Source organism: Nipponia nippon, unplaced genomic scaffold, assembly GCF_047370975.1.
Source record: "Nipponia nippon isolate SJK-2023a ecotype South Korea unplaced genomic scaffold, ASM4737097v1 scaffold_2, whole genome shotgun sequence".
Lineage (NCBI taxonomy): Eukaryota > Metazoa > Chordata > Aves > Pelecaniformes > Threskiornithidae > Nipponia > Nipponia nippon.
The window spans coordinates 97,087,532-97,159,620 of record NW_028262336.1 but is presented as its reverse complement, the minus strand read 5'-3'; the positions used below and the strand labels follow the sequence as shown (position 1 = coordinate 97,159,620).

Here is a 72,089-nt window from a genome sequence, read left to right as displayed (position 1 = left end):
GAATGAAACTCAGGTGGTCACTATCTGCTTACTACACAGCCTGCCAGGAGTGGGATGCACCAGGAATATGTGAACTGTTTAACACATCTTTAAAAAGGACCACATCTTCTCTGGGTGCTCATACCTGTTCTCCTCTGTTCAAATGAACACTTGGTTTTCACTTTGTCAAGAGTGTGACTGCTCCCTTTGCAGAAGTTTGTTGGCCCTTTTAAAGTCTCTGCTCAAATACCTTATCCTTGGTCATGAGGGGTCATGCATTTTTATACAAAACCATGGGATTTTTGGGTGCTGAATATTCCTAGATTTCAGCATCTACAATGTTGGAATTTTTGAATGCTTCAATCCGAAAGAAATATGGAAACAAAACTTTGATGTAGGCACCAAGAAAAGGATTTATTTCACCTCTAAAAGTCAGGTGTCCAGTTGAAACTAGTTGTCTTTCTTCCTCTGTAATTAACACAAAGAGTCATGTCACAAATCTTTCTAAGACAGTTACCTTAGTGTCATCTAAGTCACTCTTTGGAATTACCTTTCTCTCTACTGATTTTAGGGATGAATCCCACCCCTGCTTCCTGTCATTTTCCCCTTGATGTCAGTGGGACGTTGGATGTTGATGTAGAAATTAAGCATCTAAATATGTTTACAGATCTAGAGCTAAGTTGGAAAATTTTGTTTGATGATGTTTCTGTCTGCTTCTAAGTTCACAAGTATCATCTTACCTTTTATTTTCACAGGGCAGAGGAGAAAAATCTCTGCATAAATCCTTTCCTCAGAAAAATACTACAATCAGCTGAACACCAGTAATTGTGTTCTAAATCTTTATAGCCTCAGTTCAAGTCTTTAAAGTATATTTAGAATGGCATATTTAGCTGTAGTTCTTCTGTTGCCTTTAGAATGCCAGGCACACCAATAGAACTATATGAATAATAAATTATAATACTGTTTATCATCTAAATTGTTATCGTTTAGAATTTTTCTCTCAAGTGTTTCTTCTAGAAATCTATTCAACCCTCCCTGATGACACATTTGGATGAACATTTTTCTACTGTGAATGCCTAAAGTTAGTGATCTAGATCTATATTTAGGCACAAAAATGAATGACCTGATTTTCAGAGTTGCTGATTACTTATTTTGACGCATTAATATGAATTTAACAGCTTAGCCGTAGGTGCCAAAGTCTTAAGAATGTTATTTTTTTCCTGTGCACAACTTGTCTATCAAACTGCAGAACACATGCAGAATTAAATTACTAATGAGTGATGAAAATATGTCATATAAAAACAATGTTACATTGATTCATTTATTTGTTTACATGGTTGGGCAGGCTAATTTTATGCACACAGTCCACGATGGAAGCTGATTTATAGTGATTTGAACAGAAAAGCATATCTTTCTCCCATTTCATATCAAAACAACGGTGAATTCTGTGTGAAGAAAGCACATCCTCTGGTTGTTCTTTGCTGTATACCAAAGAGAAATATAATCAGAAGACATTTTGCTCATTCTGTCAAAAAAACAAACTTAGTTTTTCCCAAAGACTTTCATTATATTAAAATTTGAGAAAAACTGGATACTGCACAAAAAAATGATGCATATTGTAAAACAAAAGCCTTTCAGGAAACATTAAGAGCCATATGTTCATTTTAGAGATATATGGTGCCGCTTTGAAATATGGCTTCCTTGTTGTTTAAAGACCCAATTCATCAAAGCGGTTTGCTATTTACATTAACGAGTCATAAGCATTTGCTTAAGGGCATTGCTGAATAGGGGCCTCATAGTCTGATTTGCTATACCTTGTCTAGCTGAGTTTGAGAAGGTCCCTAAATTACTTTGAGGATGCCCTGGACTACTTAGAGAATAAGGACTGTTAAACTGTAGTGTGAAGGGCAGGACCTAGACTTTAAAGGTAAGGGTAATAAATACCTTTTGTTTAAGTGTGTTGCCCTGTTCACTGGTTTTACATTGAATTATCCTTGATACGCACAAGGGCTTTTTACAAAGAAAGAGATGAAATTAGGATCAGCTTCTAGGTTTCCTCATCTTTAAGAGTTGGTCTCTGGGTCCTGATCCAACAGTGGGGAGATTCCTACAAGCCACAGGGGCAGTGGATGCAGGATCCCACCTACTGCACTTAGTTTGCTTGCAAAAACCTTAAGGAGAACAGCTTGAATAAAAGTAAGCAGAGTGAGAACTGCATAGCTCCACCTGACATTATATTGACAGCAGGTGGTAAATGTGGATGGAAGTGCCTGACTATCGCTGAATAAAGCACACAGTCCCTTCAGCATCAGCAGCTGTGTGATCGCTGGGGAGTTGTTTGGTTACATGTGTTTTTTTCACATCTGTCATTTTAACTAAATTGGTGGTCTAAATGAATAGTGTCATGCACAGGAACATTACATGGATTTATGACAGCTGAAATGTATAGTACCTAGAGGATTTGGGGTCCGTGAAGCAGTGAATGGATTTTAGAAAGGCATGATTTTCATCTGTGGTAGATATAAGCTTGATCCATTATTCATCATGCTATGCAAAAGAGAATTGCACATTGGGTTCACAGGGCAGTCTTCTGGCATTTCAGAAAGAAGAAAAAGGAATTTAAGAGAAAGATTTGTATGTTTATGTTGCCTCTGTTTATGATGTGAGCAAAAGAAGTCCAATTTCCTCCTAATTAGATTATAACAGGTGCAAGCAAATTCAACAGAAGGGAAGCTGTTTGTATAATATCTATACAGCATTTGGTGTGAGTGTAGCAGGGAAATGGGAAGCATCTCTCAGCCGTGCTTTTCCCCTCTTATGGTCTGACACCTGCCATGTGCTCTGCCATCGGACAGCAGCGTTACTGGGGTCAGTGAGGTGGCTTCACCCTGGCTCAGGTAGCGCAGCTGAGTTCAGCTGAACCAGCTGGGGAAGCGAGTCCCCTTTTGAGGCTCATTTCACACTGCGCCTTGTTCTTCTGAGCTGTGTGGCCTCAGGTGCTCCCGTTCCCTCCTTGCACACCCTGTTTCACGCAGGCTTGGGTCCATTGCTGTCACCCATGTGGGAGGCATCGCCGTCCTTGCCACTTCTCCACTGCTGGTCCTGCCTCATGTTCTGCTTCATTCCCCAAGCTGAAGGGGCAGCAAGCAAAGGGCAGCAAGCACATCCTGCACGTGGACATTGCCTCCTCCAGCTGTTTAAGCTGGGATGCTGAGATGTGATGAGAAGATGAGAAGGCTTGGGGTGTGCCATGCTTTCTGCTGTGTTACCGCATGGTACTACCAGCAGTGATGCGGTGGACAGTTGGAGGCAGAAACCTCTGAAAGTGTCATGCCAAGAACTGCCAGAACTTGCCTATCAGAGATTTCAGGTTTTCTTGGTATCTACAGATGGTGAGGGTTATTCTCCTTTCTCCTCAGATTTGTACCGGTGAAGCTCTATTGGTATCCCTCTGATATACTTCCGATACTGAGAACAGAGTCCAGGTGGGCAGATACTGAACAAGGGGTGTAAGAAGATGGATGTTTCACCCCTGTTTTTAAGCAACCCAGGGAGCAATGTTGCTTCAATTAAAATCAAAACTAATGAGTTGAGAAATTTTCATTGCATTTTAAAGGAGGGACAGACTTTCTACTTTCATTTTGAGTTTATAACCTAATAGGTAAGAAAGGTGGAAATATACTTTTTAATTAAGCAACTGAAGAGATCAGAACAGAGATCCTGTTTGACTAGGATGTTAATGCTGTTCTTTAAAAACTACCACTGAAACAGAAAATCTAGAGGATTAATTTATGATTTTTATAGAGAAATGCATGGAATTGTTCATGATGGTGGAATTAATAATTTTCTTGTGGGCAAAATGAAGTATCCTGATGTCATATAGTGTATTTGTATGGAAAAAAGGTCTATTTCTGTGTAAACACATTTTGCCATTGCTTCAGACTCCTAGTGAGATCATAATGATAAAGCAGCACAAATACTGTCACAAACTGGCAGAAACCAGGCTGGCAGAAAATTCCAGACCCAATGGCAAACTTCCACAGGCTATTGGAAATTAGCTGCTGTTCTGCTAAAACAGTGATTGGGGGTATGTCTTATGGGAAGAGGACTGGGTTTTTAATATGTAGACGTGCAGATGGGTCCTTGTCAAGTTTATGGCGTGACACTCATTACCTTCAGGGAGAAGCTGAAATCCAAACTGTAAAGAAAAAACAGGTTCAACAGGCGGGATCTGTGAAAAAAACTTTTTTTTTTTTTTTTTTTGCAGATACTGCTCTCGACTATTCAGAAAGGCATTGTGAAGAAGTGCATTTACAGCAATTAATGGCTAATAAGTGAACATTTTAATTCTGGCCATTTTTACACCCAGATTTTCTTTCTGCTTCTCTTTCCTTTTTACCCTCATTTCCTCTAGTGCTACATTCTTACCTGTTTTTGATATGTGTTTTGAGAAATTGCTCTAGACTCATCTACATAGAGATCTATTAATAGCTATTCATTCTCTAGGCATGTGCTCTAATTCCATCTATAGCGTGTCTTTTTTTGAGCTAGCTTAGCTCAAGTCAGCGTGGATTTAAACTAATTCAGACTAAGTCACTCCTGTTTTGAAATAAAGAGAGCCTATCCAAAAATTGATTGAGGACTTAGTTTTCTTTAAAGTTGACACTATCTCAGTCTAAATACACTTTGTCGTGTAAACAAGCCCTTGGGAACATGCCATGTGTTCTGAATTACATTTGCAAGCTTTTGTGAGTACTCCAACTCATGTTCATGTGCAATTCAACCTACAGCAATTCAAGATGTTATCACTTCCCCACCTTCTCTGCTATTTATCACAGCCGTTCTGTCAGAAGTTCCTGCCAGGGTGGCAGATAGCAGGCTGGAACACCGGATCATTCAAGTCTTATTGCTCCAGTTCAAAGGGTACCGTCTTTGCACAAACCTGGTGTCACTCGTGAGTTACACTGGACTGTGAACTGGAATGGGGTTGAGGAGGCACATTCTGTTCCTTTGACTCTGTTCTGGGGGTGCTAAACTGTTGCAGGCGGGCAGCTGGATGCAGCACCATCTTCTGCTGCTGCAGCGAGATTAACCAGGCGCAGAGATTTGTCAGATGATGCCTGAGAGGTGGTGTGGCTCAGTAGCTCGTCCTGGAGTCTGGACATTATAGACTCGTGTTCTTTCCTCCATCATTGTATGAGTGACCTTGCATAGTGTCTTTGATATTTTTCTATAAAAGGTGAATTTATAACTTGGCCAGATTGAATCAGATTTTTTTTGAGATCAACAAGGAATATTTTTCAGCCCCTGCACTAGGTTCATTTGAATGTCAGGTTCCTCTGAAAGCCAGTGAGGCTATTCAGAATTCTGCCAAAAAATAGCATTCAGAACTGTCTGTTCTCCTTTAATCTTGCTCTCAAAGCAACAGCAACAAAAAATTGTTCTGGTCCTCCTGAGTCTTAAAAAGACATTAAGGCAAGCACTGAGCTCAGACACTTGAAATTTGGCTGCATGACAAAGGACTGAAAATGAGGCATTTGCCCTGGTAAATGCCTTAATAGAGGGGTCATTACCTGTGCTCTCTCTACGACTGGATTAAGCCCACTGCAGCTGAGGATGGATTGGACTAATAAACTCCAGAGCCTGTAGAAAGCCTCTAGTAGTTAACAGCAGGGAAAGCAGTCAGCGTGCATGTTATAGCGTAAGCATTATTGTAGGAAAGCTTTCCTTGCTCAAGGGTCCCCAGGGCAGGGAGAGGGTGGGCTGCTTGGGCCACGCTATTTTCTTCAGACTTTCTTGCTTCAGCTGACTCAAAAGTTGAAAGCAGGTATGTTAATTTGCTCTGAGAAGCAGGCTGAGTTGCATAATACCAACTGCAGGTGATGCAGAGCCTATCCCATCCTGAGAATTGCAGAAATCTGGCTTGCCACTATAGTTACAGTTCAGGTCAATCAGCTGCAGAGAATATCTCTGAACATGAGTCTCCTTTGTGCTGCCTGATATGCACACTCTCCTGCGGTCCATCTATTTATTTCTAGGAGAGCAGGGCTGCTTTGGCATCGCTTGCAGCTACCATTATGCAAAGTGTGAATCTGATCAGAATGGATTATTGCGTCCATTGCAAAGCCCAAAGCACACATGTCCATGTCTACAGGTACAACAAAATAGAACAACTGAATAATTTATAAAACCAAGTGGTGACTTTCTTTTCTAGGGTCAAGCATTACTGTGTGTGAGCTTCCTTTTCACTGATCCCTGCGTGATTAATGTAGCTGAAGAGAAGGGACTGCTCATGTCAACAGCTGTTCATCTGGTCTGTTTGATCATAGCCGAGTACATATACAGCTTATCTCACATATGAATGCAGCATGTCTATGTCACACAATGTCGGGCTGTTTGAAGATACAATGACCACGCCTTGATCCCAGATATATTAAGGCTCTGAAGATGCAGTGCTGGAAGGAGGCTGAGTAGTTGTAGGGTCGGTTTAACTCTGTGTGCATGCCACAGGAAAGGCATGAGAATATTCTTCTTGCCTGGGAGTAATGAGGCCTTTGAAATACATGTTACGGGCTTCCTTAGGGATATCTAATATTAAAGTGAAAATATTCACAATGCTAATGGCTAAATAAAGCTGCAGCTGTAGCCAGCTGATAGTCTATAGGTTTCCTCATCTCTGATTCCAGCTCAGATATTTTCCATATCCTGTGATATCTGGCTGAAGATGAAGACCTGAAGGGGACATTTTTGCTACCATGCCAAACTCAGAAGATTTTGTCTTTTGAAGAGCAAGTGGTCATTAACATTTTTGGTGTGATTGAACATATTACACTTTACATTGCTTGGCCCATACAGGGGGAAGAGATCCTCTTTCTATCTGTGAGAAGGAAATTATTAGTAGAACTGCCGTGAAAACCCATTTCTCTCATCACCTCTTTAGGCTGGCCAAGGCAATCCTGGGCTGAGATTCAAAACAAGTAGAAAGAAGAAGCAGCAGAGGATGACATCATTCAGATGTGGATTTATTGTGGGGGAGAACATTTTTTCTTTCCTGTCCCTTAACTCTGCACAACGCAGTGTGTGCACATTTAGTCAAGTGGTCACTAAACGCTTGCTGCCTCCTGGCTGGGCTGGCTCCATTTCTTATTCACGGAGCAGCTGGGGCTGTTGATGCATGAGCCTGTTGCTGCTCTGCGAGTTGACAGAAGCAGCAGTTTGCCTGGAACATGCAGAGTCATAAAAGCAGCTGGGAGCCTTTTCCCTCTGGCCAAGTGGCTGTATTTATATTCACCAACCAGAGGCATGTGCAGGCATTAGAGAAATGGCTTTTGTTTTTTTAATAAAGGTCTTGTTGTTGGGGCCTGTGATATGGTGGTATGTGGAGCAGATGTTTCAAGGACCTTTCTATATTTAAGTCTTTATTATATAGGTGCCTGTAAGTGTTGGGATTGGTGTTAATGATTCAGACCATGTCCAGACCATTTTTCTCTGTTCCCTGGGACTGGGGACATATGTACGAAGGACAAGTCTTTCTGAAGGAGTAGGTATTCTCACTGTTGGATGCACATTTAGGGGAAGGGACAGGAACTAAATGCAAGACTCTGAGAGTTTCAACTGCAGCATACTGAAGTGCTAAACAAATAGCTGCTCAGATGAGAAGACAACCCGTATTAGGTTGGGGTCTTTCCTAATTGTGTGTCAACTTTTACTTTTGAAAATCAATTTATCTGCAACATAATACCAAAGTAAATAATTCCATTCAACATCATGCTGGCTCTGTTTCCGATACGCCTTTTGAAGGAGCAGTTATCTGTTGTCAGCAATAACATGCCCCTGCCTTGTCATTGCCCCAGGTTATTGCTGAGCAATTATTCTTTCTCCTTTAAAAGCATTTGCATGCAGGTTTTTCCTGCCTTTATACATGTGGCTAGCCATCCATTCAAATCTATTATAATCCCAATGCAATGGTACACCTCTTTCCTAGCCTGACTGTCCTATGACCTTCATTCTCCCAGATGTTTTCTTCTACCTTTCTTTGCCATGCTGTATGAATACGCCCTACTCTGGTTTTGTTCTTATTTCTTTTAATGAAGTAGTTATTGCTTTTGCTTAAGTGTCCTTGCAATGGGATTCCATTCTTACTTACCACCCCAGCATATTTTGATACTGCTGTCCGTGTTTCATATATACACATGCCTCCTCTAGGTTTTGCTTTTCATGCATTTTGATGTTCATTAACAAAATGTGCCAGTTTTCATCTATGCTCTCTCCTTTTTGCCATCCTCTTGCTTTCCTGCCTGTTGTCTTCCCATTCTTACAGACCAGGACTATACTTCTCTGATTTCATTCGGCTTTGAACTTGCAGGCAGATTATGGCTAGACACAATTAATTTATCCAAGAGTCTGTAGGTTGCTTTGTTTCAGGGTAACAAGCTCTTCTGCCAAGCCACAGAATCTGTGGCTAATAATTTCTCATCCTTCTGTCTGGCATGTACCTCACCTGCTGTCTTCTTCCTCTTATGTCTTTCTTACTGAAGGTCTGTCTTTTTTGACATTACGGATAATTTTTTTTTCTTTCAGTTTTGGCAGCTCAGGCAGCTCAGTTTGTGTCAGTGGCATTTTTAAATCTGTAAAGGAAATTTTGCCCTCTCTGCAAATAGTGCTTAGTTTCTCATTCTGCTGCAGAAAGACACCCCTTTCCTCCAGTCTCACAAAACTGCGACTCATCCTTACTAACACCATTTTTTAAACTAGGTGTTAACATTTCTTATACGTTTTCTTATTTTGGACATAGCCCAGAGGGATGGTTTTTAAAACACTAACCTGACACTCTACTGATAAAGGGATTAAATGAAAGTATTTGCATAATATCTTCCAAAAAGATGGGCTTTATGATAGATGACACCAAAATATATTGCCTAAGAATCGAATCATTTGGAGGGGTAAAAAGTGCAAGTAAAGAGATTAGCAGAGTAGAACAGGGCTATGTTGGACGTTGATCTTGTGAAATAGTAAGAGGATTTCATCATGTCAATTGTTACACAGCATCTCTCTGAAGAGACCTGCCCACGCTAACTTCCTTGTTTCACTACAGGATGATTCTATGGCCAAAGAAGCCCAGACTGGTTAGCTTCAGAAAGAACCATTTTGCAGCCACCTTTGGAAAAAAAAAGGAGTATTAGCTGTTACGTTCTTGTATCACAGGATGAATTTGAATTAATATTTTCTCCATCTTTTTGGCTTTACTTCAGAAATATGTAGTTTGGTGGGAGGGGGGATTTAACAAACTTTAGGCAAGCTTTGCCAAATCCACAGTGTACAGGGTACTGGATGACATGCACTGGAATGCTGATTCCATGAGGCTCGGAGTCTTATCGCATCTGCAGGCAAAGAGTAGAAGCTCAACGTACAGCGCACTACTTTGTGCTTGAACCATTCTGTCAGGTTAGTGCGATTAGGTACTACACCCCATTTTTAATCTTTTTTTTTGTTTGTTTGTTTGTTTGTTTTAAGAAAGTGTAAGTTATACATGCCTGTCCTGGGAAGGTCCTGAACAGTTCAGAGAGAATTTGAAATTGTCACATCAGCTAGAATAAATGTATTAGTTGACAATTATTTGATAGATAGAACAAAGATATATAACCTACTAAGCTGAGCGAAGTTATATCCTTTCTTTTGCCTTTATTTTTACATGATTAATGTGGTCCGTGTTCCTGTAATAGTTGAGTGCCTCTTATTCTTGTTAATGCATCTAATCTCAAAACATGACTCTGAGGCAGGGAAATACTACCTTTTCCAAATGTAGATGGGCAACTGAGATGTAGAGGGTTCTGTTCATACCACCAAGCATGATCAAATAATATTTGACTCCAATGACTTTGGATAGAGCCAGCAGCTTTAGAGAGCAGATGATCTGAATCACCTATCTCTCTTTTGAATAATAATCACAATAATCTCTGCTGTAATAAACACAGTGATTAAGTTAGGCTGGGTTTGAGAAGGGCTCTGCTGAACAGACCTCTGAGAGACAAAGAGCTTTTTTTGCAAAGACATTTTGATGTATAACTCCCACTGAAATCGAAGGGAAGGTCTGTGCCCCAGGGACTTTGCCCTGGATTGTCCCCTAAGTCTGTTGCACAACGAGGAAATACTGGTGGGTGCAGCTCTCCAAAGGGAAAAACCTTGTATTTTGCTGTTTTTCTAAGTGGAAATTCCTAAATATGTGCAACCTTCCTGTATAACATATAAGTAAAGTTTATCTATCTCCTCTAAAATGCAGACAATGAGTCTGACTTATTTTTCAGATGAAAGGCTCTACATAGATCTAAAGAAGATATTTTTATGTAGTAATAATTATGCTTTGACTAGGAATAAAAATGTACGTCCCCACTGCCTCTGTGAGGTCATGTGCAAACAGAAATAGAGGAGAAATTGCCAAAGCAACTGATTAACTATCATTACTTAGCTAATATTTGCTTCCTGTCTTGGAACTGGCTGTTAAGCATAAAAGAAAAACCGGTGAGAAACTATTGTGCTTTGTGGGTGATTTGCAGTACCAGCCTCTGGAAGGAACAGAGACTCACTGTTACACTCAGAAAACAGGTTTTTATCCTGATCAGAGATCCAGACTCCAAACTCACAGGCTGTCTATGCTGACTGCACAAAGCTGCCTTCAAAACTGCACTTGCTTGCTACGCACTGGAGCCTGTGAGCGCTGGCTGCGAGTGCTGCAAGGTTGCCCTCTCTGTAGCCGGCAGGACTCCAGGTGCCCTAGCAAGGCCAGCGGGCTTGTACGTGCCATAGCCAGCTGCCTTCAGGCAGTTTGCAGGCTGCCAAGGCGTTGCTGTGTGGATGGAGCATGGAGCGTGCTGCTTATTTGCGGTCTGCATACATACAGATGCATCTGTACTGTCCGGTTGGTTTCCCTACTTCTCTGTGTTAGGCTTTCCCTTGAGGTTGCATCTATCCTGCTAAATGCATCCACCCCTGAGAATTATGCCTGGTCCACAGGAAAAGTGTCCTGTTTGCACCCTGCTCAGAGCTGGCTCCTTTACAGCAGCCTGATGGTTTCCCTTGTATCCACATGATGCACTTGTCCTTTTGGGTCTCTTCTGGGCCCTTTGTCTCTAAGATGTGATCATTGCTTTTCAGTGTGGGTTTTTTTTTCTTTTTTTTCTTTTTGTTTGGAGCATCAGAAATAAGCTGAGACACGGGTTGCAGCCCACCAGAGTGGTATTTCCGTAACAAGGGATGTGCCAGGAGGGCTTATGGCAGGTGTTTGTCAGTATGAGACCTGGTGAAATATTGTTGGAGGGCTGGTTAGGACCAGGCAGCATTGATAAGGAACAAACCCTTATCAATGCCACCTTTTGGGAGTGATCTGTTTCTAGGACTTCCCTCGTTTTTTTATGGAGAAGATCAGTTGGTTCACTCCAAGAAAGAGGTTGGGAAGAAAGTGGCAATTATGCAATATAAGAATATCACAACCTGAGAGTAAACTAGGAGTTAACTTGGTGGGCAGTGTAGGCTTACTGGTTATCTGCAATATGCATGTGCTGATTTGCACCCGAACTCTGCTCTGGAGTGGCCAAAGTGTTTTTCTTATGGTGCAGAGGATAGTTCATAGCCTATAGCTGCTCTAATGCAGGCCGGTCAGCTCTTCTTGGACTGGAGCTGAGGGCTTGAGCACTTACAAAGACACTGTAGTTACAGCTTCAGTCCCTCCATTCCCTTGAAAGTACTGTGATTTACCCCAGGAAAGCAGAGCACTATAACCTGGGAGGAAGAGGCCTGGATTCATTTTGCTCTACCACCATGGGTCTGATTCTTTTTGCTTAGACATTGTCACATGCCTTCCAGGTCTTGTCTATCTTACATTGAATTATTAGCCATGAAATCCTCCAGTGGAGATGCAGCTTCTGTGAAAAAGTGTTTTTGCAAGGACATATGATATCAATTCCCTGGAAAATGAATTACTCCTCAAAAAAGATGCTGCTACCAGCCTTGTGACTCTGTCAGGAGGCTTATGCTTATGTGAAGCTGTGGTAAAAACATATTACCCCAACAGACTTGACTGCTCTGAAGGGTTTTCTAGTATGGATCTGCCCTAAGCCTCAGCTTTCCCATTTGCCACCTGGAGCTGATAGTGCTACGGTAACACAAGAAAGCTTTCTTTGTTCCTCATCTGAGACGGGTTTTGTATGAGGCAGTACTGCTGCTCAGAAGTACCACTGCTCCTGCCCTTACCGCTGCCCTCCAACGCTGGAAGGGAATAAGGGTCTCCTAACCACTTTCTTCGCTGACACACAACTGCAGCCACTTGCTGCTGACCTAGTAGAACAACTTAGTCTGACAAAATGAAGAAGGAAAGGGCAAATGCTGCACTGAGGACACAGGCACAGGAAAGGACAAGAGATGACATGTTTTGGTCTAGGGACTTCTTGACTTCTTTTACAAGTGCACAGACATGGCCATCCCCTTAGTCCCAACTGCAACCTTCATTCCAAACACCAAGCTCATTTTCCCAGTGATCCACAGAAGTTTGGAGAGAAATTTTAATTTCTCTTGTACCAGGTGGAGGCTTGCAGCTGACTTCACCAAGGAGGTAGCTTGTTGGAAATGGGGAGCTCCAGTGGTGGGCTGGATGCCTTGGGAACTGCAGGCAAATCACTGCCTCCCATACCGTAGTGTGGTACAGCTGGGAAATGTGGGGGCCACACTAGACATTGCCTGTAGACTTTTTTTATCTTTCTGGATCAGTGCTCTAGAGACAGGACAGTGAATCATTGTGGTCAGGTGGCATGCAGCTCCGTGAAAAGAGAGCAAGTGAGTAAGCATTGATGGGTACACAGTGTTAATGCAGCAGTAAGCAATGGGTACATAGTGTTAATGTACGAGGCATAAGCCTACTGGGAAGGAAATGGGAGGAGATAGTCTGTTTGTGTCCCACCTGTGCTATGTGAGAGTTGGGGGAACTGGAAAGCTGTAAAGACCCCTGTGCATTTTACTTAATGTCAAAGGTCTGTTGGCCTTTGAAATAAGGGGAGGATGTTTCTGGTGTGTGAAAAGTCTAACCTGACCTCCTCTTCTCTATACCTATAAGAAATAATAAATACCACCCAGACATGTATTATCTGCATAACTTAGAAGGTATCTATAAGAATTTTTGTGATTGAGTCACTGTAAGAGGAAATGGCTATCTACCTGCCCTAGCAAATAAGCACCTGATGTTCTGCATAACCAAGATTAAGATTAGATACTGCACCATATGGGAAAGTGTTCCTGTTAGGAAACTGGATGTAGTGAATTTCTCATGGTGAATAACTCCTATGTTCTTTGTATGTTAGTATTTGGCACCTGTTATTATATGACTTCATGACATCACTTCTCCAACCACTTAAAAAAATATCATGCAAGTTCCTTAAGGTTTGGTTGGGGAAATCCCCAGACTCTACTATAAAAGATCTCGTTTGTCCCTTTGCTGTCACAGCTGCTGGCTGAGAAGATGAAGCACACACAGGTGGCTGTGCTGCTCCTCATGCAAAGCATGATTGCTCTGGCTACAACAATGGCAACAACAGAAGTGGTAAGATGGAGCTCTCATAACCTGAGCTTTGGTGCTTTCTTGTCTTCTCATGTAATTTAGATTGCTGAAAAATCTTTTAAGGTTACTGGAAAATTATTAGGCAAATGTTGAGATCTCTGCATGGAGAAAGTTTAAAGTATTCCTCCATCCTCCCCGCAACTAATGTATTGGGACTGGGTAATAAATATAAAAGTGAGGCACAGGTTTAAAATCAGAGTCAAATTCTGCCTTTGGTTAGATGAGTGCAAGTCCCAGCGAGGATCTGGGTGGATATTAAATGCTCTGTGTAGCTTCTAATTAATTAGCTAGGGCTTATAGCAGGAAAGGATCCACATCTTTGATGTATATGGAGTTAGGAGGTGCAGGCTTTCCCAATTGCATGATTGCTGTCGTATTCTGTGACCAGGCATATGAAAGGCATGCTGGGTGGTTTTTGTGGGGTGCTCTCCCTCTTCCCCATAAAACTGTGTCTGTTTGGGCAAGAGAGAAGTTCAAATCAAAGCTGTTAATCAGAAAAAACCAAAACAAAACCAAAACCCACCAACAAATCCAGGGAGCAAGGGAAAAGAGAAAACTTTGAAAAAAAAAAATAATGCAAAAAGTAAAAATTACGTTAGTGAGAGATTTGTTTTGATTTTGTACTGTCTCATTCTTTTTAAATTTAAAATTGGGCTTAAATTATCAGAAGAAAATTTTGCAAATAACTTAAAATCTCTTCCAAATGAAACAAAACATTTTGCTTTTGTTTGACCCAAAGGGACTGGCTTTTGGTATTTTTTAGTTAAAATTTGGAAAAAAAAAACCATTTTGGCTCCCAATGACTCTTTCTGATTTGTCTGGTTTAGTCACCAGCCAGGAAAATCCTGTGTGCCCCTATTTATATGTTTTGAAGTTTGGGAGTGCTGTGGATGCAGGCAGTGAAGTCAGCATCCCCTGGGAAGATGCATTTAGCTGCTCAAGGAACGGAAAGTTGCAAAAGTCAAGATGGAGGTGTAAATATATGCTGATAAGCTGATAAGCTGATAAGAAAGCTTAATATGGGAGACATTTCTCCTCAGTCTGCTTAGCTTTAAGCTAGTCCCCAGTTTGTGTAATTTACACAATTTGTGATGCTCTCTGTCCTACCACTGTCAATTGCTACTAGCTCCCCACCCCATGTTCAGTGTAATCACATGAGCACACAAATGCTTGTTCAAATGGGTTTATTTGACAAACTGTCCCACAAAAGCTTGTTTATGCTGTGCCCTTTAATAGACCTGCCCTTTGCCAGCCATTTGGAGTTCCCCACCATTCCCTGGCTTGGGAATGGGGCTCCGGCTGGGATTTGGGAAATGCAGAAGGATGCAGTGGTAGGTGTCCTGTTGCGGGGGAAGACCATTTGATGCTCGGTCTGTTGCACCATTTGACATTGCGAGTGTCTTGCTGCGGTTTCCAGTTTGCCACACATTTTGGTGAGACCCCACTACAGGTGATAGTGTGCTGCATTACGGCAATGCACTGTGCTCTGCACACGACGTGGGGACGCAGTAGACCTTTAGGGACACACAGTACAGTGCCAGGGTGACAGCCACTCTCCTTGCTGCGACAGGAAGGCAGGCGCCAGCCAGAGATGAAAGTTAAAGGGGATGTATATTGTCTTACTACATAAGACTCCCAAGGTGGACCTGGCTGTATCCTTGGCAGTGTGGTGGCTTCCCCTGCTGCTCCCTCCCCGCAGTGGGATGCTGCCCGCTCCGTGGTGCTAGTAGGAGAGCGGGATGCGTGACCCAGCCGTCACAGCTCGCAGCCTGACAGCTTGGCGTGAAAGGGGCAGCGAGTCCTGCGCCGAGAGGCTGGAGTGAGAGCCAGGCAGCGAGGAGTGGATGTCCCTGCTGGGAGGACACTAGTCCCTGGATTTAGGGCAGGGGGGCACGGTACTGTCATTTTAGACTGCCATGCAATCTGCCGGGGCTGCCTGTCAGAGCCCCAGCTCACACCTCCCGGGCACGCTGAGTGTCCCCTGCCTTGCACTGGTCACACAGAGCCTTTCTGCAAGAAGAGGTGTCTATGAAGTGACACTGTGCCCGGGGAAACGTTAGTTGCCTCAGCAGCAGATCAGAAAAGCCAATTAATTTTACAGTTGCTGGGGATAGCTCCCATAATAAAATCAAAGTGCTTTGGAGCTGCAGGATGGGGGCTAGCTGGTGGGGAAGGGATGGTGCCATATGCAGGAATTCACACTGAAAAAGACTTTCCTTTGCTTTTTAGACTTCTCATCTCAGTACGACACCTCTGTATCTGGCTCAGCCTAGCAAGACGACTGGTGACCTGCAAACTCCCCCAAAGGTATGACCATTACTGTTCTTTAGTGAAGTCCAGAAAAAAACAAAATTAGGAACTTGTGCCCCATTTTTTAAATGCTACACAGTCACTCAGACATTTAACCTTGATAAATATTCACCAGTCAGGCTGCCCAGGAAAAGGCATTTAGGTGTTGCATATCCAGGATTTTAGGCAGTAATGAATTCCCAAAATCATCAGTGCTGCTGCCATGTCATTCAATGCCTTAAGTCACATCCAAAGCTCTGGCATTGCCCTTGTGACTACTGAACTGGACCCCAGACATGAAACAGCTGGGGCCATGGGGTTTTGGTGGCAATGTACCAAAGAGTTTGGCGGTTACAGCCTCCCTGGAGGAAGGGGAAGATTTCTTTTCAACTGTCCTTCCATGTAAACCAGAGCAGGGCCTTGAAACAATCTTCTGAGAAGTGCTCACTTGTGGTTGCTGGGGGTGAGAAAATCTTGATTCTTCCTGTTCTACTTAGCTCAAATTTTATTCAACTGTTTGGTGACAGAGGGACTTGAATCTGATTTCTGTGCCTTTCCATACAGCGTTCAAGTCCATGGTCTGCAGATTTCAGGGTTTGGTTTCTTTCCCTTTCTCTGTCAGTGACTGCTTAATAACATGTTTGCTTTCGAGCAGATTGAATGGGACACACTTGCTCTGCATGATCCTGCAACCTAGTATCACGAACCGGGTTTGTCCAAAGCACAGCTCCAGATCAGGTCAGAGGTGGTAGACAGCTCAATGGCAGGTCTCTGTTGTCCAGGCTAGCCCAGTGTGGCACCTGGGATGTGTGGAAGGACCTCTTCTGAGAGAGAGTTAAGTCTCTGGCTCCAGTAGAGGATTTAGAAAGTTAAATGGAGTTAGGAGTCTCTCTCTCAGTAGCAAGACCCAAACCTCATCCATCTCCTTGCCAAGCTGAGGTGGCCTCTGTCCCTGCTGTGTGGTTTCTGTGGATCCCATTCTTTGTCTTAGGAAGAGCAAGTAGCTAATTCAGAGCTGTGAATGCCAGTGGGCTACAGTGTAGCTGGAAATTAAGCACTGAAATGGCTAGGCTGTTTTGAGGATGTAACCCTATATCCACATTTAGGCAGCTGAATAAATTTCCTGGTTTTCAGAAAATCAAGTACCTGCCAGCTCCTACTCCCTCTCTTAAACTGAAGGGATGTGGAAAAGGAACATTTCTCATAGTTTCAAATATGTATATGTAACAGCTTAATTTTACAGAGTGAAATGTTGCTGTCAAGTCCTTGTTGTAGGCCTGGACAGTTTGCTCTCTTTTAAGCATTCAGTGTAAACTATTAAACTTTAAAATCATACAATTCCATCAAAAATAACAGCCTATCTATCTTGTGCATTTTTCTACAGGATGAGGGAAGGCTTTTTTGTTATATGGTTATCATTTGACTGGTATTATATTTTGATTGAAGCACTTACTGACCCAAGGGGCTTTTAACTAAACAATGCTTCTTGGTCTCGTGAACATCATGATCCCAATGTTTGTAATGTCAAAGGAAGAATGGAAGCAGTTCTGTCTGCCCAGGCTGTCTTTTCCTTTGGGAAAACTGTCTCTTGGCTTGCATATAAGCTGCACTTATTTCAATGAAGCTCTGCCTGCAATTCAAGGCGCTCTCATAACACAAATGTTAAAATACAATGATAAAGGTACAAGTTGGAGTTTTATTGAGAGATCATCTGAATACATTTATGAATGGTTTATTTAGCACATGGAGTAAGCACGGTACCTCTAGATAAACTGATGGCTATATATAGTCAGGACTGTAGTTTATAGCAGAGTACACAATGTGTGGTTTGCACTATACTATATATGGAAACATATGTATAGTACATACTATACTATGTAAAGTATACTCTCTCTTGGTATACATATACACATATATATTATATTTGTGTTACACTCAGAAGGGATAGAATACAATACCTTCTACACAAAAATTAGCATGCTAGTGCACAACGGTCTTAGAGAAAGTCCCATGTACTCACTAAGCCACATTTATTTCTTCTTTTGTCTCCCCCCATCTGTTTCTTTTGTTATTGCTGAGCAACTTTCCATCCCAGTCATGGCCATACACAGAGGACTCAGAGGTGCAGAAACATCTAAGTGACTTAGGAACCTGTTTTTCATAGTAATTTAGGTACTGATAGCCATATATTCAAAAATACTTGGAAACTTAGAAACAGTTTGCAGTATGTTCTCAGTGGGATATTCAGAAGTGCTTTGGTAACCTACCTGGCAGGGAGATCAATGGAAGTTATGTGCTGGGACATTCTGGAATGCCATGAAATACTTCTCTGCTTCCTTTCATATTACATGTCTTCAGCAGTCTGGCTATGAGTGAAGTTTTAAGGCCCATGGTGCTTGAATAACATAGATAAAACATCTTTTCATGCTTTCTTTCAAAATCAGATGTGTGCTGTGGTAAAGAGGTTGCCAGAAGTGTGAGCTGGGATCATTCCTGCTTGCTGCTGTTCTCTTCTTGGGCTCACAGATCAAGACAGCTTTGCTGCTGGCCATCAGTGCATGTTCTGGGCTGGTTTGGCAGTGAGGAAGTTAGTCGAAATCACTGTGAAAAAGCGAGGGAAGAAGTGCTGAAATGTCAGCTTTCAGTAGATAGTTTTGTTGTTTGCTTGTTTATTTCTAAGAGGAAGAGAGAAAGAGAAAACACATGAATAACTGGGATTTCTGCAAGGCAGGAGGAGAGATTATAGAAAGAAGTGTATTTAAAGAGCAAGCTTGTAGTTTTAAAATATGCAGCCACATTGAAGTGTGTGCCAGAATATTTTAAAGTAACATCAAATATCTTTATTAATACATTCGTGATAGGTTTATGAACTGGGAAACATTTTGTGTACAAACAAAAAAGAACTGCTTGAAACACACTCAGTATTCAGCCTGGTGTTTATAAGAAATTATGTGCTTTGGCTGTAAATTATGGCAAGATCATGAATTGCCAGCCCTGACCTTTCCATACACCATACCCATTGCTCCAGTGGTGATGCTTTGAATATGCAGACAGCCAGGACAAGGTGATTCATGCTAATGGCATGGGCAATAGCTTTGCAAACTATCCACAAACGTGGATGAGCGGGTTGTGATGTGTGGGTGTTACGTGCAGTATTTTGTAGCAAAATAAGTATCTCTACCTTAGGCTGAGCCTGCATATTTAATTTGTCACCTTTCAGTGGTGTATAATTATATGCATATGTCTATTTGCTGGGGCTGACTGTGAAACTTCAAATGAAGCATTTTTCTTTTCAAAACTTTCCCTGTTACTAGTTCTATTTCGGTTCTTTCATCTCTATGGATGGAAATGAATAGATGATCAGATCAATTCAATTCAGATTAACAGAACAGTAGCTATAAGACCTAACTTACTAAGTTGTTATTTTCCTGCTGTTGTGTGCTTTTCCATCTGCTGGAAAAGTTATTTCATTATCTTAGGAACATTGTCCACAAGACTGGGAAAGTAAGAACTATTATATGCCTCTGTTTTTTCCAATGGTAAAACCTTTACAGCAATATTTAGCTATTTTCAGAAAGATTTGTAAGGCTGAGTCATAAAAAATTGCTAGATATTTTGAATTCCTTGGAAGAAAAAGGTGAAAGATGTCTAGTAACAAAGTTGTCGATCTCATGATTGTCATAGCTCTTATTATTGTCAGGCATTAGCTACTGATTCCAGAGAAGAATATTAACACTTTTTTCCTCACTGATTTGTTATTGCAGCTCTTTGCCAATGTCTCCGGCTCGGTGGATGACGAGGGAACTTGTCAGTGCTCTGTGTACTTGCCGGATACTACCTTTCCAGTGCAGAAGGCTGAGCAATTGGAAATTACAGCCACAATGCTCTTGGAGAAATTTGAGAGAGAGCTTTCTCAAGTAAGGTGTTCTTTTCTTATAAATATAACAATTCTGTCTTTGCTGGAAAATGGTTGCCTGTGAAAAAGTACAGCAGTGAGTGGATTTCTGTGACCTGTCTTTCAAACACCAGGAAAGAGGGCTCTGTAAGAACAAGAAGGGTGATTAAATCTCAAATCTTTGATATTGCAGCATGTCATACATTTGAATATCCTTAGGTCTCTTTTCGAGGCCTTTGCAGCTGGAGGCATATGGTATTTTTGGAAGAATCGTTATGTTTTTCCTCTTTTGGCTCAGTTTTATTGGTTTGTGATTGCTACACAGAGCTATAGGAAGCCAAGCCTCCTGCTCTTTCATGTGTTATTATTTGTATCAAGCCAGCCAGATTGTAAGAGGGAAATGAAGGGAAAGAGGAGAAAGGTCACCACAGCCCAGAGTGAAGAAGTAGGTGAATATTTGCCCCTTCACTTCTTCTGCTCTCACAGATTAAAAAAATTTAAAAAAATCAAATATTTCCCTTGTCAACATCTGAAGCTGTGGCAGTGAGACTGCTGAATTATGCATTGTTGTTGAAGACAAACACACCTTACACTACTTTGGCTGCTTGTTGCATGAATTCAGATCCATTTTTTGAGGAACTCAGGCAAACCTACACTTGCTGCAGTGCACTGGGTGAAGCTGCCTGTGAAGACAGAAATCTGTCTTTGACTTTTGATAGTGGATAAATATTCAGGATTCAGATTAGGTGTCCAGCAGAAAGTGTTTTCTTCAGGAACCAAGCATCTTAAGAAATGAAGTGTCCTTGAATTAATCAGCAGAAAAGGCACAGCATTAAATTATAAATTCTAACCATAAATATTCATAAACCTCCTCTGGTATAATCAAGAACAGATAAGAAGTTGTGCATAAAAAACACAACAACAGGCGGAGGATCCTGTGGTAAGATCTTTCAGTTCAAATCATTTCTTTTGAAAGAACTGGAGCTAACAATGAAAGACATTCAGCTGTCAGCAGGGATATGAAGGGCAAGCTGACAGAAGTCCCACTGCCTCCAAGCACAGGAGTTTCCTGATCCCTTGCAACATGGAGGTGTAGCTTGGAGTTAATGATCCATGAAAATCGCTGAGATTTCAGGTCCCCATACTGTTGCCACTGTGGTCAGTGCCAGCATTTTAAGCTAATCGCACTGGGACAGGATCAGGGACATTATTCCCAGCCAGAAAGTTGGCATGATTCTTCAAGGTGTTTGTGTACCACCTTTCCCAGTCACTTGCTCTGGTGTAACCAGTCTCTTACCAGTACTTTCCTCAGAAGGGTGCATGTTTCCTTTAGGATGTATGACTTATCTGCTAGAGCCATGCAGATCTGCAGAGCATCTCGAGTGCTGCTTGACCTCTCTGTGTAGACAACCTCAGATCTCCATTGAGTTCAGACATCTTGCTTATGTAAAGACACAGGTTACTATAGATACCTAAAATTAGGTGTCCAGATTTGTATCTGAAATTCACCTCTAAATTCAGGGCAAGCTGAATCCGCGCCGTGGACTTTAATGTCCAGGTCATCCTTAGGTGCCCAGCAGTGTACTGCAGTGTAGACACTGACCCTGGCTTTCAATTCTTGCCGCAGACAGTGAAAATTCTTGACCTAACTGAGGCTTCACTGAATTTCATCCTGTCGAGACTGATCAGGCAAGACGTGTTACAATGCATCTAGTTAGATAAAGTGTGACATATACTTTGGTGTGATATAGGCAAAGAGACATTTTGGGTCAAAAATGAAAATGAACAGATTGAATTTTGGTGTAACTCTATGTGTGTACGATTTCTCAGTTATGTTGTTTTTCTGTAGAAGGAAGAAAGCTGTCAAGCATTGCCCTATTGATATCTGAACTTAAGTAATCTGAGATCTTGTGATGCATGAGTCTCCATGCTTAAAATTTCTTCACCTTTCCATTTGTGGAAAAAAATCCTCCTTATACAATCCTGTATATTACTTTAGTCATAATACTCATAGAAAGAAGGAAATAATGAAATGGAGAAAAGCCAAGCTCTTATTAGTGATCATTATTAGAAATGGTCCTGAGCAAACTCCTAGGGAATCACATAACCTAGTCTTACCACAGGGGCGGGCATTTCTACTGAGTGCTTCCTTTCTTGACTCTGAGAATCCATGCTTTAGTCGCTCTTCTAAAACACCCTTTGAAGCTCATGGGAGCTTTTCCTGGGTAAGAGCTACAGGATTGGACCCTCTTAAGGATGCTTTCCATGTGCTAGAAGTCCCAGATAAACAACCTGATTGAATCGTTAACCTTTTGCCTGATTGTAGGCTAATTCAAAAAGCAAGGGGGTCCTTTTATAGAATCAGCAGGCAAGGAAGCTTGCAGATAAAGAGATGCTCTCGTGTGCCAAATGAGTACAAACCGTAGGCTGAAAATACCAGACTAATTTTTCCTCTGTCACATCAACCTTTGCCAGCATAATTATGATTACAGAAGAAAATTAACCTTTCGAAGCAAAGTGGGAATTGGCTGCTCCTCTCAATAGAAAAGGGGAGAGGACACCTCCATAACAGGGATGGATCAGCACGTGATCCCAAGGAGAGAAAGTGCCTTTCAGAACTTGGTTCACAACGGCCACAACATCCTCACATCACAAAAACAGGAGAAAAAAAGCATGTCTGCCCTCTGCCAGGAACAGCTGTTTTCAAAATAGGTTAACCTGCAGTGGAGTTCTTCTCGGTGTCAGCTTGCAGACTGCTTGCCAACCTTGCTCCTTACAGATCTGTAGAGGTCAGGCCTGACCAAAGCCAGCGTCCTAGGCTGAGTGACTTCATAGAGTTGCTGGTTTTGTCACTTATTTCTTATCCTCAGTCTCTTATCCTCTTATTCTCAGTCCTCCCACTTTTTTCTTACATCTTCATCTTGCACGTTTGTTGCCCCTTCTGTACTCTCCAAATGTGTGCTGGAGAAGTGTCTGTTTGCATGCTGCAAAACCTGTGTTGATAAATACCAATTGCAGGTAAACGACACATTAGATGAGCACTGCAGATTTTTCCTGCCCTTTTCATTCCACGAGGGTGACAATGCTTGGAAAGGAGGAAAAACTGAAACAGGAATTTTTTTCCTACACATGCCTCACATCGCTCCATTCTCTTCCAACAAAGGGCTAATACAAGCCCTATGCACTCATCATACCCTGCTTCAGGCTTTTACGACAAATGTGGCAGCAATCAGTACTAGTTATTGGTCTGTATCCCTGAATATGGGATATGCACAGAATTTCTGTGCCAACCTGTCAAGAGACAACAGCCAGTCCCTAGCAGGTAGACACAGTAGAAGAGCAGAGATTACAAGCTGCTTAAATCTATCTGCCAAGCAACAGAGCAACATCATGTTCCTTTTTCAACTGATAATTCTGAACTACAGAAACTCCTAAGCCAGATCTGAGCAGGCGGGAATGTCCACACAGGGCATTGCAAGGCTTGACATATGTGCTGGATTTGTCTGCAAAAGCAGTATAGACCTGTTAGAGCAGCACTGCTGATAAAATTATATTTGTCCAATAATTTGGCAGGGGAGCTATTCGCTTAAGTTCATTGCGATGCTGGTGTGGCTGTATAGAGCCCTGCAGAGTGTTGGGGCTAGTTCAGGCTCAACTTGTATGGATATCTCTCAGCTATACTCCACTGGATGGTGTTGACATGTCCTTAAATGACCTAGATGGTTGACTGAGTGAAAGCCCTCTGATGTGGGAGGAGAACTTCAGGTCTGTGTCCTGCAGCACTCTGCAATCAGGGCTGAAATAACTATGTATGCCTTGTTCCAGCCCTCAGCATTTTGTCCAGGCTCTCAGGACCCTGGAGAAAACTCCAAATTCACAAGTTTCTCACTAATGAGTAGCCATCACTAATTCCATCAGTCTGTTTATTTCAGTGGTTTGTAGGTTTGGTCTGTATTGCATTATTATTATTATTATTATTATTATTATTATTATTATTATTATTATTATTATTACTATTACTATTATTACTATTAGTATTACTGTGAGAAAGGTTATTAATACCTAGATAGATTTCCAAATATCTCTATGATGTACGTAGCTTCACACAGCAGTGCAATTTTGTTCAGACATGGGTCTGCTTTCTATTTCTCGGGCTGTAATCATACATGCTTTCTTTTTTGTTGCGCAAACTCTAGACACACAGTTTAAACATTGAATTTTTTCAAAAGATTTTTTTGAGGATATCTTTCAGCTCAAAACTGATTTTGGTGATCAGTGAAAGTGTGAGGTCCAACTACATCTGGCTTTACCAAGAACATTGTCCAGTTCTTCCTACTGTTCCCTCCTGAACACGGGATCCCAGCTGTCTTTGTTGTCAGCCAGATACAAGGAGCTAGGCCTAAGTCTTTATATGTTATTATTTTTTTCATTTTTAATTGTAATAAATAACTTAGTTATTCCTTAGCTTGAAGTTACCCAGGCTTGACCTGGGACATCTAGAGCATCCAGTGTTATGAGTCAGGGTGCTTCTGCTGCAGCTTATGGAGACATGCCAGATTATATCAGAGCAGCTCAAAATCTGGCTGCACACATTTAGAACAGAAGATCTGCTTCAAACCCTGATTTAAATGTGCGGGATTGAGCAGCCTGGTTTTGGTGTATGTTATGTATGTGCGTGCAGAGGGGTTCGCTCAGATTTATAGTGTAATTGTGCCACTATTGAAAAGTATACTTTTGAAAAGAGGGTCTTCTCACTTATGTTTTTCCTTCTTAAACCACATCACTGAATATCTTATGATCTGAAAGGATCCTTTCTGCCCTTCATGAATTTCCACGCCATGAGCTCCCATACCTCCTCTTTGGTACACAAGGGATTCAATCAAAATTGAAAGGAATTATTTGATAAGTGTGTTTGTTGGGGTTCCCATCCCAGGGGCTGCTGCCAGAAAAGGAGAAAAAGGAGTCCGTGGTCTTCACACCATGACAGGATTTTAGAGGCCATTCCAGACCCAATGGGGAAAAATATTGACTTTCGTTCTATGTTAAGATAATGCAAGTATGTTTGAGATGATGTGGGCTAAAAATCTTTCAGTCAAAGAAATAATAGTTATGGAAATCATAGTGCTGTAGAGAGAGGGACCTATACTACAGACACCATCTGAGAGTATAAATATGGAGTCACTGGTGGAACAAACTAATTATATTTATTCCTACTTCTTACCTTTTGTGATATAATAATATTGATTTAAGGGAAGACAGACATGACTTTTATGAAGCATATAGGAGAGAAATTATGTATCTATCTTTCCCAAAGTGTTAAATTTCAAGGAACTGATATTTTCCAAGGAATGTCCCAAATCCATATAATATTCTTAACATTCTGCATCACAATGCTTGTGCTGTGACCTTTACCTCAGCAGATACATGTGTGAAACTATATTTATCCGGACAACTGTTTAATGGTTCAAAGGCTGAAAAGGCTGCTATGTAAATTACTGTAGCTAAAGCCTGCAATAAATTCTACACTTTCATTTAAACCAGATTTCATTTTTAACACTGTGTTTAGACATTCCCCCCTGCCCAAAGACAACCCCCAAACCAGTTCTGCCAACTTTTGACACAATTCAAATGTACGCAGGGTAAAATCCTATTTGGATTCAGAGTTAATAGGAAATGAAGCTGAAAAACTTGGGGAACCTTTATTGCATTTTTCAGCCTCCTTGGGTTGCTTTTGTGAGATAATACACTGCAGATTTCCTAATAAAATTTTTGCCAGTGCAAGTTCTTGGCATACTGAGGATAAAATTAGCTCACAGAGACAATATTGGCAAAGAATTAAAAAAATGGAAGACTGCAAGTAAAATTCTGCCTTCAGTTATCCCCAGGCATTCCTGAGGGGACTTTGTGGAACTGCCAACAATAAATGAGGGTTAAATTTTACATTTTTTATGTATGTGATGAGAATTTCATTTATGTAGTTTATGTGAAGAATATATATGTCAAGTATGTGGAAGTTATGCATGGGGTACTCAGAAATATAATAAAGATGTCAAACAAACAGGCTTGTTTTATTTGCTAACCTGGACTTGAATATGTACCTTTTTTTTTTTTTCTTTAAGGTTAGAGAGTACTCAAAAATGATTGAACTGTATCAGCAGCGTATCCTTAATCTAACCATCAGAGTGGAGCATATGGAGAAGAGCAGTATATCTTACACAGAGCTGGACTTTCAGTTACTGAAAGTGGAAATCAGTGACCTAGAGAGACTGGTCACTCAGCTGAAATCCAGCCTTGTTGGAAGCAATGTCATCGTTGAGCAAATATATTTGGAGGTATTGCCAGACTCTTAATTAGCCACAGAGGGTTCAAAAATACAGATAGTCTATTTTCTCTTTAGCGTTTAGGTTGAGGAAATGTAGCCTGTCTCTACTGCAGCCAGTGGAATTATTTTAGCATTTCATCAGCATAAATTAAAAGAAAGCTTGACCTTAAATGTATTAACATGTTTTTCCTTGATACAGAACACAGAAAAGCAAAGAAACCTCAAAACAAATGGGGACCTCTTTATTTTTGCCAACTATCTGCCTGAAAGTTAACAGTTTTGCATAGTGTTAAGCACACGAGCTGATGAAATTATTATAATAAATATTAATTTATAGACCTCCCATGCTTGAAAGCCTCTGTGCTTTAACTTAGATAATTAAAAAATTAGCTTCTGGTTGCTAGGGCAGTGGCCCAATCAATATGAAATCAAGAAGTGGGAAAGACTATAACCTTCCCAGCAGACTATAAATCACATTTGCAAAATTGTAATTAATCACTCACCTAGAGAGAATAATTACTTCAGATGGAAAGTGAAATATCATTTTCCCCATTGTCCTCTAGATAATCAAGTAGGTGATTGGGAACATTATTTATCTTTGCAAATAAAATTTCCAGATACTTTTGTAAGGTTGGAATAAGTACTTTTTATAAATAATAGCTAGTACTTGCCTAAGATGTACTGGATATTTTTATATTATGCATAAAATAACACTGTATTTTTGCATTATGGTACACATCTGAGTGTTAAAGCATTTCTTTGTGGTCGCATACCTCTGCTGGAAATGTGAAGTTCAGGCTAGCAGTATAAGGTCTATTCTTAGGGATATTTCTTAAAAACCTGTTCTGTAGCATCTTCTATGATATGATCAACCTTGCCTGCAAATATCTGTAAAATAAAGCTGACAGAAATGTAAATGTGCCTTTTTTTTTTTTTTCTAGATCACTAATCTGACTATACTGGTAAATGAACTAGAATCACTGGACAAAAACAATATCCTTGAAATTCGTCGACAAATTGTATCTCTGCAGAATCGACTGAAAGAGTGCGAAGAGAGCACAAACAAAACTACAGTACCCCCTTATTTCCCACCAGGTAAACATTTCTCTTGTACATCAGATAAGAAACAACATAATACATGGGTGGAACAGTAAATGCAGAGATTTCCCTTTGTTAATATTAAATACAACTGTAATGATACTACTTAGCTCTTGAAAAATTGAGCAGACAGCTCCTAATGTTTCATCAACGAGCTCAAAAGGAAAATGAGGGCAGGAAGCAAACCCAGACACAGTAGCTGTTTTCAACTGGAAAAAGTTGTAATCTTGCTCTCTCTTGCAGTGTGAAAATGAATTTCTACCCCCCCCTTCTCTTTTTCAAAATGATTACCTTTTTTTGTGGGAAACTATGCTTTTTTCTGACCAGCTTTGATTTTTAATAGTTCCTGTGAAAGTGACCTATGTCATGGCAATTTTGCTCTAATGCTACTTGGGAAACGTACGAGCAACAGTTGATGTACTGAAGCTGTTGGTATGCAAGCTCCAGAAGGTAGCTTTGCATGAAGATTCCTTTTGCTTCACAGGCAAAAGATTCTTCTAAATCACAAGGTCAAGAACCTTGGTGGGAAATTCTGATCTCAGGGAAATAAGTGGGAGCTTTATTGCTGATTTCAGTGGAACTAGGATTTTATTATTTTCTTAACTAGGAAAGGCTATGTTCTGGGGCTTAGATCTGTGGTTCCCAGAGTGCTGTTCATATAAAAGTATCAACAATCACAGGGCACGTGGTAATCAGTTTACAACTGGAATAATTTTTGTCTCGACAGTGTGTTCAATTTGAAAAATCATGTTGTGAGTGAATCATAGTCTGAGAAATTTTGAGAGTCAGATATGATACACTGGAGCAAACCGTTTAGGAAACACTAGTTTAGGTATGCCAGGTCAAGCATCCCACTTGCTAACAGACAGGAGGATTTATCAAACTGTTGATCCCCTGAGTGTTTTATACACAGGGGGTTCCTTTTGACAGAGTATTGTAAGAGAGAAAGTGCTCTGTTGTATACAATATCCAGGGGAAGGATCTTGCTTTTTCACATAGGCTGGTTAGCAATCAGCTAGACAAACCCACAGAAAAGGAGGAGCAGTGTCCTGCTTGCAAGGAGCACAGATTTGCACCTACCAGCATTTACCTCTCATCTCCTTGGGGTCAGCTAGTTCAAACCTCTCATTTAGAAAGGTGAGAGGCAGAAATACAAGCTTCCCTTAGGGTCAGCAGCCTTTCCTATTGCAATCTCCTTAGGGCTTCATGGCAGCGCGGGCAGCTGCTACACTTCTCTGACAGGATGCGCGAGTAACACCTTGTCTGGGGATCAGGCAGGCGAGAAAGCTGAAACAAAAACCTGCATTGCAAAGTCTCAAGGCCCTTCTCTGCTCCTTAAGGAAGGGCTTAAAGTATTTCAATAAAAAAAAAAAAAGCAATGTTTTAAAAGTATTTGAAGGGCATCTCATTGATTTATTGAGGGTGACGGTGTGTGGAAAGAAACAGCCTCTTTCTCTTCAAGCCTACAGCAAGCCTTTGTTTTGGTGAGAAAGTACTGAGCTCTGGAACAAGAATTCTGTGTCCTTCGATGAGTGGTGGAGGAAGGGGCTGCTTTTACGCCTGGGTGGTTGGCATGAGCGTCTGTGGGATGCAGGAGATTTCAGAGTGGGAAAGGGAAGTCTATGCTTCACAATGCAGCTCCATGCAGGGACAGGCAAGTCATGCCTAGAGCAGCATGATAGCTCTGGGATGGGTAAATGCAACTGCGTAGGGTTGTGACCGTAATAGAATCATTTAGCATTGCTTCCTGGGGCACGATGGGGAGATGGATAGCGTTTATCTGGGACCAAAATGATATTGCTTTAGTGTTGCCTTATTCCTGACTGATGTGCCAGCTAGCTCAGGCACCTTTGCAGGTCACTGCATTGTGTAGGAAGCACAGAGCAGAAAATAACCTAGAAGGCCAAAAGCCCAGGTGGTATGAACAACGATAGCTCCATTGACTTCCAGAGAATTACCACCACTGACATCAGCTGAGGACACCCTCTGGTGTTACCTGTGAGTCTATCTCCTGCCCCCAGCAATAGGAATGCAGGGAGGGCTGGAAGATGTATGTGGGCTTATTGTCGTGGCCACCTTTAGGGTGAAGGTGGTCTCTGAGGCTGGCACAAAGGAATGGCAGAGCAACTGCGGAGGGCTGGCAAGTTTCCTGCCTGTTGGGAGATGCCAGCTGCACAGATAACCCTGGTGTTACGTAGGCTCAGATCCCTGCTAATCCACGCAGGACTGGCGCATCCTGACTTTGTGTGCCTAGTGGGGGGCAAATATTCTCTGGGCAGAGAACTTTGTAGAGCAATTACCTGTCCTGGAGACTGTATCTGGAACAAGTAGTAGGAGGAAGACGTTATTTGTTGGGGAGATGGAGTAAGTATGTGAGAGAGCTGCGTTTTCTAAGATGGTCATTTTGGAGGCTTTGCATGGATGCTCAAACCTAGGCCTCTGAAGCTCTCTAGCACTCATTTACGCATTTGAACACAATTTCCATACGTTTTCTCTGCAAGCTCGAATGCCTTGAATTCCTGCCAAACCATTTGGCCTTGCCCTGCTTTTAGTTCATATTATATTTATAATGTTTGTATTAAACTGACTCTTTGTCCTGTTTCCAGACTGCGTTTTCTTTCCCCCTTCATCCTCTCTCCTCTGTATTTTGGGTAGGCAACATGCACTAGAGAGAGCTTGGCTAGTCCCCAAGCTGTCTAAGACCATGAGTCTCAAGGCAAGTTTAATTAAAGCTTCTTGCTTCTCAGTGCTGTAGTACACAGCCCCTCTGACTCTGTCCCTCAAGGCTTTTGCTGCTATATTTCTCAGAGCGAGCAGGCTTGTTCTGAAACAACATAGAAAGAAATCACTGGTCTCCATGTGCCTTTCTTTCCGAATGGAGAGGTGGGTGTCTGAGTGTCTGAGATGGGGATCAGTAAATAAAATCAGTAAATTTATCAGTAAATAAAAAAAAAATCAGTAAATAAAAAATAAAATCAGTAAATTAAAAAAAATAAAATCTGTTAATAAAATAAAATAGTTATCAGTTCAAATAAATCAGTTAATCATTCCCTCATCATCACTGGCTTTCCTATCTGCAGCAGTTCCTGGCATCTCTCTCCTCACCACTCTGGTGGGAAGAAATACTTATCCATTTGTTTTTCTTTTGCGCTGACCTCATCTGGCTGCATCAGGGAAGGTATAGAGAGAAAAGACCCCAGGATGGTTCTTTGAGGGCTCGACAGCAGATTCTTTGTCATGTCTCACTGGAATGATCTGAGAGAGGCAGCAGGGAGAAGTGAGTTAGATGAAACTCTCAAAGGCAAAAAACGAAAGAAAGGAAAAAAAGAGAAAAGCTGTTTTTTCTGGCTTTTATACATTTAGAAATTAGGGATTTCAAGTTACTGGTGAATAGGTCTCAGCAGGAGGAAGACCTGGTGTACCCTAATGCTGAAACTCAGGCAATCCTAATGGAGTCTTATAGTGGTTTCACTTTTACCTTATATTTTACCTCCTATGTACCCAAGATGTCTGTGTTTTTTAAGTGTTTTGACTTGTGTTTTGAAATGAATACGTCCATACACAAAGAGGGAGATGTGCCTACAGGCACCTGAAAAGAGCTGGCCAGGGCCTCCTCTCCAGGATTGCCTGAACTGCCCCTGGAGACACATGCATTTCTCCATTGGCTATGGAAGGAGCTTAGCTGAGGCACCTGAATTTTTAGTTGCCTGAAGGTAGGTCAGATGAACTCCAGCCCTCCACCTCATCCCCTGTTAGATGTTGACAACGTAAGTCTTCTCTGACGCAGCTGTCAGCCTGTGTCTGTGCCCCGTGATACCGGTGAAGACTGAGGTGTCTGTGTGGGTCTTCCTATGTCAGTGAGACTGCAGGAGCCAAGATGAACCTTTCCCTGAGCAGCTATGTGTTCTGTATCTCAAGCCATAGTAAGGCTGGTGACAGCTCACACATCTGGATGCAGTGGTTCATCTGATGGGAGAGGAGGGTGCACACCTGGTGCGTGGGAGGACGTGTGAGAGTGTAGCACCAGCCTGCTCCTGGTCTCTGTGCCCCTCATGGGAGTTCCTTTAAATGTGGGTCCCACCTTGTCTCGTGATCTTTGGCTGCATAGGCGAACTGTGGTCTCCTCTCCTCTGTGATCAGGTGCAGCTGCTTGGTGGGGGAGGCTGCTGGAGTTTTTCTGGCACCTGTATTGTTGGAGTGAGAAGCTGATGTGCTCTGCGAGTGCTTCAGAGTGAAGTGGGTGAAGCGAGACCTAACAGGACGCATCTCATGCTCAGTTCTGCAGCCCGTTAGCCAAGCAAGTCAGGCTCCCTCCAGTCCTGACAACTAAGTGCCAGCTCCTTTTCTGATGAATCAGAAGGATTAGTAAACAACTGAGCTGAGATACTGGTTCTTTATGTAGGGAGAAGGAGAAGTACGTGTGTGTGTACCTGTGTTAGTCCTCCTCTCGCCTGTTTGCTACATAAGCATGAAACAAAGGAAGGCAAAAATACCAGGACATCACTTACCAGTGGCCCAAAACAGTGGAGAAAGGAGTTAAGAACTTCAAAGTTTGAATAATGCATATGGATTTATTTCAAGTACCTTCTAATATTTACAAAATTACATGACACTTTGTTTCCTTTGTGCATTTTTTCCCCACAAGATGCAGACAGGGAGGCAAGTTTAGATTAAATAAACAACAATGAATTCTTCTGAACCTATGCAGAAGACAGATCACCCCCTGACTACCACAGAGTTTTCTGGTAAAAAAAAATAATAATTCTGGGAGAGTTTTCAAGGAAATCAAAATCAAGCACATACTCTATAGAAACCTCAGACAATTTTTGATGTCATTAAAACAGAACACACTTCTAACTTTAGTTTAATAATTCATTGTTTCATAAATAAAAACCAAACAAGTGTTCAGCAGAGAGATCTCTTTAAGGGAAGAAATAATAATTTATTATTTCTTTTGTTAAAAAAGGTCTCTCTGCTGAACACACGTTTGTTTTTTATTTATGAAACAATGTATGAATTATTAAAATAAATCTGGAATTGTGTTCTGCTTAATGACATGAAAAATTATTTGAGGTCGCATATAGATGAGCTTAGCAGTGCTTCACTACCTGCAAGCTTCGGTGCTATATTTTTCTAAACAAATCAAGAGTTTTAGAGCATTTAATAATCATTTAATTCTGAGATAAGTTTATTGTGATTTAAGCACAGTAATATATTCAGTATGTCACCAGCTTGAAAGAAGCCCTCATGCCGGAGGTAACAATACATAATAGAGATATAAGAAAAAAACAGTTCAAATTGATTTATGGAGTTGGCAAGCTACAAGCCATTTTGCACTGTCTGCCTTAGCTTGCTTTCTTTGCATGAGCTGAGGTGTAAGCACCTCCAAACGTTGGTATCTGTGCCAAGTGCTGAGGCCATGTTACTAGCCATGCTACATGCCATTTCCAGAGATACAGCCTGGCTAGCTGTACAGCAGTGCCTTCCTCGTGCGCTATATTTGGAAATGAGGTTTCTGCTCCAGGGCCTCATCCTTTGTAAAGCACTTAAGTGCATGCTTAAATGCTCATCTGCTCCGAGCCAGGAATGCTGATTCGCATCAATTCTTGGTGGCACGGAGGGAAGCACTGGTTCAGCCAGGGTCATTCCACGTTTCAGCCACAAGAATCCCAGGACACAAAAGGGGCTGGGGGAGGAGAATGGGGCTGTTCACAACTCGTGTCACTGTCTCTGCCATGAGCTGAGCACTCAGTGACTCAGGGCTGCTCCCATGGGCAATACTGACCCCAAGGAAGTTGCCAACGTGGCCTGGGGACACAGGGATTTAGCTCAGCGTAGTGATCTATATTTAATATAAAGCTGCTCCCCACATTCCCCATAGATGTTGAGAGGAGGCTGCAGGTGAATCACGTGTCCCCCAAGCCACTAGTGCAAGACAGCACAAAACTGTGAGTGGAAGGAGAGAAATTCATTTTGAGAAAGGAGGAGACATGGAGACCTTCACTGCCTAAATCGACTTTACACTTGGGCACAAATGTTACCGTCTTGCTTGGATGTTTCTAACATTCAGGCCACAGGTTTCCTTGCCCCAGAGGCAGAGCACCTTCCCCCCTGGGCAAAGCAGACCAGAAAAAGATTTCTGTTTATTTGTAACAGTCCATGTTTCACCACATATCTTGTTTCACAGCCTTTTTCCAAGTACTTCAGATTGGTCTGTCTCCACATTTCCCTCTATCTGTGGGACAGACTAGGATACCTTTGAGAGCATAATGCCTCCTAGGCTTTTTCTGACAGTGGCTTTAGGAGTTTCCAGTTTAGCTCCATAAGTATTGTCTGGCCTTGATTAAGGATGGCCAACTTTGAGTGCAAAAGGTAAATGCTCTCTCCGTTATTTCTCTTTTTTCTTTGTGCTAAGACACAGGCTGTTTATATGCTAGACATCCCTTCATATGACTGAGCTTATGAACCACCATTCTTTTCATACAGGCTGTAAGCAGTCATGACATGGTACCCATAACAAGTATTAAAACCTCAAAAGATAAGTTTGACTTTCATCATTGACACTGTAGCTTGTGGTGCGCGGGGTTCCCATGCTGAGGCAGGTATTATTAACATCAAACATTTGTGGCCATTAATTTATCCATTAATTGACCTGTGAGACTTGAGTCTATTCATATTATACACCCACCTTTAATACAGAAGGCTGTCTAGTAGCTAGAGCACCCCACTGAATTGGGAAACATTGGAGTACCACTAAGCTTGAGAGCTGGTGCCAGTCACTTGACATCTCTGTCTCCATTACCCCACGTGAACATACGCTTACAATGAGAAATCTGGGACACTTTTGTGGCAGTAATACAAAAAGCTAATGTTAACACTTGGAAAAAGGCATGCTGGTTTTTGCCAGTGGCAACTTTGGACTCATCAGAGGCCCATGGACATTTCTGAGTGGAGGATTTTTCCCACCAGTGACTTACAATATTGAGAATTTATCAGGAAACAGGAATGTCACTGCCATTCACCATGAGTAAAAGGAAAGTGTTTCTAGTATCTAAAATCATTTTTCCGTGATCCTGAAAATGGCTTCATAGTTGATATGTGGAAAACAGACCTGTTCTGATTCAGCTTGAAGTCATATTCTCTTTAGAGTTCCCTCACATGAAAACTTAGAGTAATATCTGGCTATGTTTTCTAGGCTGTGATGGTTACTGTCTGCAGATTTCTTTGAGGGCCTGAAGTGGAAGGCACCATGCGGCTGTGACGCACTGTTGTAAAGCTGTGATTCTGACAGCAGAATGCTAATCTGAAATGTGACTCTGGAATCACTGCTGCTGCTGTTCCTTCCTTCCCCTCTGCAGTGAAATACACAGAAATCAGATGCTCCTCTTTCTTTTTTCCCCATCTCCCATGCTCTCAGTTCCACTGAGGTAGAAAATAACCTAAAATGTTTCTGAAATTGTATTTTCCAAGGGATTTCCTAGTGCATCAGGCTGGTGTGCATCAAATGGGTAGAAACAGAAATCTGTCCCTTGTCTGGAGCAGTGCAGTGAGCACTTATTTTCTGCAAATTAATCGTGACTGAAGATGGATGTCCCTATCTTTTCTCCACCCCTCCCCCCCCCAATAGCTGTAATAATATGTACTCTATTTTTTTTTACTAACTTTCTGAGTCAACTTGGAACACTTAGTGCCATTCAGTTGCTGACCTTGGCCCCAAATCAGCCTTTTACACATGAAGCTATGCATTTATGTCTGTGCTTTGCCACAAAGGTAATCCCTGGTAAGCACACTCTAGAGGCTACAGTATGCAAAACCTCTCTCCTAATGATGACATTTGGAAAACCTGTTTTTTTCTCTTTAATTTCAGGTAGCTGCATTCACCGTGGACTGCTGAATGTTAGTCAGCCCTATATTGTAAAGCTGAACTGGAAAGGATTTTCCTACAAATATGGTTCCTGGGGTAGAGATTACTCTCCCTCTAACCCAGAGAAGGAAGTCTATTGGGTTGCACCACTGAACACAAATGGGAGACAGTTGGAATACTACAGAATTTATAGATCCTTTGATGATTTGCTGCTGTTTAAACCCATGTATGAAAGTAGAATAACATATGGGGAAGGAAGTGGTGTTGCCCTTTATAATAATTATTTGTACTATCATTCTTATAATTCAAGATATATGGTGAAGCATGATTTAAAAACAAACACCATGGTTTTGAGGAAGGAACTTCCAGATGCTGCTACCGGTAACCGTTTCTCTTATGCAGGTGTATCATGGCAAGACATAGATTTTGCTGTGGATGAAAGTGGGTTGTGGGTAATATATTCAACAGAAAATAGCATGGGCAACATTGTGATTAGCAAACTCAATGAGACCACACTTGATGTGCTAAATACTTGGCAGACAAGACAGTACAAGCCATCTGTTTCCAATGCTTTCATGTTATGTGGTATTCTGTACATCACAAGGCCAATGAACACTAGGAAAGAGGAAATCTTCTACATGTATGACACAAGTACTGGCCGAGAAGGCAGTATTAGTGTTGTTATGGATAAAAAGTTAGATACAATCCAGAGTATTGATTATAACCCCACAGATCAGAGACTGTATGTTTACAATGATGGTTACCTTCTAAGATATGATGTGACCTTTCAGCCTTAGCATCTCAGTGACATAAGCATATGATAAAACTGACAGCAACTAAAACGAGAGATCTGATACGCCTTTAGACAATGTTATTGCCAGTTTAGAGTTCATTTGGTCTGATGTACTGTATCTGTGTGTGTTCTATATATGTTACTTATAGTCTTTAAATGAATTGCCCACTCTGGTCGGTAGTATTGCTGGCAGCAGTGTTTGGCAGTACTGGGTTCTTTAGGTTTTGATTGGTGTTTATTGGTGCTTGGTGCTTTACAACTGTCTTGCCTCTAAGGGTAGATTTACTGCATAGATTTAGTGCATTTTGTTCACAGAAATGGATGGGCACAGCCTATCTACTGACCGAGAAGCTAATTACCCACTGATGTGCATTTGTCAGTGTGACACAGGCAAGGCACCCAGAAACTGAGAATGAATTTCCACTGATCTTCATCAGAGTGCATTGAGGCCTCAGAGAAACTAATTGAAGGATTAAAATAGTATAGGAAGTAGACTTGGTCGGAAGACAGCAACCCATTTGTTGGGTGAAAGCAGTAGTATCTGATTCAAGGCTTCAGGAGAGAGGGCAGAAATGTGCTTGGCTGTTTGAAATCCTACCACAGGGAGGGAAGAGAAGGCATCGGGGCAGAGCTCACTGCCCTTGCCATCGCCAATGCAGTGGGACAGCCGCCCCTGGGGCCCCACCTGTAGCTGCCTCCTACCAGCTCAGCCCTCTCCCAAGCTGCCACAGCACCAGGCTGGCTTCTTGGAGTGACTGTGGGGGCCAAACTGGCAGCAGGGCTTTCACTAATTTTCCCTCTGCCCATCTCTGCTGCCCTTAGTAATTCCATGTGCCTAAACTTGGCCTTACGAATGGTTTTACTGCAATCTAGCCGTGTTTTGTGGTCACCATGGCTCCATTTTCCTGGCAGTACAGTGCAAGAAACACTGTTTTCCTTTCCTTTATGCTCTTGTAAGCTGATGCAAATCCTCCCATTGACTTTATTGGCCATGACTGGCTCTTAGGTGTATGTTGTTCATTGCCACAGAATGACAGCCATGTTATTTAATGTGCCTCTATTCAACACTTTTGCCATTCTGTAAGTAGATTCCTGAGATCCTTGTTAGTGTAGGTCCAATTTGTTCCCTGGGTAATTCTGTCTTGCAGCTAGGTAAGAGGTCTTGTGGAAAACAAGTCTGGTCAAACTAGTTTTATATGTGGTTTTTTTTAATGAGTATTGTGTAATAGTTTTTGAGTGTGTGCACTGTATCAATGTCTTACCTTCATGTCAGAAAGCAGGCTGAAATACTGAAATGCAGAGCCCTACAATGATGAAGAAAGCAGTTCATGTAGCTCATTTTCTTCTGTTACCTATGCAATGATGTCTGTGTCCTCTGATAATCGAAATCAATATATGTGCAAATGATGATTGGTTTTGTTTTAATAAAAACTGTATTTCAAAGAATCTCAGTTGTGCCATAGAGCCATGTAAAGCTGCTTGTGACAAGTAGGTAACTTCTGGGATGTAATGGGAAGCCGGGGCACCAAATGTTTGAAACAGGATCATTGCACTCACTTGGGCTCTGTGTTCTTAAATAGTTCTGGGAGAAACGGAAAGGTGTGAATCAGTACGTCAACAAGTACATAAGAGGAGCTTTATTTTCCCCACACAGAAATATGTCAGCTAGTTAGGGTAAGATTTCTCCACCAAGCTGAGATGTTACTCGAGACATCGGAGGCTGATGAACTGATGACATGTTTTGAAGCCAGGTGCTGCCACTTATCAGGTATCAGCATCTGTTTCTTGGAAACCTGTGAAATGAATTTGAAAGCCATGGAGGCATTGGTGCAGTAATCTGATCAGTCAGTACAGGCAGGGCTGCTGCATGAATAATCCAGAACAACCCAAGTAAGGATTTGGCTGAGAAAGGAAGAAGAAAATACTGCGAAAAATATTTTTTCCCTCTACATCCGTGTGTGTGTCACAGAAGGTGAGCAACTCTCCACTTATTATCAAGAAATGCCATCAGCATGGGCCTTGAGGCTCCTCAGGTCACCACTGTTTAGAAAGGGAGCTGATGTTAGCAGGTATGTGACTGATTCTGGTGAATTGACTGGGATTCTCAAGTGCTTCCTGGGGACAGGCCCTTGTGGTCTAGCCTTCTCCTCTTTGGAAACAGCAGTCGGCCTGGACTGGAGGCTTCCACGGTGGCGGTGGAGATGGGGATGCTGTGGCTGCCCACCACACTCAGTTGCGGTGTGGCCCAGACCCTGTGTGACCTGGCACTGGGCTCCAGCTGGACCTCACTGAGGTGGCCCAGAGGTGGGAAGACAGTGGCAGCAGCCGTCTCTTCAGGGTGCCACACAATGTCGCTGCAGAGAAGATAAAACACAAGCGGGTTAGACCTCGGTAGCTCAGTAGCAGAAGGAAAGCAGAAACATCCCTGCACTTATGAAACCCTGAAATATCTTGTGTGGAGGGTCTGGGTCAGGAGGTTTTGCTCCTGGCAAGGCTGAGCTTGTCCTTTGATTTTTGTCTTGTGCTAATATTTTGCAGGCAGCTGGTGCCAGGGTGCAGTGGGGGCTCCCCTGGGGTCTATCAGGGCAGGGCCTGGCAGCCAGGGCCCGTCCCACCACCCCAGCCAGGAGCAGGGCAGCTGGGGGGCACCGGGGCAGCCCTGGCTCTGGGCATTGAGCAGCTCCCTGAGGATGGGGACAGGTGAGGCTGGGCTGGGACATGGGCCCATGGGTGGGCCTGGCTCGGTGGGACCCATGGCCGGGCAGGGCAGGGCTGTGGGGAGCTGTAGGCTGTCCCTGCTGCTGCATCGCTGGGGCGGGGGCTGACAGCCCCAGAGGGCTGAGGTGGGGTCCTGGGACATTGGCGGTGTGTGTGGGAGCCCCAAGGGGGTGGGCAGTGAGGCACATAAGTGCCTCTGGGGCCCTGGCAGCTGACAGTGTTGCTGTTAATGTTATAAGAGGCTTTGCAGAGTTGTAGAAAGACCGTTGTCCTTTTAAAAACAGAAAAATAAAGGCACGAAATGACTGTATTTCAGCTCTTGGCCTATTGATTAGGCATCTCCCCGTGGAGGTTTTGGGGTATATAAACAATATTGAACATAAATAGTACCTGCCACAGAGCCCGGAGGAGAGGACATCTGTCTGCGCGGTGACAGAGGGAACTGCAGTACAGGGACTTCGATGCAATTTCGTTGATAAGTGGTTTTCACACCGCCTAACTCGAGGCACCTGAGGCGGGAGACTCGGCTCTGATCCGTGAGGCAATTGCACATGGGGAGAGAGAGACCTTCTGCAAAGGAGCACTTCAAGAAGAGGGAGTAATACATCTTTTCGCTTGTTCCCTTCAACTTGTCCTTTCAGGCCTTGGATGAAGGTAGTTCAGTAGTGCTGGCTGTTAAAATTAAAGCATGTTCTTGAGCTGGCCACAGCACACAACCTTGGGCAGGCTTCACTCACTGTCCCTGTTGCCCCCTCTCCTGTAGCTAGTGCTACCTCTGCTTTGTTTGGAGGGTGTTTCCTCCTCTCCTTTCTCCTTGGACATGGAGAAGACCTCACCCCATGCTTCCCAGCATGGGCTGTTACTGGTTTGGTGGCTCCACACCATTTCATGACATGACTTTTGCCTGCAGTGACATAAGATTCACTCTGACCCTTTTCACCCAGACTTTCCTGACACCCACTGGCCTCGTTCCCCCTGGTCTGTTCAAAGTGCAGTGACAAATTCATTCTCTTTTGCCTTTTGCAGTCCTTCTTGGTCCCACCCTCTCTGTAACATGTTAGATACAAGCTCTTTATTTTTCGGTCCAGGACTTGCACATCCTCTCAGCAACTGTGTTACCTGAGTCTCCCTGCTTTGTTGCCTAAGTGACGCCAATGTCCTTCATCCTCCTGTTGCCTTGTCACACACCCTTCCCTTTATCCCACACTGACACTTTTCTCTGGGATGCCCTCTCCGAACCCGTCTATCAGCTTCCCTGGGCTCCTCCAAATTTCTCATGAATTTCACTGTGAAGCTCCTGATAAATTGCCAACTGACTACAGCTAACTTGTTGCCTTCGGTAGGCGACTGGTATTTATTTGCATCATGTATTCAATTAGCTGGCACAGGAGATCATAAAGCTGGCACATATAAACTCTCTTATTCATTCCCGTATGTCACTCCCTCACTCTCTGTTTACATTCACTTGTTGTATCTTGTCTTAAACGGAGATTGTATGTTCCTCAAGGGAAATACCTGTCTTTTAGTTTGGGGTAGTACAGCACCTAACACAACGGGCTGCTACCTTCCTTCTCTCTCCCGGGTACTTCTGAGCAACAAACAATAAAGAGCAGCAAGAGCTGGCCAGGGATTGTTGCATGCATCTGTGTTTTTGTCTGAATTTTCATGCATGCTGCTACGTGTGCTGCATATAAATTGGCTTTGAAAAGTAGGCAAACAATATGCTTCCAGACAACTGTGTAAACATTCTGTTGGAAACTGTTTCAGTAGCTATGTGCACATAATGTAGCTACAATGCATCCCTAAATTTGTACCATGTGGGGTAGGATCACTTTTCCTCCTGTAAATATTTGATTTCTTTCCTTTCTTTCTTTGCGTTTTTGTGACTGCACAACAGTTGCTCCCTGAAAGCCAGAGACCAATGGCAGAAGTGTGCACCACACACAGAGCCTGTAGCCATGATCTTTTTCATACTGCCAAACAACCTGTGATTTTGCAAGACTAGGAGTTGTCCTTCTAATAGGACAAAATGCTCGCTTTGTAGCTGAGCTGGGTTTGGAGAGATGAATTAAGGCATCGCAACATTATGGTTTGTAAAAGAGAGCACGCGTGAGGGCAAATGTGTGTGTCTAGCAGGAATCCTGTCTTCCCCTCTGCTTGCTGGGTTGCTGCCAGTTTGCAAGCTGTTAGCCACGTATGGGGAAGCAAATGAAGTGAGGGAAGCTGCATGGGCAACCGTTCTTTTGAGTCTTCAGGGAATGGCTTCTGCCACTGGCCTACATTGTCCAGGCCAGTTGGGCTGTACTTGGCCTTGGGCCACTGGTGAGAGCAAATCTGGCTTTAAACCATTGGTCTCCCTCAGCAATGAGGCTGCAAAGTGGTGGCTTGATCCCCAATGCAGCAGCTCCCAAACTTCTTTATCTTCTGCCTGCTACATGTGATTCCTAGGCAGCAGCGGGACACAGCCATATCTCACATACACCTCTCTGCCTTTGGTACATGCATTGTGCTGGAGAGGGAAAGGAATGGACAATACTGCTACACAGCTAGTGGATCCACTGATGGCAGAAGGTGTCACTGGAAGAAGACATGTGAGTGCACTGGTTTTGGCTGGGATTGTGCAGAAGAGTGACAGAATCCTAGACAAAGATCCCAGGAGACCTCCTTGTCCACCCCTCTGCTTGAAGGCAGGAACACATATGTCTGAGCTGCCCTTGACAGCTCAGCTTTGTGTAATCTGTTCTTTAAAACCTCTAATGATGGAGATTTTGCAGTATCCCTAGGTGGCCTCTTTGGGCACTTAACTACCCTCAAAACTAGGAAATTTTTCATAAACCTTCTCTGCTGCAAATTAAGTGGATTTAAGAAGATAAGCATGACTCTGTCGCTGAGACCAAAGGCTTAGCTGCCCCAGCATCCTGTACATTACAGTGGCCAATAGCAGAGGCTTCAGAAAAGTGTATAGGAGCAGGGGAAGGATGCAGTGATAATCCTGCCACTGGACTTCCTTAGCCTGAAGTTTGGGAATGTTTTCTTGGTCTGTCTGCAACAGATTCAAAGCGCAGTTAAATCTCATCTGTGTAAGAACCATTTACGTAGTGGAAAATGCTTTTCATATATCTGCAATATGTCTTCTCTTTTCTAGGTAAAGAAAGCCCAGTTTCCCACCCCTTCCTCCTAGATTGTGTTTTTGAAACCTTGTAAAATTTGTGTTGATCTCTCCTTTCAGTTGACCAACAACTCTTTTCATCGTCATTGAGAAGAATGGACTGGTTACCTCCAAATCTCATGTACAATACTTCGAACTGGCACCATCTTTTGTATTGCTGATGGGGTTGGGCCCCATCTGGTTTGAAAGAAAAGCACTAAGGAGCCAGGAAGAGAAGAAACAAGAAGGAGGCTAGCACCCTAGCCCAAGCAACTTCCCTGAACATGGAGAGTCCCAAGGTCTGTGTCTTACGCCTGTGTTCATGAATGGTGTGCATGAGATATACATAAACTGTCTAAGGTATAGGAGCCAGCCCTGGGACTCCTTCATCAGAGATGCACGGAAGAACTGGGCTGTCCTTATCCCTCAGGCTCCAGGGATATTGCATTCCTGACTGCATGGTAAAACAGTTTTCAGCAGAGGGATGGAGAATTTACACCCAAACCTGACACCCCAGCCCCTGTATTATTCCCTGCTGCTGCTGTAATGAGAGTTGAGGGCTATATGGGTTTGTACGCAGTTTGGCTCTGACTCCTAGTGCTGCAATGGCAACTAACTAGGAGATTTCAGTCTTTGGCATTTCCTTCTGGCTGGCTCAGGGTGTCGGTTGTTCTGCATCCTCCTCTTAGAAGCTCAGGTCTCTCACCAGATTGCACAGGGAACAGAGGATACGTCTGTGCCCTGTGGTGCAACTCCTTAAAGTGTCACTTGAGTGCTGGCCCTAAGCCCAGATGATGTAACGCCGCCAGTGCCTCTTGGACCAAGGGCAGAAATCTCTTTGCTGTCTGTCATTTGGCAGTATAGACAGCTTCTTTAAGCTGAAAAACAGGATAGCTGTTTCAGCACGATGCTACCATGAGCACTTGGCTAGCGGGCTATGCTATTGTGACTAACTTGCTTCCAGAGCGCAAGCACTGTGCCACAGAAATGACCCAGCTTGTTTAGAAATACCTGACAAAACCCTCTGTGCAGTGTGGTGTCGGTACATCGACAGGCACTTTCCTCAGTGCTGGGCACTCTGCAACTGGATATGGGAATGCTTTGGGGCTCTACCTGGTGAGCCATAGCTTTGTTAACCTCCTGGGTTCTTGGCTAATTTTACATGCATCTGTGTGACTCAATTAGTTAGCTCCTGATCTGTTACCAGGGTGGGCCAAAGGCGGCTCTGGAAAGACTGAAGAGGATTGCTGCCATTGCCTGTGCAATGAAAGATGAGTGTTTGAAAGATTGGCATAAAACCCCTCAGATTCTTGATATTTATGTGGGAAGCACATACATAAGCTCCACAAATTGTTACCATCTGTATTATGAACAGACCCCAGAGCATTAACCTGTTCTATTAGTTGCCTGTGCTGGAAATACTGTTTATGTTAGCAAAGCTGAGGTACAAATCCTTCTTATGCATAATGCAGGACATTTTATACATTTGACAGGAAAGCAATTTGAAACATTTTGAATGGAAACATTCTCTGCTGAATTGTTTTATTGCGATGAAAAATACCCCCAAGAAACAGTGACGTTAAAGATGCTGGGTTTTTGGAAGTCAGGAAAGTTTGGAGTGATCAAATGCACCTTGATTTAACATTTTCTGCATCTCCCTTTTTGGTGTGTTTTAAAGGGGGAAGAGATTCGTTTGGCTTTTTAAATGGGAATAATAATGGTTAGCTCTTCATATAGTGTCTTTTATCCGTGGGCCACAGTCTTTCACTAACAGTAATTTAGCATGGAAACCTCAATGTGAAGAAGGGGAAAATATAATAATACTCCTCATATTCATGCTAAATTCCATGCCTTTATAAATGGGGAAGGAGAAAAAGTCAGCTGGAATTTGTGAAAGATCTCTTTATCTGCAAAGCATTTCTTTTATAGCTTCCCTCCCCTTGAGGAATGTGTAGCTTTGCAGAATGGGGGACAGTCAGGTTTCTGTAGCTCAGATGAAGTGCATACATCTGGGCTTTCGTCTCTGTGCTGGCTGCTGGGGTCTTTTCCCTTCGGGCAACCTGACTCCCTCAGAAACTTTGAGGCGCAATCTGTGCAGCTTCGCACTATGCCCTGCCATGCAGGACAGGAACCGGGATGGGGATTGGTACTGCTTCTGGCATTGCCAGCTCCTGCAGGGATTTCTTAGTGCAAATCTTTGGGAACCGGATTATGTTTTGGAAGTGATTCTTTGATGTCTTCTTATTGAGGGCCTGGGGGCTTTAACTGTGTGTCTGTTCTCTGTGGGAGATGGGAAGTATTTTCTCTTTTCCCTAGCTCAGACTAATTTCTGCTTTTCCCTTTGTACTGGCAGTAAGAGAGGTGGCCCAGAGAGATTCAGAGGTGTGTCTGCAGGCACAGAATCAGGCTCGAGGAGGATGGCAATTATTTTTCTTATTCTGATCTTCTGGAGTGATATCCAGAATCTGGGGTGATGGTCACAGCGTAAGAACCTCAAGATACAAGAATGATCTTCTGTTGATTTTTAGTGTTATCTGATGTTAACTCTTCATGTTTCCATATGGAGAAATATGAGCAAGGAACTTCTTTCTGTTGCCAAGCAGCTTTCCTGAAAGCATTTTAATATAGTTACATTCGTAAATCAATGGCTTTTTAAGTGCAGCTATTCACCTCCTGGAAATGGAATGGTGGATTCATAAGCAGATCACAAAAATGCATTTTTGCAACCCTCAGAAAAATAACTGGCACTGTCCATATTGTAAGGGAAACAGGTCTGAGTCCAAGTGGCACAGACTGATCCATACTGGTGAGAATTCCCAGTTCTTTTATAGTTAAGTCACGAAGAAATCTAGTTAGAGAGGTTCAGAGCAGAGCCAGGGAGTGAGGAAACACTATGTGGATGATCAGCAATCCAGCATGGTTCCTCATCCTCCATTATTTAGTAGTATAGATATTCCCTTAGCACATAGCTTCAGCTTCCAGCACAGGGATTTCTATGACTCACAAGCAGGTCATGGATATACTTTTTCGCAGCTCGAGAAACTGAGTTCCATATGAAATATACGTGGAAAACATGAGCTAGAAGTCTTTCCACTGCCAGCCTCTGGTGGAGTTTTGGACGGGACGTCCTAAGTAGTGTGTCCAAGGTAGTCTGAAGATGATATTAACAGGATAAAAGTGAATGCTGTAAATACAGGAATGTTACCAAAACAGAAGGAAGGGGGCCGAATGTCTTGTCTTTGAAAGGATTTTGGGGTGAACATTTTCCTTTAAATAAATAATGTGTGTTTACAGCTTGTAAAATATGTTCACAATGTACCTTTGGCCAAGAATTATTTTGTACCCGTAAATCACACAAGTTTATTTAATGCAGTGAAAAATGATGTTAATCGAACAATGCACTGAACAGGGTTTAGCAGTAGCACCTGTGGAGCATTCCCAGGAGTTAATCCTTCATGTATCTTGGTGAGGAATTACTAGTAGTCTGCAACAGGGTGAAAACCATCCTGCATTACCCCACATTGTAAAAAAACTTCTACTTTTGGGAACAAAACACAAGATAGGTGTTACCATAGGTACTAGTGGCTGTATTGACAAGGTCTCAGTTTTACTGCTGAAATGGGGTGCTCCAAAGAGCACTGCTTAGTTTTAGACATTGCAGACATGATCAGCAGAAAAGTGGTTAATGTGCTGAGAGCTGAAAAAGAGATGATGGTTAAATGGAGCAAAAATTGCCACTGGTACCTGACTTTTCACAACCCTGCCTTCGTTTGCAGCTGTATTGTGTCATCAAACCATGTGCGATCCGTGGGGTTTCAGCTGCCTGACTCCCATTAACTTTAATCAGAGTCAGGAGAATAAACTGCTGAGCAAAGCACTCTGAAAATGTACCCCTCCATTCCTAACAATTATATTACTCCACTTTGTGCGGTGGGGAATCTTTAGGAGGCAGAGCCGAATGCTCCATCATTTCAATACCTGCTCTTTGTGCATAATGAAATCAGCACTGTTTGCAGCCTGCTCCCTACTACGGTCGACAACTGATTTTACTACACAAATGACCAAATGATTGACTTCAGCATTTCTCTACATGAAACAGATGATAAAAATCTTCCACGGAGATATCAGTCATGTTCTGTGCATGTGAGTGAGGTTATACAGGATGGAAAGGCTGCTTAGGAAAATTCAGTAGTGTTGTCCTTTAACAAAAATTATTGCCAGGATACTGTCAAGTCACACAGGATAACTGCGACTGTGGCAGTTCTAGTGTTAAAGAGGTGAACAAATACCAGCAGTCAGAACCAGTACCACACATTTAAGGCTAGAGCAGAGGTCCAGGTGCAAGGTGATCTATCCCCACTGCCATATTTCCATGAACTGTGGCAAGCATGCAAACCCCAGGATGGTCCATGCAACCAGCCCTACAGCAGTCATGCCTGGGAGATGCTGAAAATCCTCATCCCTCATTAGTGTCAGTGACCGAGAGATATGGCTGCTCAGAAACCCAGATAGGCAGCGAGCACGTAGAGCTGGCATCTAGCCCTCTCGCTGTATATGTGCTTCCTAGCTTTTATGCCCAGGCTCAATTGTTCTGAGTAAATAATCGCTCTCGTTTACAAATCTGCATCCTGAATAATTTCTTCAGTGTTCAAATACGCCCCAACCTTTTACACGACCCTCAAAGTGCAGATAAAACCGCTGAGATTTCCTGTGGGAACTTTAAAAAAACAATAACCGCAAACTCCTCTGAAGGACAGATAAAAATGTGGTGAAAGTTTCATTAGCAACAAACTCTAGCCCTTTTAGTTGCACTAGCAGCCATATTTTTTGTTCAGCGGGACAGTTTTTGCACAGATGTCAAGTTTTGCTACTTGAGGAATGTGAAAATGAGAACAGAGTTTTCAATGCATTCGGATCAGTAGGCATAATCAGGTCTCAAGACTACCCTTCCTTATCCAGATAAACAGTAATTCTTTACAATGATTTCTGAAGTGTACCATGTTCCCATTTACTTAGACACGCAGTGCTTATAGTGGGAACCATTGAAAAGCGTTGTCCTGCATTATCTGAGGGATTTTGAAGGAAATGAAGCAAATCTGCTTTACAATACATTGTTCCTGCAAGGAAGGATCTCACAGAATCTAATCTTTTTTTCATTCATTTTTTTAGTGTAGCCTGCACAACAGAGGCAGCTCTTCAGCATCATTTGTATGATAATAGCATTATTTTGTCCCAAATACGGTGCACATCTCAAGGACCTCCACAGTCACATCAGGGGGATTGTTCATTCCAGACAAGGGGGAGTCAATTGTGGGGGGAACAAGTCCAAACACAGTGAAGTGAAGTGAATTTCAAATATTACCGTTAAATCGTTACATTACCTTTTTCGGCCGCCACCAAAAAGCCTTTTCAGCAAGAGAGACGTTTGGCTTCCCATGGAATTTTTTCCAGACCAGAATAAACTGAGCTTTTCCAAGAGACTTAGTCTCCTGAACGTCACCTGTCTGCCTAATCCTGGATTGTAATAGAGCTTCAGGCAGTCAATAAATGCTTAGCCTCAAAACAGAGGTCCTTTTCAGTGTGCATGGGTAATTAAAGATAAACTTCTGGGAATTTTGAGGTGAAGTAGGAAGTCACTTAGACCTTAACGCAGTTTAGGTCTAGAGCTGCCTGAGGTGCTGTGCCTGGATCCCACAACCATTCCAGAGGGGTCTATGCTTACTATCTGACAGCCATGATACTCCAGGGTATCACGCATGGTCCTAAATACCCATGTGAGAGCAACCCAAACCTGATTTATTAATGATATTAAGCATCTATAGGGCTGGGAGGGCTCCAAAGTCTGCAGAATGGATTGCTGTTTGAGATTTAGGTAGCGTTTAGGGAGATATTGGTTCCTTTTGTTCTTTCTCTGTGGATTATGCAGGGAGCCCGGGGAAATTGGCCTCCTAATTTAGGCACTTCATTGGGAAGCCTAAAGCTGGCAATGTGAATCCCCCAAGTGCCAGTTAGAACACTGGCTGGGCTTCCATGAGTGAAACTAAGTGCTGCCTATGACACTGTAACGAGTAATTTTATTTTACCAGAGCAAATGATTTGGCATGGATGCTTTAATTATAGAACTGAACCCACTTTTCTTTTTTGCAAAATGTTAGCGAATAGCTCATGAAGTACTTGTTGTGACTGGCTGTGTTTCATTCATGGTCCTCTCAGTGTGATGAGTTTGCTGTGAATATTCAAAGTTCACACTTGCTATTATACTGCAAAGCCACATGAATCAGATGGAATGGAATTCATTTTATGCATCTTTATCAATCTACAAGATGTATTTATTCTGAGCTAGTTGTATAGGCACTATCCATAGAAAGACTTAGACGCTGTCCAACTGTGATTCTTAGGAAATCCTGTCCTTAAGGAAAAACATGAAATAATAAAAATAGGTAGGCAGGATAACACTCTGGAGTATTGTTGCATGTTAAGTCGATCAGATTAAACATGTGGGCTTTAATTCTGTGGCCCATCCTGATGTTGTTAGGTCCACTTGAAGTGCCTTAGGGTATACTGCCTTGCCTTTATCTGGTGTAGTGAGGCACACTACCAGTGAGGCCCCTGTGTCATATGTATCTCTTCTAGGGCATCTCAAATGGTCCTAGGTGCTTACAGTGTGTGCAACTGAATCCCTGAACGTGTGTCTCTCAGTTGTCATGGTCAATGAAACTAGAGATTTCTCTATCTGATCAGATGTACATATTTACTCTAGGTTGTGCTCAGTACCTTTCTAGACTCTGTTGGCTGTATTCAGTTTGCCTCTTGGAGGAAGCCCACCTCACGTGTAGAGACCTGCATCCTGGACATCTACATGCAGGTATCTGAATTCCACTGTTGCATTTGGGGGGCAATTAAGTTGGATAAGGTGAATGTGACCCAAGGGTTTTGTTTCTGGTGAGAAAACAACAAGTAGTAGAGTTTACAATTTGAGGGCTGAGACAAAAAATGGTGAGGAAAAAAACCTAGCTCAACTCACATCAAACTGGAGCATCTTTCTTTTTTTTCAGGGAGATGCAGGCACCCAAGAATAATATGATTTGCTCCATACTGGCGTAACTAAAGTGTGTAGTCAACTAAAACCCCATGTTCCATATACGGTTGAATTATCTTATTTTTAAACGAGGTCAATTTTGATATGAAAAAGCCTATTGAAAATAAAAAATGCAAGATTCCTTTTGAAAATGTTGAAATGAAATGTTGTGCCATTTTGAAAGTTTCATTCCTGTTTTTGCAGATGAAATGTCAAATAAATGCAAATCGAATTTACATAGTTTCTGTCGTATGAAAACAACATATTTTATCAAATCTATTATTCACCTATATTTTCAGGATAGGTCTATTTCTGATGTGTGAGCAGACAACTTATAAAACTAGCACAGTGTGAATTCAGTTATAAGAAGAAGATGACAATTCATGCTCTGTGACTTTCAACATTGTAAAAGAATGACTGACAATTCAGCTCCTACAATATTTGTGTTAAAAAGATTGGCTATGTGATGATTTTTACTGAATAGACTATGAATGGAAACCAATTTTAGTGTTAGGGGTAGAAGGACTATAGACACTTATATCATGCATATTTCTATAATGGTAACTGAGTCTTCCATGATTCATGTAGACCCTTTTTCTCCTTGCTCTAAACAAACCCAAAAGCCAGTGGAAGTGCAGCATTCATTTATGGGATCTTTTGTAGGGGAGCATTAGTAGCTTTGCAGGGTGCAGGTGACTTGTTTGCATCATGTGATGCTGAGATCAGGAGGAAAAGAAACTGAAATGAAAAGTTTCTGCTGATGTGTACACTGCTTTCTTAACTGTGGCTTAAAACTTCTGTAGGCAGGGACCCGCACAGGAATTAGGTTCTTATTTTTGGCAGTGCCATCTTAAATTATGGCACCATAAGGTGCAGGTTCTGTGCCTTTCCTTCAAAAGCAGCCCTGCAGCCAAATAGGTCAGACTTTCTGGGCAGCAGCTCTGCGAGTCTGGAGACTCAGATGGAGTGAATCCACACCCCTTGCTCAGGAGCTGATCTTACTGCATGTACAGAGGGTGTCTCTGCTGCACATGCTCCCAGTACCCATGGCCTGCAGCATCCTTAAGACACCGCTGATTTCTGGAGTGAGTTTCCTATATGACTTCGGACAAGTCACACTTTAGTTTCCTCATCTGTAGGCTGGGGATTATATTGCTGGAATGAATGGAGGCTAAAATCACTGATGTTTGTAATTTGTGTTGATATTCTCCGAGGGGAGGCAGGCACAATAGAAGCGCAAATAAATTGTTGTGACTGTTTAGTATTTCAGTAAATGGGAAAGCTCTTCAAAGCGGAGTTCAGAGCAAGTACAATAGAGTGGAAAATTGCATGTGCAGAGCTAAGAAAGACGACGGAAAGACGCGAGGAAGCAATTTCATTGCAGTCATTCTAGTAATCAATGAGATGTGTACATTTATTTACCAGTGTGGATTATAATATTAGCAATAAGTTTCTGAAGAATAACAATATTGGATTTGGGCAGGCAAGGCAAATTTGAAACATCAGGAAAGGGCAGGTTCAAGCTTGGTCACAGAAGTCCAGACTGGTTTCCACTTCCCCCTTTATGCACATTGTTTATAGTCAGAAAGTGGAGCTATACATTTCTCTGGGGAGGGACAGCTGAACAGGCTCATGGCTTTAAGATGGACATGTGCTTTCCTCATGGATCTGCCTACAGTGGGACCAGGCATTTGACAGCTCAGAGCAAGCAGTCGATGGTTGGAATTTGGTGCTGGCTAAGCACAGGGTGGACACACTGAGCTGAGACCACCTCTATGAGTTTGGGTGGAGGGCACATGGATCGTGGAGCTTGTCATGACTGCCTCAGGTCTGCCCGCCTCAGGGGGGTAAGACACTGGAGGGGTGAGCATAGCTCTGTGGAGCGATAAGGAGGAGGCAGCTCTTTCTTGGGCCGTGATATAGGAAGTCATTGCCACTTGGTGAGGAGGGACTGCTCCAGTGACAATGCAGGAGGCACGTCCCGCAAGTGAATTATGAGAACCAATTCCTTGTGGGCAAGTTATTTGCATTTGTATTTGTTATCATTGTTATTCCTCTCCTTAAAACAGGGACAGTATTTGTAATTTCCTAACAGGGATGAGCAGGGTGTTTGTAAGTGCATTTTGAATATGAAGGCCTCCATGTACATGCCATGGGCTGTGACTGTGGAAATGGCCATTTGGCAGCTTATGGGAAATGAATTCTTTTTTAGCCTGGCTCCTAGAATAACAGTTATCCCCATATCAGCACTGTCACCATAATGCTCTGCACTGTTGGTCACATCAGCAAAGATGTCAGGACAGAATGAATGTGTATCATTCCTATGGGCATGTTCTCTCAAACTCAGCACTGATGCATACCATGAACTGAAGGCCTTGTCATGTTCCTACTTATGCTATGTCATTTGTGCCCCTGAGCAAGTCTCCTAAATTCACAGATTGTCATTCTCACACTTCTAACAAGCAGCTAATTCCCTTACAGAGAGAGATGGCATTCAACCAGACCCCAGACGTAGACTATCCTCCATTCTGGAAAGTGGATAGGAGTGTAAGCGAACATGAACTTAGAGGTTGCAGATGGGTCTATATTACCAGAAAGCTTTCCTTCCTTGGTTCAAAAGCTCCTGAACTTTGATCTGCTAAGAGTATTGGTTAGAAGCAATAACTGAAAGCTTAAGTCCCTCCTATATAAAGTGCGTCCATTATAGGACAATATTTTGAACTGGGGTAGGTTATATCATTTCTAGTGTAGTGGGAGGATGATGGTACACAGCAAGTCATGATATGCACTAATTTTTAATATCTATGTATCATGCAAATGATAGGAGAGAGAGAAGCCCTGGGAGGAGAAAAGATGTGAGGAGGTAAAGAATGGAAAGGATAAAGTGAATCCTAAAACCCTAAAAGGCTCCCACCTGAAAGCTGGTGGAATGGGAGAGGAGGTTAGCTGTCCTGAAGAATGAGCACAGAAATAATCTGAGCCGTGATAATACAATATTATTTTATTTAAATAATCTGTTTAATTCTTTGTACTTTGTGGGATCTTTTTCTTGGAAACCGAGGTCCTTTTGACACTGAAGGAGTGTTAGCCCTCCTTAAAAAGCTGACCCTGCTACAAAAGGGAGTGCTAAGAAAAATTGAAAACAGCCCCTTAACAATGGATGCTTCAGTTATACTGCGCAAGTGTTGGAAAAGCATGTCTCAGGACTTCCAGAGAGCTGCTGCATAGAGCTGAAAAGCGATTAAGGCTGGCAAATCACTGTATAGTTTTGCACTGCCAGTCTTGAGACTGCCTCAGTAATGGTGTGACTTACTCAATTCAATATAGCCTTGAAAAGGGACCTCTTGAGCTCAGAAATGCTGTTGTGTAGACCACTCATTTGCCTCGAGGGGATTGTCACAACATTTCCATGGCAATTGCTCTTGTAAGCTGAGAAACGTTCAGGAGGCTGCCATAATATAGACACTGGATAGTATGTACTGACTTGTGTGTGTATGTGTGTGTGAGAGAGAAAGACTGTCTAATGGAAGATCTATCTGACCTACTAATGTAGCTGAACTAGCAGAGGTGCTTCTCGGTGCTATAAAGATCTGTTTTTAGACCAATTTCTGAGCTTCAAGTGGAGACATTTGCAGAAATCAGGATTGTTTTATGAATTATTTGTCAGCAGAAAAAGAGGGCTAAATGCATGAGATAATGTATTCATAATGCATAATTTGACTATTTTAGAAGCAATTTTGCTTTTGAAACCATCAGCATAAGCTTAATGCAGACAAAATGGAGCTCTTAGTACTCCCTTTGAAGTCCTCTTCTTTTCCTCTGCCACTGGGCATCATATAACCTTTTTTTTTCTCACCTGAATTCTTTCTCCAAATCCCAATATACAGGTCATGTTAAAATCTTTCTGTTTATTCCTATAAAATATCAATAATACTGGTTCTTTCCCCTCCCCCCTGGCCCCCAGTTGTTTCCCATCTAGGCCCTTATCATCTCTCATTTCACAATGTTTAGCCACCTCAGGAAGACTTCTGAAAATTGAGTGTAAAAGAGGTGCTGGGTTGAAATTTGGGGCCAAATTTTCAGCAAAACCTTAGCCACGCTTCCAGTTTGCAGCTGTGCAGGTCAAATAACAGCATTACTGGAATGTTGTAGGACTTGGCTTCTGCCCACAAACTGACCTTAACTGGAACCACCAACAGCTTGTGGCTGTAGAGAGGGGAGGCAACATGAACATTGCTATGTCCTGAATATACCAAAAAGGTCCTTGGGGCAGGCTCTTGCAGCAATACAAATGGAGCCTGGTCTAGTTCATGGATGTGGCTTAGCTAAAAGGGCAGGGAAAAGAAAGAAGTCTTGTCTGGTGGTGTTATCTGTTTCTGCAGTGCTCTGTATGTACAATGTATTTGTGAACTTATTGATGCTATTTGCCGTATGCAAGGGCTATTGTCACCTGGCTATGGTTTGTGGCTTATCACCTACCTTTTCTTTTGATCCGGTGACCTGTTGTATGTTTGGCAAGGAACAAATAGCTGGGGTATTTGGCTATCTTTGAGAAACTTCTCTGCTATTATTTTCTTAGCTCTATGCTGGATGCTTCTTTCCACTTCACCATGCACAACTGCTACTTGCTGTGGCCCACCTGGCCAATTTCAACATGTCTTAACTGTGAAAGTGGGTGAAAAAATTCCAATTCTATCAGTGTTTTTCCTTTCTGGTGATGGATGGTGTTGAGAAGAGAAGACTGAGGGGAGAAAATGGGCAAAGGGCTGTGTGAGCTGGGAAAGGAATGAACAGTTTTACTTGTCTGCAGGACATAGGACAAGGAGTGACAGGCTTAAGTTACAGCAAGAGAGCAGTACGATGAAGATTAGGAAAAGTTTTTTAGCTGGAAGGACAGTCAAGCATGAAGAGACTGACTGGGGATGTTAAAGTGTCTTGAAGGTTTTTAAGGCTGGACAAATATCTGTGAAGAATAACACAAAGTTGGTTGATCATGCTGTGGTGCTGGGACTAGTCTGAACAGCCTCTTGTGGTGCCAGAGGTCCTGTTCAGGTCCTGTTTGCGAGTCCATCTCCTGTCTGGTAGCTCAGCAGTAAGCTTTTCCTATTTTGACTTACAGCCATGACTTTAAATTCTGGAATTAGACCTGATACTGATCTCCAGCTTCACTCCTGAGTTTTGCTTGTGGCCACTTAGCCTTGTGTTATGCATGTTCATGAGGCATCTTGCTTTGGTTTTTTTTCATCAGTTTATACCTCTCAAGGGTCTAAACAGTAGCAGCCTGTCTAGTTAGGATGCTTTTTACAGTGACCTACCTTGGTTTTCTGTATTGCTAACCTTGAATCTTTAATCTGTCCCAATTAGCTTTAGATACGGTTTCCCAAGGCTTTGGAGAACATTTCAGAATTGACCCAAGCAATCAGATGTGTCATGTAGAGCTCAGATTGTTAACAGCACATTGACAGTTGAAAAGTATTTCATGTCTCCTTGATGACTGCAAAGAAAACTCATCAGAAAAGGAGTCCTGAAGTATTTGTAAAACTCTTTAGGAAAGCAGTATGTTCCCATTATTTAACCAATTGCTGACAGATGACCTGCTGTCCTGGATCAGAGAGCAGGATAGAATTTCTGCTTCCTCTGCTGACATTTGCAGAAGCTCATCAAAAGTAGTTCATTTTTGTATCTGCTTTCTCTGCTGTGATGAGAAGAAAACCTTCTCATATCTAATCTCTCAGTCCAACCAGTCTGGATTCACATGGTGTTTCAGGGTGTATTGACGCTTCGCTGTGACATCCAAACCACCTTCTGAATCAACAGCTGATTTATTTTCTTTTAGTGGCTCAGACAGGGTCCTCTTATCCGAACCCTGAACCTTACTGTAACATACAGAGTATTTTCTGTTAAAACATCTTTTGATCTTTCTGATTGAAAGAAGCAGTCTGACAATCCTGGTGCTTCTCAAGTTTTCCTGAGATCTGTTATCTTGATCTTTTTATATTCTTTGTGGGGACTACAGTCACTGTGACCACTGAAAGAATAATTTCATATGCTTTCTGTATTTCTCTACAGCTTTGAAAAGTGTGCACATCTTTTGTATGTGTGTGTGTCTGTGTATGAATGCATATGTATATTTATTTCTGACTGGACTCAAGATAGTATAAGAAATGAAAATCTTATCCAACAAGCCCTCAATTGCCGGTAATGAACACAAAATACAAAATCAAATTAAAAACCTGTGTGCTAGAAGATAGCATTAGGAACAATTTGACATTTATTGAACAACAGATGGTGATTAAAAGCATAAAACCCTGATTGTCTTGCTAAAAGCCAAACCTCATAGTTCTGTCTAAGGAGTGTCTAACATTTCAAATAAAACACTCAAGGCATCAATGAAATCATAGAAAGATCAATCTCAAAGGGGTTCTTATATATGTTCTTATCAGAAGTGCAGTTAAAATCTCCCCTTTAAAAGTATCACATTTTTAGCTTGACAGTTTTCTGGAAATGAATCTTCTCTTCCAGGAGAAGGTCACAGGTAGTAAACACTTAACAGAGAGACCATGCACATTAAACTAATTTTATTAAATGAGGGGGGAACTGAATATTCCCTTTCACTTCTACCCTGGTCTTTCAACATAGCCCAGCTTTCAGTGGATTGTATAAGGACGCAGCATACCATCCTGTCCTTCAGACTGAACCCCATGGCAGTGGGGAGGTGCCCTTGGCGATCACACTGGACTGAATGTAGGAGCAAAGAGAGACTCCAAAATTGGTAGTCCATCTTGTCCTCTTTCTCTTGCACCATGCAATTAGATGCTGCACGCCATGGGGTGCCTGTGAGCCACCTAATAAAAGCGTTCTCTCTAATCAGTAGCTTTGAGTCAGAGATCCCTAGAAGTCTGTATCCTGCATGTAAAGGAATTTAAGAAAGATGAGTAAGAGAAGCAGTATATTGTCAGCAGTTTTATATTCATTTTCTTGTGGAAAGAGGGTGGATGCACATCATACCAGGTAGTGGTCTTGGGCAGGTGGTCTCATTTTTACCTCCAACCAGTGCATTTTGCCTGGCTGACTGCACTCAGAGATCATCTGCTCTGAATGTGCATTCTGGCTGAGTCTGTTGGCAGGCACAAATTGAGATACACTGAATTTATATTTATGATCAGTTATAAACAGTTTTGCCTTGTCTCTTTCCCTTTATGCTAAACATTTTATCTCATCTTTGTGTGTAATCACAGAGATGCCCTTAAGAGTGACATACTGATAATTAGTAATAATTGATAGACATATTCAGCTTAATTGTTTCATTGTTCTGACCCATCCTTCTCTCCATGCGCAGTTGTCATGTCATCCATTGATGGATGAGTTTTGTTTTATTCTCTGTCTCTAAAGCCACTCTGCACACCACAGACTTCTTTGTTGTCATGTCCTTCTTTGCTCAGACCATGCTTCTTCTCTGCATCGGCCATACTTCTTTTTCTCCTTCAGCATTTTCACCTTTCCTTCCCCTCCTGTCTTGGCCTTGCTTCTGTCTTCTCTATGTTTCAGTGACTGCGCATAGTGAATTTTCAGTCTTTATTTGCTCTGCCAAGCCTGTTTCACAGATTGCATTTGCTGTGTCTAGGAACAATAGCCAACAACATGGTCCTAGATACTTAATGATACAAGATATTTCCTGTCAGAAATATCCTCTAAAGCTCTTTGGAAGTCAATGGCTATAAAACTCAAACTACAGAGGCAGACAGTAGGGTCATAAAGGGGATGGAGATTCCCATGTCTGGAGACAGGGAGAGAGAAGCATAGGTAGTTCATCCTATCTTGGGACAGGCATCATGGTAAGGTGGCTGAATCTCTCTCTGAAGCAATTATACCTTTCTACTAACTATCAAGGTTGACTAAATGACTGCTTTAGAGTAGCTATTTAGCTAATGGGCAGTAGATTATGGTCGTGAACTGGAGCATGAGACATCCGATTTTTAACTTCTATGTGCTAGCATTTCTGTGTTTCATCAAAATATTTACTTTTTTGATTAACATTATTCAGATTTTGATTTTTTGGCCAGAAGGTTGGGTTTGTGGGTTTGTTTTGTTTTTTTTTTCATAGCATTGCAGACATTTTAAGTCAAGATCTAATTGCAAATTATAATGTAACTTTGAGAATAAGAAAGGTTAATATAAATATGTGGTAGTTTAACACCAGAAGAGAACTCTAATGAAAAATATGAATGAGGCATTAGAAAGTTAAAGCACAGGTATTCTGACTTTGATCTAAATGGTATGAAAGCTGTCAGAAAACCATTACTTCTAGTTAAGGACATTGCAGTTGGTATCTCCTTATTAGTGATACAGAAAGAAAGAGACAAACAGTGAAATTTGGAGGGGGAATACTGAGGACTATGACGAGAGAAATGTGAGCTGGAAGGGATAAGCAGAAGTGTTGGTGAAAGGAACATCTGAAGAGTCTGGACACTGAATACAAGAGCTTTGGTTCTGCTTCAGAAGGTGCAGGATGGCTAGTGAAAGCCATTAAAGGAAGACAGAGAGAATACATGGAGAAAGATGGAGAAGATGATGTTCTTGCAATGCTCCGTGGGAACCTGAGGATTGTCTGTCTTTGGACATGTTCAAATCTTGAATAGATAAAGCCTTGAGCAACCTGAGCTAAGCTGAGCTAAACTGTCCCTGCAGTGTTGACAAGATGATTCCAGAGGTGCCTTCCAACCTCAGCTGCTCTATCATTTTGTGCCTCTTTTCCAAACTTCAATCATAGAAACACGGTATTTTTCTTTAGTTTGTACATCAATAAATGGCGTAATTTCTTTTCATTGCTACTGAATGCATAAAGACCTTCTGCTATTGTCCTGTAAAATTTCATACTGAAGACAGGGACTAAGGAAATCTTCTTTACACATTATTGCATTGGTAGAAAGGAGTAAAAGAAAGTAGAGAGAAAAAAAAGAAAAACATTTTATTTTGCTGATGCTTGCAATAGGTAATGACGATATCAGCAGTAAGAACCTATTAAGCTACTTCAAATTAGTATCTGATCTGCTTTAAAAAGACACTCATTATCCGTTAATTCATTAAGGGTATTTGTTGAGATTTAAGACATAGGAAATAAAAATACCTCATTTGCAAGTAATTAATACAGAATTACTTAAGCAATACAGTTTCACAAATGAAATACTTATATTTGAATTCCTTTTAATCCACTTGAAAGAGATACTTAGATCTTTAATCATCAAATAAATTAGATATGTTTTGTTAATTACCTATCAATCAATATTCCAGTTCAGCATCTACATTGCTCAAGAGAAGGGCACACAGTTGGGACAGGAGTTTTTTTCATTAAACATTCTTCCTTATTTATTTTCTTTGTGCAGCTGGCATTGAGGGTATTAGCCAATTCAATTGTTCAATAATTCAAGGGAGAATTACTGTGTTTATTTATTTATTTTTTGCTGTGTAGTAAGTAAAGTTCCCAGGAGATTTGGTCATGTATTCCTATGCAGTCAAAACACATGTTTGAGTTAAATAGCTTGCTTTTTTTTTTTTTTTTTTTTTTTTTGTTAAGACTTCAGGAGTAAATGCAGTTTTATTTAAAAACATTATCAGAAAGACACCATTGCATTAACCTCTGATTTCAAGCCTGAATTAACTGGACTGTGCTGGCAGTTGTGTGGGTCTATTGACATTGTAGAGCCAGCTCCCTGTCCAAGGAAGGCACACTCTTGTGTTTGAGTGGTCTGCTAGGTCCTCAGGTTGTGTAAGGTAGAGGCACTCAGCACCTGTAAAGGTCAGACTTTGCCATTCATTACTCTTCTGGCATAATATTGGAGGAGGACTGGGAAGAAGAGATTCTGCAAGAAGAAGGTTACACCACCAGGAGAAATTGCCTGAGCTGCAGTTTAAGCTCCAGCACTCAGTAGAAATCCTGCTATGTTTCTCTGTTTAGGCGCAAAAATGGATATTCAGATAAAAAGCAGGCCAGACTGTTGCTTTAAAAATCATTCCTAATGATTCACACCTAAGTTGAAAATATCTACCAGTCTAAAGCCACGGATGCGAATTGTTTTCATGTCTGATTTGAAAAACACTGAAAAACCAGTGTTAATAATGAAATGCTGACACAACTTTATCTATAGTCCTTCTAGCAGAGCAGTTATAATATGAAAAAGTAAGGTTCAATAAAATGCAAGGCAGAAATAGCGAATTACATTAGATGTGACATACTAGCCATAAGGCCTTTTCTAAACTACAGTGAAAAAATTAGGACAAGGGTATGGTAGTATATTTCTCCCCAAAGCGTGAGAAAGGCCTAACCCCCAGAGCATTCCCTCTGAACTTGTATTCTATTTCTAGCATGTGTTTTATTAACTTTTATTTTTGTTTTGCAGGCTAGACACACAGTACCAACCTTAATGTCAAATTAGATAATGAAAAGCAATAGTCATCTTAAGAAAAATAATTCAAATAACTGTCATGTTGCATTATAGTTTTTGCTGCTAGCAAAAGCCTTAATTAAGTCTGCAGAATGGTTTCTTTTCTCATCTTCTGATTTCAGATGCTCTGAATTTCCTAAGCAATTTTTCTGTTAGAGCTGCATCTTTACGTTCTTATAGAAATGATCCTATGTATAGAATAGAGCAATATCTAAAAAAAAAAAAAAAAAAAAAAGCATTGGAGGGGAGAGTTTCACAGAGTTGTGCCATTTATCAAGTTGTAGGAAAAAAGTGAAAGCTGGAACTTTGAGTGTCGCCAGATTTCATCTGGGATGATGAACAGAAGCCTAACGACTGCTGCTGATGGTTAACAAATCAGAACAACAGCAAATGGCATATTAGTATGATAACCTGGAAATATGGTATGGAACAGATCCTGTCCTCTTCATGCTGCAAGATTACTACCCAAGCTGGGAGTAATCTCTGGCTGCTGTAGAACCAAGCGTACCCCAAAATAAATTTTCCTAAAGGAAAGAGCATTGGTGGATCATTGCTGCTTTGAGCTATCTCTGACTGAAGCAGTAATTTCCAACAGGGAATCTAATTATGCCAAGGGCTGAAACGATAAGTACAGGGACCAGAAAGTGCAAGGAAAATTGAGCCGTCCTTGGGTGCTGAATCAAGCAGAGCACAGCCAGATTTGGAGGAATAGGCCTAATGAATGCATGCGTAATAAATTGCAATTAATACCACCGAAGGAGCCATTGTTGTGATAGGCATTACCTACTATAAGTGTGTTATTGGGATTAGTAACTTGGATGTGTTTCTACTGCTTATGAATCTCCAACAAGTCTCCTTAACCTTGAGAGTAGACTCTGTCCCATTTGCTGTGCTTTGATTTGTATCATGAAGTGGTCTCCGCATTCATGAACTAGTCTTTTGGGTTGAAACTAAACTGGAAGCAATGGCTGAGACCAGGCTAGAACTATTACAAAGTGAAATACTCAGAAATGTTTTTATTGAGATGCCAGAACCTCTGCATCAACTCCTGGGGTCTGTAGATCCACTTCTAGTGGTCCAAACCAAATTAAACTGCTAAAGCAGTTGGCGAGATCCTCTGGCTCCAAACACAAACTTTGGCCATGAGGGGACCACCTTCTCCTCTGTCTGGCATTTACATAATGTGGGTGAAAAACGTTTCCAGATCAGAATAGTCCACTGTCAAATGTTCCTATTTACACAATGTCCTTTAGAAATGAAAGTGATTACATGAGGTAGCAAGCGATGGTGAGCCAAGCTCCCGTTTTTCACTGAGTCTCCAGACTGAGTTTCCCCTGACTTCGGGTCCGTTGCTTGTTGCACCTGTGAAACCAACAGAAGTATTGTTGTCTTTTAGGGTTTGGCAGTGAAGCCAGGTATTGCGCATATCTCCAGACTATTTCAAGAGTATGATATTCTAAGATGGCCTTTAATATTGGCCTAAATTCCCCTTCTGCAAAATTGAAAAAGTAAAACTAGGTTTCCCGTGTACTTTGCCCTCTCTACATCAGTGGCAAACACTCTGTAACATAAGAACATAAAATTATCTGGCCAGTCCATACTTTTGGGATCATGTGCACCAGGGAAATAGTGTCCCCCTGGGAATATGACCAGAGTTTGGCAGGATGCTTGACTACCTTAAAACATAGAGCAGAAAAACAACTGGAAAGGAAACGCAGAAACTTTCCACAGAAAATGAAAAGGTCAAATGGAGAAGGAAAGAAGTAAAACAATCAAACAAAATGTTAAGAATTTCTCATGATACCTTCTGAACTTGAATGTTATCAAAATTTCACTACGTTTTGACCAGCTCTACAAAGTCACAGTAGCATTGGCAGGAGGAAGAGAGGGTCAGGACATGCCAAACTGTAACAGAAGTATACATCCCCTAAATGTACTCATGCTTGCTGCATCAAATAAATGGTTTGTTCATAAAGACCTGTGGCTAGGGTTGTCTAGTTCTTCTTCAGATTTATGACCTGTTTGCATGGCAAGAATAAGCTAGATTTAAACCCTTTTGAGACACACGGGCATGTTTGCAAATTCCTTCCTTCCTCCCTTCTTTCCTTCCTTCCTGTGCTAAATCAAAACCAAAATGATTCCCTTTACACAGATATGTTATAGCTTTGTCTGCCAACCTAAACAGCAGTAAAAGACTTGGTCACTTATCACTACATACATGTAATAAGTGACTAGGCCACCTCTATATTGCTGTTTAAAAACATTTGCTTCTGGAATGTAGGCACTGATTTCTAACCTGGAAATGAGAAAGTAAGGAAAAGCATATGAGGAAAATTTATACAGTGTATTGAAGGAAAAACTTTGTTAAGCAGGGTTTTTTTTTTGTTTTGGTTTGGTTTTTGTGGTTTTGATTTTTAGTTTAGTTTGTTTATAGGTCCTGCAAAATCCATCAGATTAAAATACATCAGAAAATCCCCAGGAACCAGGATGAAAGTGAACAAGATTTTAATCTTTCTTCATCACTGTCAACTGAAATTCTTTCCTCCTGATAAATATAAGTAGATGCTGTTTCTGCTTCTTTATTGATGCTGGTGATCTCAATCCAATAGTGCAGAAGAAAGTGGAAGATTAAGATGTATAGTAAAGCAGGATTGCAAGATTATTGCAATAAAATGGAAAACCTGTCAGTCAGATATTGCCTTAAGATGGAATTTTACAATGCTTTTGTGGTTAGGAAAGGTTAAAACTCTTCCAAGAATATTTTTCTTACTGATAGACTTTCCCCAGAGAAGACCTTGTAGCCATTTAAGTCCTTAGTGACCTGACTATAAATCTGATAATATCAAAAGCATAAAAATAAACTGCCTTGCTTAAGGATCTTCAACTATTGAAATTATACTTGCTATGAGTTGCATAAAAAAGGAAATTAGAGTCTAGCTAAAAATCAGAGTCCATGGTGTTTTCTGTGCTAAAACCAACATTTCAATAATATTAAATTAACTAGGTGGTAAGAGTTACTGAAGAACAGGATCCATGGGTTCACCAAGGAAGCCAGCTGGGGGTGGGACAAACAGTAACTTCAGCCAGTATCCCTAGGAGAAGCCACTTAAATGTGACCAAGGTTATCTGGACTAATCACAATTGTTCCTGAGATTTTAGCAAGGCCCCAAAAGCATCTGGAACCTGCTCCTTGGAAATTGGAGGTGATCACTGTAGCAGAGGATTTTGTGCAGGGGAAACCCATGTTATCTGGTGAAGGCATGAAGTTGCCTTTACAGAGGCACAGGGTCTGGAAATATGTTGCGTGCACAGGCAAATCTTATCACCACGGGAGAATTTAAGCACAGCCCTTTCCCAGCACAGGGTGCTAACACTGAAGCCTTACAATAATGTCAGGCATGTCCATGTTTTTTCACATACCCTCTGCTTGCATGATTTGTATTGTGAAAAGGACTGCGCAGAGTATCACTCCCATTCTAGCATCCTTTGACACTGAGTTGAAAATATTTAAGCCTGCAGGGAGATTGGTGAATGACCCTTTTGAATATGTTTTCATCTAAATCATTAGGCGCATGGGTAGTGAGGGGAAGAAGTCCTGACAACGTTACATGGCATATGTCCTAACATTTCTTAACTGCAGAGAAAAAAGTGACGAAAGAAAAGGTTGGTCTAAGGGCCCAGTATGTCAAAGCATTTCCAAAATGCTTGCGCTCCCTATTTACACCCCCCTATTTGCATGTGAAAGGCCTATATTTGCAGATGTCAGGATTTCTTGAAGGGTCAGACTGAGCTGAAACCCTGAGAGTCAAACATTTCAGAAGGCCTGAGAAGGCTTGTTTTCACAGCTTTGGTTTATGTCATTGTTGGAGATAAGAAAGTGAGATGATTCAGTACAGAAATAAATCCCTCCAGGGTTGGTGCATACTTTGGTTTTGGTCGCTTCTGTCAGATGGCATTGTCTGGTTGTCTTATTTGGCTGGTAAAGCTCCATACTTACACAGTTTGGTTTCATGTGAAATGGAGCTTACTCTACTCTTGATCAAGATACTTCAATTTGCTAGAGAGCTGTCCTACAGATATGCTCTGGAGAACTTTTCAGCATGACCAGCCATGTCCACAAATGGGATGGCAGCAGAAAAATCATGGCAGGAAAGCAAGGGAAAGCATGAGAAGGACGTTCTTCGTGTCACAGTGGCTACTGCACTTCTGAACTTGGCTTATACTATCAAGTCAGGACAAATTGCTCCTGTAGGCGTAGTCCTTTCTGAGTAACTGGGGATGCCATGACTGGTGGACCTCTATGTCCCCATCAGTGGGTAGCCATGATCCTACTGCCTGCGTGGCCATCCCTACTACCAACCCTCCACCGCTCCAGCTGTTTTGCTGCTGGCTGCAGCAGGGGTAGGAGCATCGAGAGCTACTGTGAAACTGCATTTCCTTATCCAGTAGTGAGACTGCAATAATTTGTCCTCATTCCTGGGACAGTAAAATTTGGTTTTGTCTATGCTGCTGCGAATCCTTGATTTTCCCTGAGGACTGTTCTTACAGAGCTCAGAATGAGACTATTATTACATTACCATTCAGAGCGGGGTTGCCAACATAATTATTTCCTATTAGAAGTGCCTGCATCATTGGAATTTCAGAGTATTGTATTTGCATTACACAAAACTATAGGTCAAGATCCTAGCTGATGTAACCATCATAACTTTGCTTTGAAAATAATGGCACTCTAAGCATTTGTTGTAAGTATGGACCTGGCTATATGTATGTACATATCTGTATATATAGATCCAACACAGAAATGTTATGGAATACATGACACTTGCAAGAAGAATCCTACCTTATATTCAGTTTAGTGCTTCTATGATCGAGATTACACATGGAGAACAAGTTTGATTTTTCAGATAAAGAATGGAAATTGGTCAGTTTTGCCTTTTAGTAGAATTAAACTTTGAATTATATACCATAAGTCTTCAAACAAAACACTGCAATTACCTATCTATTCACTTTTCTGTCGAGAGACTTTGTGTCACGGAGTACGTATGCAGAATGGGAAGGAAAATAATGATGAGATTTAAACAAAACTAAAAGGCGTTTTCTCAGCTGGAGGTTAGAAAAAAGTGATTCCATAAATGCACAATTTTGTGAGAAGTCCTTGATGATGTCTGCAATAACATAACATACAGCATAACATAATAATGAAAAGAGAAAATGAAAAAAACAACCCCTGCTTTAAACTTAGTTGATTCAATGCATGTACATTTTTCATTTTGGTATTGTTTCTGTTCTACACAAAGTGTATTTTAAAGATGACTTAGATGTTTAACCACATTGAGATCATGCATTATACTCTTTGTCCTTTACAAAAGAGTGCATACCTGACAGGAGCACACAATTTAATAAAGCAAATATCATTATAACTAGATGTTGGTGACACTATAATCAGGAAACATAGGCGAGGGGTCAGCCTGCCAGATTGTTTCTACCGGGTATTTGAGAACTGTGGGCTGCTATTATTTTCAGCTACACCATAATTTTATTTTATTGTGGAGAATAAATCAAAGTTTTAAAGGGAGTCTTTTTTTTTTTTTTTTTGGTATCTAAAAGCTGCGGTTGTTGGCACTAGAATTGCTTGTTGCCAAAACTATCTGTAAGTATATTAATCTGAGAGAAAATGATCAGGTTGATAGCTCAGAGGTTGAAAAAACACCCTTATGACAATTATGCTCCGTTTAGCATCAGCGCAGGTTCTTCTATGCTGTCCTGTCGTTTCTCCTTCATTCTCCTTTATATTATTTTCTTGTTATTGTGTCCTTTAGGGAACAGGCTTTACGGGCTGTTCAGTCTCTGAATGGGTTCAATCCTTTGCTTCCGTGGAGACTGCTGAGAAGGGTGTCACTTGTGAAGGCAGTTTTGTGAGGAGACAACTCACTAATAAGACCCATACTCAGACAACCAGCCTGCTCCGTGCAGGCCTCCGAGCAGCTATCAGAAGCTAATTGTAATGCTTATTAAAGACAGCTTAGCAGGGATGTGAAAATGGCAGGCAGAGCTTTGCTATTATCTACACTAGCTCTCAGCCCTCTTACTCAGCAGCTCTGCTCTCTGGATCTATTCAGGGATAGAGATGCTGCTTTTCTAAAAGGAAAAACAAAAAAAAAGATCCCAAACCAATATAACTTGGCAGCTCTGAAAAATCATCCCAGCCTGGGAAGCCTGGCGGAGGCTCTTTAGATTGCATTTGCATCGTGTACCAGTTTTTTGATGGAAAGCTGTTTGCAGGACCACTAAGCAGATTGTACCTTCTTCACAGTCAGCAGGTGAGCGTGACATAGGTGTTTCGGAGGCAAACTGAGATGCACAGATGTGCCTAAGATCCTTTATTAGTGGTGATAATAAAGAAAACAGAGAGCCAGAAAAGTACAGCTTGACTTAAATATCCCAGTTTAAGCTTTTCAGTGTCATCTCTTATCATTTGCAATGTCTCCTTCCCACCTCCTCCTACCTCCTTCAGTTTTTCCCGTGAAAACTAAGCAAGTATGGTATGGAAATCAGGGACACAATGAATGTCAAACTCAACATGCCATATCCTTAAACTCCCTGTCAGAGTAAAAATACAGTTTGAAGCTTTGCATCCTGTTATTCCTCATGCAAACTGCCACTGCAGACAAGCACTTTGCCTGTGGTAAATGCTCTTGTTCAGAGCAGATGTTTCCCTCAATTAGCATTTTTTCAACTATTTAGCAAGTACATTCTATTAAAATATTTTAATTTATGCAGAAATTATGTTATTAAATTTACAAATTCTTTTTATAAGACACATCCTGTAGTTTCAAGCTAATAATTTTCTGTCAGTAACAGTTATCATGGGCCAGAGAGTATTCCTCTAAAAAGAAATCTTTGCATTATTTTTTCCAACAGTGAGGCATTTGCTTCTTTCATGTATTCCTCATAGCAAGATGATTGCATTTTTTATATCCTCTACATAAAGATACTTAACGTTTAAGACACTTGACAGGTTTTTGAAAACACGGGGATACAGATTTTATTTTTGAAAGTTCTGCACATGTGTAATAACTCTTTTGTTCTTATTCTATGAACTTTCCTTCTTCCAAAACCACGGATAGACAAGACAGTCTTTTTCTCCTTATCTTTCCATCCCTTCAGACCATTTTCACACACCCTGCCAATGCAATTCTGCCCTGATGTTACTTTTCTTCTGAATATTGACTTAAATGGACAGCGTAGCTTAAGAAGTCTGTATATAGGTCAGCATTATTTCTTAAAACATTTTCATCTATCAATTAAAATTAGCTATAGCAAAGCCTAATACAGTTTTCTCCTGGGAGGCTGAATGGCTCATGCGGTCGATAATGAAACGCAGAGTTTTTTTGCATCTAGGTTGTCGGCAGGCATCCAGCTCAGGTTACGAGTGACCGACAGTTGCTACCATCTACTGGCTGTTTGCAGTCCTCTGTGAAACAACGGGGCACCTCGATTCCTTTACATTGCGGAAAGGTGGGTTCTGTCTTGTTGGCAATCTGACCAAAAGCTTGTTGGGGCTGGCAGCTAACAAGAGGGGTAGCACTTTCCCAAGTCCTTTTAGCAGGTCTTTGGCTCCAATATCGTTTAAGTTTTTTTCTTCTGCTATAGAATGTAATGCTAGTTGTTTACTTTAGACGACAACTGCTGTGTTTAGGAGTGTCCCTGTCTACCTTGGATATTAATATTCAGTGTCCCGTTAGTTCACCAGTGTTTCTCTGTATATTTGTAATGGCCTTTCTCAGTGCTGGCAAACCCACAAGACTTAAAGACCTATTGGATTAAAAAATAGCATCTTTTATCAAGGTTAGACCTGAAGGACACTAAGTTAGCTGTGAAGATCCTAAAGTGCCTAGTCAGTAAGGCAGATAATCTCTTCTTTTCATAAATGATAAATGTATGAACTTTATCATGAGCATAGAGTAAAAACATTTACTGCCATGACACTATCTGTGTTTCAAGTTTTTCAGAAGGTTCAACACAATGTAATTGGTTTTTTTTGGTGTTGTTTTTTTTTTTTTTATTTCCTTTGCAGTAACATGCATAGCTTAGCTACATTTAAAAAAAAAAATGGTCTAATCTTGATATATGCATGTTTATTCTTCATGCTTATGATTTTGGGGATAAACATTGGTGATTAATAATAATACCACAAATGGCTTATTATACTAACTCCAACTCTTTCTTCTTTCTAGCTTTCCTCACTCTCCTAGCTCTCTTAATACAGAGGAACTGAGGAGAACAAGACAATTTGGCTTTTTTTTTCACATCTCCTAGGCGTAGCCTTCCTGGTCCCCAAAGTGGAACGGCTTTGACTAGGTGCCCAGTCCTTGTCAGCTACTGTTGAAAGAAAGGTTTCTAAAGTAGACTAGCAAGTGACAGTACGCTGGCAGTGTATTTGCAGAACGTAATAGATTATAGATCTACCCATCACCTAAAGGGAAGGCACAGAGGCAGCAATGACAGAATGACAGTAGCGTTTTCAGAAGCCAAAATTCCACCTAGCAGTGAAACATTTAATGTTCCCAAAACCAGTGAACTCCAGCAAGACAGAAAGTAACCTCAGACTTCTTGTGAATTTAGGTCACAAACAAGAACAACACGAAACTTCTAAATAACCAGAGTACTATGGTTGAGTTGATGTTATGAATGATGATATTCCCCTGTGTCTACCTGGCCATAGGCAGTTATGTTAATAATGTAGGAACTGTAGTGCAGCTGTAGTGCTGTCCTAGCCAAAACACTGATAATATTCACGGCCATAATGGAAGAAGTAATCTGTTCTTGACAAAAAGTATTAGGTAGAATTCTCTGGCTTCTCCTCTGCAAGAGGTCAGACTAATGATCTAACATATTTTTATTTGACCTGAATCTCCATGAAATTTATGGAAACTAAGCAGACCTAATATCCTCTCTGATTAGTTTGTTCCATCTCTCCAAGCTTAAATGAGCACATACAGGTCACAGTGGAACTGTTGTAGAGTTGAGGTATTTCTTACCCATGTGGTGGCTTCCAATTTATGCAGTTTGATAGTAAAATAAGAATAGGAAGGGAAACTCCGTCCTCCTGATATGTGGGTCACAAACTGATATTTTTTTAACCAGTTCAAGATGAAAAATTGTAGTGAACCAGTAATTTTTACTGAGCATTGGACTGATTTGCTCTATCAGTTACTCTTAACTATGTGGTCAGCTGAGGTAAGTGGTCTGGTCACCACATAAGTGGTCAGCACCGTGCAATCATTAGGATGATCTTCATTACTAGTTCTGTATAGAGCTAGTTAAGGGACCGGGACTTCAGTGTCTCTCTCTATACCACTCTGACAGAGATGACCCTGGAAGCGTATCATCCTATTTTCCCCGTTACAAGGACACCCTACAGCCTAGCTGTCCAAGTGTGCCTAGAGGGGCAGTAATCCAGAATTTGCCATTCCATTCTGGACTAAGGCTGTTAAATGGTGAATGGATTTGATCCTGTGTCTGCTCTGACTGCATCTGCCTGATCAGTAAGGTGGGATTCAGCTTCAAGTAAAGATGCCTAAATGCAGGTGCCTAAATGAAGGTATTTGCTATAATCTTGTTAAAGCCCTGTTGCAGGTTTTCAGCATTATCTGAGTCACTTTCTAGGCACTGCTGAATGTACTGACTGGCAAATGAACTCAGATGCCCACACACGGGCTCAGTGATGTTTTAGATTCCCTGAAATATCCTCACTGGTTTCCACTTGCCACTATGGAAAGTTATTGCTCTGTTGCAGGTCATCTGTCATATCTGTCATCTTCACATGAGTGTCTTCCACGCTATAGGGCATCTTAAATGTAACTTTATGTGTATGTATGTGCAACTGAACTGAGTCAAGGTCTTCACTGACTATAACAGCAGTTTATATGTACAGGTCACATGTAAACATCTGAGGTACCTAAATATTAGAGTTTGCTGACATTACAGATACCTTAGGATGTTCCACCTGACTGTCCTGGATACTGTAGGCTGCCTGAAATGGTGTTGTGTTTTTGTTTAGTCAACTGAATCCTTCTCCTAAATTTGGATGTCTTGGTCTCAGATTGAATCTTACCCCAAGGGAGTGACACAGGTGCCTTAAACACCTGAAGGTTTTCTTCCATATTAAGATACCCATGGATACCCCAGATGTCTGCAGAGGTATAACAGATATGCCACAGGATTTATAGACCTGAGCGGTGTTGGAGTGGCAGTTGGAGAGATACCCTCAGTGTCTCATGGAGAATAAGGACAGTGCTACACTGCTGGGTACTGCCATGATAGCTTCCAAGCAGGCTGGGTTAGATGTGCATCCTGCCCATGTCCCAGGCAGAGCCAGGGTGGCTGGAGACCTGTCAAAGTCTGCCAATGCAAACTATGTAGGCATGCATGTGTGTGTGTAAAGGTGTTTTTATCTGGGTCTCCTGCTTCACTTCAAAGGGAATATTCTGCTGCTTAGACTCTGGGATGTCAGGTGTGTTTCATTCCCTTCAGAGACTAAGCTGGTCCACCAGGTTAGGCAGTGAACCATCAGGGATGCCAGCACTGCTAATGGAAGTGCTGCTTTGTTTTCTATTTCTTTGGTGAATTTCATTTTTCCTGAGCCTGGCTGACTGGGATGAGCAAATTAGGTAAGATAGAAATGGTTATGGAAGTACCAGGAGAGCTGGATAATGACAGTGCCTGAATCATCTGTTGGAGGCATTTTCTTCCTATTTACTATATGGCCATCAGTTAAAAGCCATACTTGACCTGTCACTCTGTGTCCATTTCCAGACAAAACTGGTAGCTCATTGTGTCTTTTGAAATCTATTTAGACAGAGGACTGAAACATTTTTTTTTCTTTATGAGGGGCTTGTCACACTTACTCATGTCTTTGCTGTTCCAAGCAAGATTTCTCCAACATGTTCTGCTTTAAAGGGATTTATAAATATCTGCTAGAAAGGGAAGTCAGCAGCGCATCTCCTTTTTGGGGTGGTCACTAAATACCATTCCAACATTGCTTTCCATGCATTTCACTCTCCCTTCCAGTTTGCTGCCAGGTGAAACTCAGAGTTGGTTATGACCTTGCAAGCCCCAGGGATGCAACAGCTTGAGCAAGAAGTTTTTTTCTTGTGAGAAATCCTGACAGAACAGAAAGTTGTAACCAAGGACATATTTATTTGTGAGGAGGCAAATGAAAGATTTTGGTTTTGTTTTCCTGATGAAAGTCGTGGGTTTGGTGAGGGGGGTGTGTGTGTGTAAGACAGGGATATTTTCCTACAGAAATAGTTTTTGTGACAATGGGGGCATCCTGCCTACATACAAATGCTAGGTCAGCTTGATAATGGGAATTTGCTAGGCATACAAGTGTTCAGCTACAAAATACATTTTGGGGATATGGTTTTGTTCTCTGATGTGCTTTGCTTCCACTATTAGAATTAAAACCATAGCTGGTGATAGGAAAAATTCTTGCACCTTGTGTATGAATAACAGCAGAGCTATATCAAACTTGAATGACTGCCAGTAAAGGCAGAGCGTTACTGGACAAAGCAATTTTTCAATTCTGCACTTCAAGGAGAGGTAACCATGTGATGGATTACTTGGTAGAAAGTGCTTTTCATCTGGCAAATTTTAGGGGGAAATTTTCCAACAAAGTTGAAGTCAGAAGGACTGACAGACAAAAAGAAAGCTTGTGAAGGGATAAAGGAAGTGGGGAGACATGCTTCTTAGCAAATATGCCAAGGAAGAAGAAGTTTGGCTGTGGGAGTGGAGGTGTGATTCCGAGAAACTCTACCTATGAGAGAGAAAAGTGCAATTCTAAGCAGATGTGAAGCTGAACAGTCAAAGATCAGGACTGCCGAGGCAGAAAAATAGTTACAGATAGGTTTTATTTTGTATATAACTATCTATCTGACACACCCTTTTCCTTCAGAAAATCATGTTGATGGGAAATTTTCAACAAGCTCTGCCTGGTTAATTTAAGAGAGAGGAACATTGGCACCTTCTGTGCCTGTTATACTTGGTCTTTTACCACTTTAGGTGATGATGCCAGAGATGTCTGCTCAGAAATATGTGAATTGCTTTCCTCCATACATCTTGACTATGAATGATGCATTTGGAATGATTTTTACTGGAACATCTCTGGCAGAAATTACTCTCCCTATGACACAGATATCATCTGCCCAGTCCAGGGTACTGTGCAAGAGATGCTTGTATATAGTATTTGTTCTTTAAAGTACTGCTCTTGCAGTTGTCACTCTCCATAAACTATTTTGTACGCTCCTCCATTGCAGCAATATTACGTTCAAATAGTATGGTGCTGAGTGTCAAGTTAAAACATACAAATAAGCAAAATAATTATCCTTGGTTATTATAAAATTTTGCCTTTAGTTCTCCACCAGGGAAAAAGATTCACAGAGTTCTTTACAGAGTAAAAAATTACCCATATATTTTATGAGAAAACATTTTCCACTTTGAAAACATTAAAAAAATAAACACTTGCATTAAACCTGGCATAAGGTTTATAACATATGATAGTCTTTAAAAGAGGAATATATGTGGAGGTTTTCATGACTTCATAAAAATACCTAAGTTACACATGCTGAAAGTGCTGCACATTAGATACTCTTGTCTTGGAATGTAATTGCCTTAAAGGTATAAAGGAGGCTGAGTCTAATAATTCCCCCAGCGTGTCTATTCTCCATTTCTGTTCCACAGAGGAAGCTAGAAGGATATGGTATCATCAAAGAAGCATGTGTTGGGAGAGGGGAGAGCTAATCCTTAAATAGTTGTGTCCTGCATCTCAACTAAGGAATGAAAACCTTGCGAAAGGATCT

General features: G+C 41.6%; 1 protein-coding gene across 1 annotated transcript; it reads left to right on the top strand.

Moving 5' to 3' along the window:
* Positions 1–13,449: 13,449 nt before the first annotated feature.
* On the top strand, positions 13,450–37,289 carry OLFM4 (olfactomedin 4). Its single transcript, XM_009467228.2, has 6 exons — positions 13,450–13,564; positions 15,812–15,889; positions 19,636–19,788; positions 25,886–26,098; positions 27,030–27,183; positions 35,054–37,289. Exons 1-6 carry the CDS (start codon positions 13,484–13,486, stop codon positions 35,845–35,847), a joined length of 1,473 nt encoding a protein of 490 aa, XP_009465503.1. The 5' UTR covers positions 13,450–13,483; the 3' UTR covers positions 35,848–37,289.
* The last annotated feature ends 34,800 nt before the right edge of the window (positions 37,290–72,089 follow it).

Excerpts from the sequence above, each read along its gene's own strand:
- OLFM4 (XM_009467228.2), top strand. The coding sequence starts at position 13,484 with ATGAAGCACACACAGGTGGCTGTGCTGCTCCTCATGCAAAGCATGATT. Across the intron at positions 19,789-25,885 it reads TTGAGAGAGAGCTTTCTCAA|GTTAGAGAGTACTCAAAAAT; the intron begins GTAAGGTGTTCT and ends TTTTTCTTTAAG. Across the intron at positions 27,184-35,053 it reads ACCCCCTTATTTCCCACCAG|GTAGCTGCATTCACCGTGGA; the intron begins GTAAACATTTCT and ends CTTTAATTTCAG.